Raw genomic sequence first — 60,948 nt, 5'->3', positions numbered from 1 at the left:
ATACAGAATCAATTAGTTCCAAAAAGCTCTCACTCTCTAAAACACATCTCTCTGTATTCTCTCTCAAATTCAAAAGAAGTAATTCACGGTAAACAAGTTGGATCCCACAATCCAATTCCTTGTTGAAGTCATAGCGGGAAAGTCCTTTTGGTAGCGTCTTGCCGTTCGTTTTTTTTTTCCTAATCGTGCAGAGGACTTTCACGGAGGTTCTTGAAGAATTTGGTCTTCAAAGCATTTCTCCTAAATTCCCTTAATTGAATGTCCGGCCTTAATGTTTTTATAAATCAATTCTATGATTTTTTCAATCCCAATTCAAAGACACGGTGCTTCTAGAAATCTATGTATAGATCTTTACTGTTTATGTTTTCTCGCTTTCTTTATTTGTCAATTTCATGACAATACTTAAATTGTGTTTTACAGCTCAAAGGTAGGTATGGAGGATCTTATGTATTCACAATGACTACATCTGCAAATCACGATGACGACGTCGAGAACATGGTGAAGAATATTTGTCCTGGTGCTAGCAAGATCTACCACATCTCAGGAGCACAGAAGTTCAAGTGGTGGAGAATGCAAAGAGTGGGTTTACAGTCTTTGCTTGGGGGCTTGCTGATGCAACATTGGAGGATGTCTTTATTAAGGTTGCTGGAGGAGCTCAAGCATTCAATGTTCTTTCATGATCCTTATTTCTCTCAATTTTCATTCCACTGTTACGTTTGTCTTTTATCTCTATATGTTTGAATATATTTCAGATTCTCTAAGAACTTACATGTATACTTCTACGCCTTTATAATTATTCCTTTGCCTGTTAGTTAAACATCATTTACATTTTTGTAAATTTTGATATATGTTGGTTTAGATAGCATGGAGGAAATAAAATATTAGTGTATCATTATCTATCTTTTCCTCGTATATACTATTGAAATTATCAATCATTTTTAGATTGGAAGATTGGAATCTCTCACTCCTAAATGTTAATTGAGCTCATCTTAAGCATATAGTAAAACTATAATAAGTAAACAATTATTATTCTTGATTATATATTCAATCAATATCTAAATCAAATATTCATGTCAATCAATAGCTGTGTCAGAAAATTATATTTGGTTTATGTTGTTCGAATTAATCAATTGTTTCTAACATAAAAAAAAAAAAAAAAATCTAAATTCTCATCGACTTGTATGATATTTTCACATTTCCATGAGTTTGACATCGACATTTTCATTATATCTTAAAAAATATGATGAAACATTAAAAAATGGTTTAAACCCTATTTTGGTCCCTAAACTTTGAATGTTGTTCTTTTTGATCCCTAAACTTTCAAAAATGATTATTTTAGTCTTTGAACTTTTAAAAAAGTGTTTATTTTGGTCTCTACTATTAAAATTTTGTTAACTCTTTGATTAAGTTGTATCTAGAATGTGTTAAGCAAAATGAAGGTGACGTAAAATGTTAACAACCAGCGTTCCAAAATACTGAACGACTAAAATCTTGATCATAAAATGACTTTAGAGTTCGATAGAAAATTACTTTATCACCTAATTTAAAACTGAGACATAACAAAATGCCACTAATATAAATATAAAATCAATAATAAACATTTAACTTGTTTAAAAAACATACAATATTTATTTACTAATTTATTATTTTTAAAATTTTGTTATTATGCCAAAACTAGCATAATATGATAGTGTTATTGACCATGAGATATGTGGTTCGAATTCTCCTATGCCTATTGTACTTAAAAGAAATAATTTATTATTATAATTTTCCATAATATCAACATTTTCAAAAAACTGAGACTTTGATATTTCCGTCGATATCAAGATTTTAAACGTGGGTTCTAATCTAATTTGGTCATGTGTTAAAAAGTTAAATTACAAGTTCCTAAACTAGTATTGTATTGAATAAGTCCTCAAGTTTTAAAGTGTTTTAATAGGTTTATGAGCTTTTAATTTTGTGTCTAATATGCCATAATATTAACCTATTAGTTGAAGACCAATGAAATATATTCGATCAATTGTTGAGTTATATTGTCAGATTTTACTCATTATCATTTTCAAGATCTTGATTTTGATTTTTCCAGAGGGTCTTTAAAAGTTTCCTAAAATTTAAAATCCTATCTTAGATACCATGTTCATATATTAGATATCATATTCTGGAACATTGAAGCAAAGAAAGGAAATAGAAAAAATGAAAAAAAAAATCATATCTCAAGTTCTTATAACAACAATTTATGTATATAAGTAACTTAAGATAAAGTCCAACTAAACTAGGGATATTAATAAAAAATCATGCACATTCCAATTTCAATTGAGTTTAATTTCAAAATTAGATGCATCTCTCTATCTAGCTACATAAATATCCTTTGAGTTTAAGTTTAACCCATCAAGACACATTGTTCTATTCTTCAAAATGGCCAAAGTTCTTCCATTGATCTTTCTCTTAGTGGTTGCAGCCATTGGATTTGCTAATGGGAATGAAGTGGGAGTTTATGAATTGAGAAGGAGAGATTTTTCTATTAAATTTACCAATTATGGTGCTACCATTCTCACTGTTATTCTCCCTGATAAAAATGGTTTGTTCTGTTTTTGTTTTGCTTAACCTTATCCATTTATATTTGCATTCAACACATTATGATATAGTTCTAAATTTTTTTTCGTTTATTTGTTTTAGAGAAGTTGGATGATATTGTTCTTTCTTTCCCTTCAATTGATGACTTTCAAGTGAGATAATTGCATTTTTAGTTGTGATTTTCTGGTATAAAAGAGAAAAATAAATAAAAGGGTCTGATTTGTTTATGCATTTGTTTTGACAGAATGATACTACCTACTTTGGAAACATTGTTGGACGTGTAGCAAATACAATTGGAGGAGCTCAATTTGGTATCGATGGTGTTTTTTATAAACTCACTCCTAATGATTGAAGGAACTTGCTCCATGGTATATTTCATCGATCTAAACACTTTTTTCTTCCCTTCTCTCCCCCAACGTTTTCCTTTCTAATTGTGAATTCATCTTTTTCATAGCGTATGACACTACATTTGATTTATATGGCCCAATTAAACATAGTTAAGTACTACTGAAACCTTTCGACCGACATCTATTCACTAGTTAACTTGTATTATCACCTATTCATCGTCATCTATTTCCTGGTTAAACTCCTACTGTCACCTATTCGCCGTCATCTATTAACTGCCCTGTAATGACATGTGCTTCTCTCTCTTGGGACTGGGATTTGAGAACTCCAAATGACTCAAATTGTTTACATTACTTAATAGGTAGTTAACTCAAATTCATGAACATTTAAAAGCAATCAAAATGCTAAGAAAATTGATTTTATATTGAGATTTTTTAAGCATTTTTTATTTGACTGTGAAGGTGGGAAGAAAGGGTTTGGATATGTGATATGGAAGGTGGAGAACTATGTGAAGGACAAGGTAGAGTCCGACCTTATTCGCCATTCACCCACGATAGTTTCAATGGCGAACAAGGTCGGACTCTAAACCGTAAATCTTAAACCCTAAATTAAGGGATTACAATGAACAAATGGAGGGTTTTGTCTGGTTTTTGTGTAAACAGGGTTTCCCGGCGATATTCCAGTTTCAGTAACTTACATGTTCATAGAAACAAACAAATTAGGAGTAAAAATGGAAGCAAAATCCATAAACAAACCAACCCCAGCAAACTTGGCCCAACACTCTTACTGGAATCTAGACGACCATTCAAGCAACGACATTCTATCTCACAAAATCAAACTCTTCGCCTCAAGCATAACTCTCGTCGACACCGAGCTCATTCCCACCGGTGAAATCGTGCTAGTGGTCGGAACCCCTTTCGATTTCTCAACCCCACAAGAGATCGGGTCGCAGATCAAGAGCATAGTCGGTGGATACGACATTAATTACGTGGTGGACGACACCAGGAGTGAGCATTTGAAGAAAATGGCGGAGGTTACAAGGAGAACGTCGGGGAGGAAGATGGAGCTATGGAGTAATCAGCCGGGAGTTCAATTTTATACGGCGAATCAGTTGAAGGATGCGAAAGGGAAAGAAGGGGTTGTGTATAAGGAATATGCAGGGCTTTGCTTGGTAACTCAGGGGTTTCCGGATTCTGTGAATCATCCTGATTTTCCTTCACAGATTGTGAAGCCAGGGGATAGTTATGAACATGTTATGGTTTATAGGTTCATTGTTCATCATTCTGATTGAGCTCTGTTTCTTTATTTGATTTGGACAGGTAATTTGGGGATTTTTATTATTTTTCTCCTCTGTCTGATGAGTTGGGTATTCCATTTTCAATTCCTAGGTTATGGTTTTAACCAAAGTACAAATGTCATGATTTTATTTAATGGTTTCTATACACATTATTTTTAGGTTCATTTAACTAGTTTGTCTATACATTTTTTCCTCATAATTAATATTTTTTAGGTCGATTTCGTTGGTAAAGATGAACTGATTTAGTTTGGATTAGTAGAAAATAGGATTTATATATATATAAAAAATATATATATTTAGGAAAAATAATATATAATATGAGACTTGAAAATTCAAGTCCACCTTTGAATATAAATATAAATTTGAAAAGTTTTTAAATTAAGAAACAAAATTTAATCATAATCAATAAGTCGATCTTTCACAGGTCATTCGTATTTACAGTTGAATCAAAATTACTGTTTTACCCCTATAAATACATCTTGCTCCTTAAGTTCCCATTGATCCTCTAATAAACCATGTCTCTCTCGGCCATGAGAGGGCGGGACCCCTTTGTTCAAGACCAGGAATCAATACTTAAGGGAACAACCTATCTGCTAACCCTAAAAGGGGTAGTAGTGAGTTTCATCTTGCTATCTACCCGGTCTTAACCCCAAAATGGGAGGTTTTTTTAGTAGTGCTGCTGAACTACTCTCACCTATGCAGATCAAAGGATAATCTCGAATAAATAGGAGTTCATAGTTAGCTCAGGATTAAGATTGAGTTACCTTATGTCATTGAATTGAAATAGTCAGTTTTAACAGTAAATGGTCGTTAAAAAGAAAAAGTGACTATTTTGTAATCCAGTCTTATGCAAAACGCTTTTGCATAAGATGTCTCTACTCACATATCTTCAAATGAACGATTTCAGGATCACGTCGTTTGTATCATTATACAAAGTAGGCCGCATCCATAGTGTCTCCATCTCATCCATATATTTATAGACCCTTTTGGCTATAAACCATAACTTGCTCCTCTTTTATGTCTCTACATAAAGTTACAGTATTCATACTATAGTCATGGATTTGTTTATTGCATTTTTATTACATAATACAATTTCAATAAGGCTTTTATTGAATAAAGACTTCAACAATACTTTTATTTAAAATAGAATATGTTTCCATGATTTACGAACTACGAGTTTTCGGACATTCCCAACAATTTTGTATGATGGTGGTTAGGAACTTCCATCATACATACTACAATGACGGTTCGGTACGATGTCAGTTTCTAATCGACATAATATGGGTCATGGATGGCAGTTGTGAACTGAAATTGATTATGTTGTGTTTAGATGTCGTTTCATATTTGTTATTGTTGTATACTACGATGTCAGTTTAACACTAACATCATATCTGATATGGCCTGCAACAAACTATTAGCAAAATATGAAACCCAAATCCTACATAAATTATTTTTATAATACTAATAATTCTTATTCTCTGTTTCAGTTAATTTCTCCACAAAAATATTCATCAAAACAAAGACCTTCCAGAGAATACAATCTATCATATCATTTCAATTTTGATGATTAATTCACAACTGGATTTAATATAGAGTTATGCACCATGTTTCATACCTAAACAAAATGTATAAGTTCTACCAAAATTTCAAAAATCATCTCCAACAGCTTGACAATCAAACAATGCTACACAATATGTTCCAAAACTACACAATTCCTATGATCACCAAAATTTTATAAAACTCTTCAACAACTTTACAACCAAACAAAATTACTCAAAATGCTTTTTGGATACCAAAAGTTCTGAGAGAAAGCCAAACAAATATATATTGTGGTTAATGGTGTTGACATTCAACATGCGAAAGAAATTAGGATCATAAGCACTCTAACAACATCAATTTTAGCAAATAAGCATGCATGTTCATAGTTTTCCAGAAATTAGGGTTTAAATTACAACCTTTGTAGAACTCTTTTTTTATCCAATCCACTGATGAAAATCTCCTCACGAACTTGTTGTACACTACCACAAGGATTGTGATGCCCCAAAGTTTTGTCTTTAAAAAAAAGGGAAAGTTGGTGGTTAATTTAGGAAAAACAAAAGCGATTTAGGGTTATAAAGGTGTTGGGGGACCTTGGGATTCATGCAAAAACAAAAAAAAAAAAAAGAAATTCTTTTCTCTTCTTCTTTTTTCTCTATTTTTGCGAACCCCTCTCCCCCATTCACGGTTCAGTAGCCACCGACTTCCCTATCCGTCAATATGAGGCATCTAGTGGTGAGCCGATCGTTGTTTTCCATTTTCTCCGTCATCGACCGTGCGCCACCTAACCAGCCTTGGTTCGTGCTGGTGCAAAGCTCGACCTCCGACGACCTGCAGCTGCACCATTTCGCTGTTGTCAACCAAGCCGTCGCTCGATCGTGGGTCTTCCAGCCGCGTCGGGTTCTTCTTTTCCAAGCGTCATTCTCTGTCTGCCTGTTGTTGTTGGTTCTGGTAGCAGTCGGATCACGGCAGTTCGACTGATCGGTTTGTTGGGGTAAGTTCGGTTCTTTTTTTGGCAACCCATTGTCATTTGGGGATTCTTGGGCCTAAGCTAATGTTCGCCTATGGAATTTGCAATTGGTTTCAGAAACGTGTGACGGTGAAGGAAGTGTGCAAGCGGAGTAAGGTCTCGTTTTGAGACAACTTCGTTATCCTTAGGTAAGTGATTTACTGTCGATCGCCCTAAGATCTTGTTAAGCCTACTGAAAATTTTTATATCATTTATGGGAAAACTGTAATGGAATTTGATATGGGTATTTGTAGCTGAAGTATGAAAATACTGTGTAAAGTTGGATGTAAGAATAGATTGAACACTATGATAAGCTTTGATGCAGGAGTAGGCTAGGGATAGGGTGCTAATGTTGATGTATGAACAGACTGTGATGAGGTTTAATGTATGAGTAAACTGTGATAAAGTTAATGTATGGGTAGTGGTGTTAAAGTTCAATGCTGATTCATGGCCTTGATTGCATGCTTATGTCTGAGATTGTAATGACTATTTGTATGCTTATGTCCATATGAGATTTTAGTGTTACCATTGGGCTATGCACATCGCATGTGTGAGCCTTCAGGCTCACACCCTATGCTTCTATACAGTGTCCTTTCTGGGATCACCACTTGTGTTTATGCCTGTGACCTTTGTGTCATTACTTATGAAAGCGTGCCTTCGGGTTTGCCCCTTATGTCTATGATGCCCTTGTGCATTTTCATCCAATGGATAGACTAACAGATCACTAAGTGGGCCCAATAGTGGGTTGCTTACTGAGTATATTTTTATACTCACCCTTTTCTTTCCCTATTTTTAAGATAAGGGTAATGACAGATTGGTGCATGACAAGAGAGATCCGTGACCTGGCCATTAGGATGATTTACTGCTTCCGCACCTAGTATCATGTTTGGAAATCTGGTTAGGAGTTAGGCGTCTTACACTTTCATGCAAAATACATCAATTCTATTATTTGACTATTTAGTTTCCTTCATTTTTAAAGTAGGGTTTAGGGGTACCCCGAACGGTAGATTTTTATTTTATTTTATTTTTTGTTTTAATGTATTTATTATCATTTAATTATGTTTTCTTATCTTTGCTCATTTGAGCATTATTAAATAAATTTCGGCTTTTATTTGTTGGTTTAAAAGAAAATATACGTTTAAGCCTATGCATGCATGAAGTAGTGCCCTAGAATTAAGTAGGAAACTAGGGTCGTTACATTTGGTATCAGAACCTAAGTTTTAGGTTCTGTAGACTGAATTACATCGTGAGTCTAATCTGTTCCTTATGGCCACAAATGGATCTTTCATCATCACCAGATATGTTGTTTTAAAACCTTTAGGGAAGTATATATATATGAAATCTTACTTGTGGTACAGTCGTTTGATGGTTTACCCTGCTAGTGTGTATTAAAGTGCTATGTGTGGTCATAAGGTATGGCACCACGAACTAGAGGAAGAGGCAGTCGAGATAGAAAAGTAGTTGGGGAGCGGGACCCCGATCTACAAGAACCCGAGGTGCAGAGCTAAGAGGTGCGAGACCTGCCACCTCATGAGCCCTCTAGGTCAACCTGGCAAATGGTTAGACTAAGAAATGGGCCTCGAACTTCGACTGTGCCCCCCGCCAGGACCATCGTCCTCAGAAATTTCAATAGAATATACGACTATGGTTGCAGCTATTAGGAACGTCGTCACGCAGGTCATGGTGGGACAACTAAGGGGCATGGTGGCCGAGTAGATCGCCCAGCACGTATAGTCACAGCAGGCACCATCCTTGTCAGTCCCGTTACCACCAGTTTCGAATCAGTATAGGGCCACGAGTCGGACTGTGGCAGGCCCTTTGTTGTAAGCTGGATACCTACGAGATTTCAAGAAGTATGATCCCCCGATGTTTAACAGGTCCCTGAAAGACCCCACAAATGCATAATTGTGGTTGTCCACTATTGAAGGGATCTTCCAGTACATGAGGTGTCTAGAGAAGCAGAAGCTGCATCATTTTTGTTCTCATCGACAATGCCAAGCGCTAGTGACACTTGGCTGAGAGAATGATAGAAGCCAATGGAGGCCAAGCCACGTGGGATCAGTTCAAAAAGCGGTTCTACGAGAAATACTTCTCTGCTCATGTGAGGTACAACAAGCAGGCTGAGTTCATGAACTTGAAATAGGAAACCATGACAGTAGAAGAGTATAAAGAGGAGTTTGAAAAATTTTCTTGCTTCGCCCCTGATCTAGTGTCTACCGAAACAAAGAGGGTTGAAAGGTTTATGCAAGGACTCCGAGATGGGGTGTGAGGCATTGTGCAAGCCTTGGAGCCTCCCACCTACGTCGCAGTCTTTCGAGTGGCAGCACGCATGAGTTGTCCTTAAGGGATAGAGTTCTTGAAGTCCTTGACGGAGGAACCGATCCCCGGCCAGAAGAGGAAGGTTGAGCATAAAGCTCCGGGACCTTCGCAGAAGGTCCAGAGTACAAGCAGTTCAATGGTGCATGCCCAACAACAGGCTGCTACTTCAGGAGAAGTTTGGAGGGAAAGGCCAGTGTGCAAGTCATGTGGGAAGCGTTATTGGGGACGTTGTCTGATTGGCACAGGAACTTGTTTCAGATGTAAGCAGATAGGGCATACGGCAGACCAATGCCCTAGTAGTGGTTCCGAAAGTGCGGGGGGTCAGCCTCCGAGTTCGCATCAGAGTAGTTCAAACTGACAGTAGCAACAGGGTCGGGTCTAAGACACCAGTCGTGGGGAAGCTGAGAACTCGGGAATAGTGGTAACAGGTACACTCCCAATCTTAGGGCACTATGCCTTGACATTGTTTGACTCTGGCTCGTCCCACTCTTTCATTTCTTTGTTGTTCGTAAAGCATGCATGTTAGTTTTGGAACCTTTGGGCTATGTTTTGTCAATGTCTACACCGTTAGGAGAATTATGATAGCAAGTGAAAAGATAAAAGCATGTCAGTTAGAAATAGAAAACCGCACCCTTGATGTGACTTTGATAGTATTAGACATGCGTGATTTCGATGTAATTCTGGGCATGGATTGGTTGGCTGCCAACCATGTTAGTATGACTGTTCTCGTAACAAGGTGAATTTTAACCCCCCCTAGAGAAGCCAGCTTTAAGTTCAAAGGGGTCGGGACAGTAGTTTTTCCCAAGGTGATTTCCACGGTTAAGGCCAAGAGATTGATTAACTAAGGTGTCGAGAGTGTCTTGGCTAGCGTAGTTGACACAACAGAAACCAAGGTTGCACTAACCTCTGAACCAGTTGTGAGAGATTATCCCGATGTATTTCCAAAAGAACTTCCAGGATTGCCTCCACCAAGGGAGATTGATTTTACAATTGAACTGGAGCCAGACACTATTCCTATATCCAAAGCTCCGTACAAAATGGCTCCGGTAGAATTGAAAGAACTGAAGGTTCAATTGCAGGAACTGTTTGATAAAGAGTTTATATGACCCAGTGTTTCTCCGTGGGGTGCACCAGTGTTGTTTGTGAAGAGAAAGGATAGGTCATTACGTTTATGCATAGACTACAGGGAGTTGAATAAGGTGACCATTAAGAATAAGTACCCACTTCCTAGAATTGATGACTTGTTTGACTAGCTACAGGGTGCTACCGTATTTTCCAAGATTGACCTACGGTCAGGTTACCATCAGTTGAGAATCAGGGACAGTGATATTCCAAAGACTGCATTCCGATCCAGATACGAGCATTACAAGTTCATTGTAATGTCTTTTGGTCTGACCAATGCTCCAGCGGTATTCATGGATTTGATGAACTGGGTGTTCAGGGACTTCCTAGACGCCTTTGTAATCATTTTTATTGATGACATTTTGGTATACTCGAAGACAGAGGCGGAACACGAGGAACATCTTAGGAAGGTCTTAGGAACACTGAGGGAAAAAAACTATATGCAAAGTTTTCTACGTACAAGTTCTGGCTATGGAAGGTGTCCTTCCTTGGGTACATGGTGTCGAAGGACGGGGTTTCAGTGGATCCAGCTAAGATTGAGGTCGTTACCAATTGGCCTCGCCCTATAATGGTCAGTGAGATGCGTAACTTCCTAGGATTGGCTGGATACTATTGTAAGTCTGTAGAGAATTTCTCCAGCATGGCCATGTCGTTGACCCAGCTAATAGGAAGGGAGCTTCATTTGTTTGGAGCAAAGCTTGTGAGGACAGTTTTTAGGACCTCAAGCAAAGATTGGTTTCAACCTTGGTTCTCACCGTACCAGATGGCTCCGAGAACTTGGTGATCTGTAGTGACGCTTCTAAGAAGGGTTTGGGTTGTGTGCTTATGCAACATGGTAGGTGGTTGTCTATGCCTCCCGCCAGTTGAAGAACCATGAGCGTAACTATCCTACCCATGACTTGGAATTGGCAGTGATAGTGTTTGCCCTAAAGATCTGGAGACACTACTTGTATGGGGAAAAGATCCAAGTGTTCACCGACCACAAGAGTCTGAAATACTTCTTCACCTAGAAAATACATAGGGTAGCGCAGGTGGCTCGAGTTAGTAAAGGATTATGACTACGAGATCCTCTACCACCCAAGTAAGGCGAATGTGGTAGCTGATGCCCTAAGTTGAAAGGTAGCTCATTCAGCCGCCTTGATCACTAAGCAGGTTCAGTTGTGTAAAGATCTGAAACGAGAAGAGATTGTTGTGGCAGTGGGGGAAGTCACTTCGTAGCTAGCCTAGTTGACAGTGCAACCAACCTTGAGGCAGCGGATTATTGTTGCACAGCAGGGTGATCCCGACCTGGTTCAGACATGTTGTCAGGTAGGGTCGGGTCAGGCAAGTGAATTTTCTATGTCAGTGGACAAGGGTCTTCTGTATCAGGGACGGTTGTGCGTCCCAGCAGATGATGGCCTGAAAGAGGAACTGTTGGCAGAAGCTCATAACTCTCCATTCTCGATGCACCCAGGTAATACCAAAATGTACCAAGATGTTAAATGATATTACTGGTAGTCGAATATGAAAAGGGAGATAGCTGACTATGTCAGTAGATGTTTAGTCTATCAACAGGTGAAGGCCCTGAGGCAGAAGATAATAGGCTTGCTACAACCATTGGATGTGCCAAAATGGAAATGGGAGAGCGTGGCTATGGATTTTATTACGGGGTTGCCTAGGACAGCAAAGGGTTTCTCGGTGATTTGGGTTATGATAAACAGACTCACCAGGTGCCACATTTTATTCCAGGAAAGCCCACGTACGCGGTGATTAAGTGGGCTCAATTATATATGAAGAAGATAGTAAGGTTGCATGGTGTGCCAGTGTCAACCGTGTCCGACAGGGACCCTCGTTTCACTTCCAGTTTTTGGAAGAGCCTCCACGCAGCTTTAGGGTCGCGATTGAACTTCAGTATAGCGTTTCACCCCCAAACTGATGAGTAAACAGAATGTTTAAATCAGATGTTGAAGGACATGTTGTGCGTTTGTGTGTTGGATTTCTCAGGGGATTGGGACTCCCACTTACATTTGGCAGAGTTTTCTTATAATAATAGTTATCAGGCTACCATTGGCATGTCAACATTTGAAGTTCTTTATGGCAAAGGTTGCAGGTCTCCTGTTTGTTAGGGTGAGATTGGGGAGAAGAAACTGATGGGAACTGAGTTAGTGGAGTTGACGAATGAAGCCATGCAGAAGATCAGGGCTCGAATGCTAGCAGCGCAAAGTAGACAGAAAAGTTATGCGGATGTTAAGCGTAAAGATATGGAGTTCGAAGTAGGTGACAAAGTGTTCCTAAAATTGGCACCGATGAAGGGTGTCCTGAGATTCAGGAAGAAGGGTAAGCTAAGTCTGCGTTTTGTAGGGTCATTCAAAATCTTGGGGCAGGTTGGCTATGTGGCTTGCCATTTGGCCTTGCCACCGTCTCTCTCTGCGGTCCATAATGTATTTCACGTCTCCATGCTGAGGAAGTATTTAACGAACCCGTCTCATGTGGTGGACTTTGAGCCCTTGCAACTGAATGAAAACTTGAGTTATGAGGAGAAGCCCGCACAAATTGTGGCCAAGGAGGTGAAAGTTTTGCGCAGCAAGGAGGTGCCATTGGTGAAGGTTCTGTGGCAGAACCATCAGTTTGAGGAAACAACTTGAGAGCGAGAGGACGAGATGAGAACACTACATCCAGAGCTCTTCTAAGATTAGAACTTTCAAGGACGAAAGTTTATTAAGGGGGGAAGAGTGTGACACCCCAAAGTTTTGTCTTTTAAAAAAAAACGAGGGGGGGAGTTGGTGCTTAATTTAGGAAAAAGAAAAGGGGTTTAGGGATATAAAGGTGTTGGTGGACCTTGGGATGCGTGCAAAAAGAAAAAAAAATTCTTTTCTCTCTTCTTCTTTCTCCAGTTTCACGAAACCCTCCTCCCCTCACAGTGTAGTCGCCACCGCTTCCTTGTTCGTCAATTTGAGGCGTCCAACGATGAGACGATCATTGTTTTCCTTCTTCTCCATCGTCGACGGCGCGCCACCTAGCCGAAGCTTTGGCTCGTGCCGTTGCGAAGCTCTACTTCCGACGACCCGCAGTTACACCTCCTTGCTGTTGTCAACCAAGCCGCCACTTGATCGTGGGTCTTCCAGCTGCGTCGGGTTCTTCTCTTCCAAGCGCCATTCTGTGTCCGCCTGTTGTCGTCGGTTCTGATAGCAGTTGGATCGCGGCAGTTCTGCCGATCGGTCTGTTGAGGTAAGTTTTCGGTACTTTTTTTGGCTACCCATTGTCATTTGGGGATTTTTGGGCTTATGCTAACATTCACCTATTGAATATGCAATTGGTTTCAGGAACGTGTGACTATGAAGGAAATTTACAAGTGGAGGGGATAAGTTCGTTATCCTAAGATAAGTGGTTTACTGCCAGTCGCCCTAAGATCTTGGTAAGCCTGCTGAAAATTTTTATGTCATTTATGAGTAAACTATGATGGAATTTGATATGGGTAATTGTAGTTGAAGTATGAGAATAATGTGTAAAGTTGGATGTAGGAGTAGACTGAATACTGTGATAAGGTTTGATGCATGAGTAGGCTAGGGATAGGGTGCTAATGTTGATGTATGAATAGACTGTGATGAGGTTTAATGTATGAGTAAACTGTGATAAAGTTGATGTATGGGTAGCGGTGTTCAAGTTTGTATGTCTCAGATTGTACTGACTGTTTGTATTCTTATGTCCATATGAGATTTTAAAGACTGTTAGTGTTACCATTGGGCTATACACATCGCATGTGTGAGCCTTCGGGCCCACACCCTATGCTTATGTACAGTGTCCTTTTTAGGATCACCATTTGTGTTTATGCCTGTGACCTTTGTGTCACTACTTATGAAAGTATGCATTCATGTGCCTATGCCTATACCTATGTCTATTATGCCCTTGTGCATTTTGGTCCAATGGATAGACTAACAGATCATTGAGTGGGCCCAGTAGTGGGTTGCTTACTGAGTATATTTTTATACTCACCCTTTTCTTTCCCTATTTTTCAGGTAAGGGTAATGACAGACTGGCACATGACAAGAGAGATCCATGACCTGACCATTAGGACGATTTACTGCTTCCGCACCTAGTATCATGTTTTGAATCTGGTTAGGAGTTAGGCGTAAACTTTCATGCAAAATACATCAATTTTATTATTTGACTATTTAATTTCTTTCATTTTTAAAGTAGGGTTTAGGGGTATCCCGAACGGTAAATTTTTATTTTATTTTATTTTATTTTATTTTTATTTTAGTGTGTTTATTATCATTTAATTATGTTTTTGTATCTTTGCTCATTTGAGCATTATTAAATAAAATTCGGCTTTTATTGGTTGGTTTAAAAGAAAATGTACGGTTAAGCCTAAGCATGCATGAAGTAGCGTCCTAGAATTAAGTAGGAAACTAGGGTCGTTACAAGGATCTTCTCTACTATACTCTGACCTTATAATGAATTGTGGGATCCAAATTTGATGAAATTTGAAGGATTTTTTGGGATTTGGAGAACTTTGGTGTGTTGTAGAGAAAAGTCACAATTTCTTCATCAATTTTCTATTTTGCATGAAGTTGTTCCAGTAATTAAACTTACATATTTATGAACCAAAATCATGCAAATGAAATATATGAGAAATTGACCATGAAACACAAAAAAAAATTAATGGAAAATAGATGTTGAATTAAGTTAAAATTAGAAATGTGGGAACTTTCCAATTTCAAATTTTATATTTTATTTAATTTAAATAAATTTCTGAAAAATCATAATTAACTTGAATTTTCTTTAATTTAATTTTAATAATTAATTAAATAATTTAATCAAAATTTAAATTAATTTAATGTCAAATATTAAATTAATGAAATACATATCCCAAACATTAGTCTCTATTCATGTATACAATATTTAAATCATATTTAAATATTCCCAATTCTCCAATCTATTTAATTTGATAATTAAACATTTAATTATATCATATATAGTATATAATTCCCTAAATCGAATTTGAATATTTCAAATTCTCTCAACACATTAATCTAAGGTTTAGTCCACTTATGAGCTAGTAAAGAGAACTAATGGACCTACAGATCATGAGCTCCAGCAATCCGAGATTAATCTACTAAACTTTTTTAACCGAATTAACCAACATTCGTTAACTATCGAGATGCTCCTTTAAAGCCCAGTAACTACACTTTCTTCCCTATATATATATATATTTGTCCACTTAATTTAACCATGATCAGGGATTGCCACTTATCCCATTAGTTTTTAATTTTTAACATTTCTTTTTTTCAATGGCAGTGGCAGAACCCACTCCCCACTTCACCATTCACTATTTTCAATTTTTTTTCTTTCCTTTTTTTTAGATATAGTTTTAATCAAGTTCTATCATTTTTCTTAAATTATTTTAAATTTTTATTTTAAAAAGGTTTATTTCAAACTTTAACATTTATTTTCATATCTCTATTTAAATACTCTTTTTTTTCATGTTTATATTAATATTATTCATTTTATTTTACATAGTGCATTTAGTCCTTTTATTTTCCAATATTTTATTGTATTATTATTTCAATATTTTTCTTGTTATGTTATAAATTTCATTATACTAATATTATTAATGCTAATTTACATTCTAAAAAATTCCGACGACGGAATCTATAAAATTTTAGAATCCGATTTCCTAGAGTTCTTGATGTGGGGAATCGAATATTTGGGAGTTTGATATCGATCTTCAATATATTTTCATAAATATTTTTATATGTTTATTTATATTTATTTAATTCATAATTTTAATTTCTAAAATTATGTTTTGCTTACATAATGTTCACATTAATTATTATTTGATTTTCAATTAAAATCTTTCCAATTCTTTTAAATCTTTTCATAAACTTTTCTTTAAGTCATTTAAAAATTTACCTTAAATTAAACTTTGTATGTTTTTAAACATAAAATAAAATTAATATATTATTTCAAAAGTTTTTCTAACCACTTTTCTAGTAAACTATTTTATGGCCGTTTCTCTAAATAAAAAAAAAAAAAAAAAAAAAAAAAAAAAAAAAAACCTACGACAAGATCTAGAAAATTTGGGAGTCTGATTTTCTAAAATTTTTGAGGTGAGGAATCATAGCTTTGAGAGTTCGAGATATGATCCCAAGAAAAAATAAATTTAATTAATATTTCAAAAAAAAAATCTTTTCCTTATTAAAGGCTATTCTTGTGACGGATTTTAGGAAATGGTAATATTTTCTCATATTCTTGAGATGAGAAATTATTCCTCAATTCCACCGTAGCCTAATTGAAGGAAGTTTACTCCACATATCTTAGGGATCATTACTTCAAAAAATATTGGAGAATGAGGGACATGATAAGATATTTATTTCTAAACTTTTGTTTCTCAAACCAATTTATTTAAGAAATAAAGTAATTCAAGATTTCAAATTTGGCCGTTGTTTTCTAAAAGGGTGTTGTGGGGTTCTAACAACTTCCCCATACACAAACGATCTGAACTCAACTCTAGTTTTTGCAGACCATTTTTTTAATTAAAATTTACTCATTTTATTTTGGTGTCCAATCACATCTTAAAAAGGATTGGTAGCAACTCCTATTTTATTTTCTTTAAATTAACTATTTTTAAGGATGTAGGCCGCTCCACGTCGTCTTAGGCACGTGGCGACATGGGTTTTCGACCCATGTACTAATGGCTAGCCAAAGAAATTGGAACCATGCTCGAAGTTATTCTTATTTGTAGGCTATTCAAAAAAAAAAAAAAAAAAAAAGAGGTGGTCTCTTTTATGATCCAAGAGAGAATAAAGTATTTGTATCGACAATGCTACTTTCTTAGAGGAAGAAAAAATTAGGGAGCATAAACCAAGAAGCAAAATCGTATTGAATGAGTTTTCCAATGAAACTACTCAAAACTTCAACAAAAGTTGTTGAAGAACCTAGCACTTCAACGAGTAGTGTTGATATTGCTTCATCTAGTCAAACACATCCTTCTCAAGAGTTGAGGGAGTCTCAAAGAAGTGGGAATGTTTTTACCTAACCTACCCGCTATTTGGGTATTACAGAAACTCAAGCCGTCATGCCAGATGATGACGTCGATCATCCATTGACCTATAACCAGGTAATGGGTGCTACAGATAAAGATGAATGGATTAAAGCCATGAATCTTGAGATGGAGTCCATGTACTTCAATCAAGTCTAGGATCTTATAGATCAACCTGATGGGGTAAAACTTATAGGTTATAAATGCATCTATAAGAGGAAAAGAGGAGTAGATGGAAAGGTGCCAAACTTTAAGGCTAGACTAGTGGCAAAAGGTTATACCCAAGTTGAGGGAGTGGATTATGATGAAACTTTTTCACCTGTTGTCATGTTAAAGTCTATCTGTATTCTTCTATTTATTGTCATCTATTATAACTATAAAATATGGAAAATTGACATCAAGACTACCTTTTTTCATGGTAATCATGATGCGAATGTCTACATGAAACAACTAGAGGGATTCGTTGCCCAGGGTCAAAAGTAAAAGTTTTGCAAGCTTAATCGATCCATCTATCGATTGAAACAAGCATCTCGATCTTGAAATATAATATTTGGTACTGCAATCAAATCTTATGACTTTAACCAGAATATTGATGAACTTTGTGCATACAAGAAAATCATCAACAGTTCAATATCTTTCTTAGTATTGTATGTAGATGATATTCTACTCATTCAGAATGATATAGGCTTATTGACTGAGGTTAAAAAATGGTTGACTGTTCAATTCCAAATAAAATATTTGGGTGAAGAACTATTTGTTCTAGAGAACCAGATCACTAGAGATTGTAAGAACAAAATTCTAGCCTTGTCTTAGGCATCATACATCGATAAAATGCTTGTCAGATATTCAATGTAGAATTTCAAGAAGGGTTTATTACCTTTCGAACATGGAATCATCTTATCTACGGAACAGTGTCCTAAGACACATCAAGAGGTTGAAAAGATGAGATAGATTCCCTATGCATCTGCAGTAGGTAGCCTCACATATGCCATGTTGTGTACTAGGTCAAATATTTTCTATGCAGTGGAAATAATCAGTAGATATCAATCCAATCAAAGATTTGATCATTGGGTGGCGGTTAAAAATATCTCAAGTATCTTAGGAGAATGAGAAACTATATGCTTGTGTATGTTGCTAAGGATTTAATCCTTACAGGATACATTGACTCTGATTTTAAGACTATTAAGGATTTTAGGAAATCCATGTCAAGATCAATGTTCACTCTTAACGAAGGGGCTATAGTATGACGTAGCATCAATCAAGGTTATATTGCTAACTCTACCATGGAAACAAAGTATGTAGCTGCTTGTGAAGCTACAAAAGAAGCTCTCTGGCTCAGGAAGTTTTTGACAGACCTGGAAGTGGTTCCAAATATGTCAATGTCGAGCACCCCATATTGTGATAATGTTGGTGTTGTGGAAAACTCCAAGGAACCTCGAAGCCACAAGAGAGGAAAACATATCAAGTGTAAATATCATCTCATACGGGACATTATGCAACGAGGATGTTGGGATTGGTGTCCTAATTCTCCCAAAGTCTCGTTGTTTTGTAAAGATACATATTATTTGATGAATAAAATAATTGTTATTAATTCTAGCCTTTACTCATATCTAATAAACAAAGCTCTTTGGTTATCTTATGTGAACTTAAGCATGTATATGTGATATACAAGTGAATCATGCCGTAAGTGATAACCTAAATAGGTCTGTAGTATAAGGATTAAGGTGGGATACCTGATCCTTGTGACATTACGGATATGGCCTGCTTTGTAGTGGTTTGCAAGTGTTGTAAACTACTACAGATGGTAGATCCTGACCATTCATATGGAGACATGCGAGTGAGGGTATCCTATACAAAGAGTTTGTATAAGACCTGAACCATGAGATGACTAGACTCTGTATATAATGTCATTGATACTAGAGACTTACATCTCATCTAAATGACCATAGGTGACACGACCTCAATCCTGAGTGTTTTGGGAACTCCTGCCTTTGAGGGCGGTCCTTTGATTAGTATGGGTGAGAGTGGCCAGATTGCCAACTCAACATGCCTACCTTTTTGGGGACTTGTCTGATCTGGGAACTGGGAACTCAATCCACAAGATGGAATTCACTCCTTTCCCGAAGCAAGGATAAGTATAGAGATTGCTCCCTAAAGGACTGATTCCGAGGCTTAAACATAGTGGCCACAGCTTCTCTTTGGAAGAAAGGACTTAGTCATAGTAGGACTATGACTTATGTTCATTAAAGGGATCAGTGGTACTTAAGGAGTTAGATGTAACTACAGGGATATAACGGTTATTGGCCCAGTTATACTTATGAGCGATTTATAAAGGGTTGTCACACTAATGATTGGTTAAGATGGACATATAATATATCGGTGGTAAGAAGAGTTCAACTATCGGTCTTTAGTAGAGTGTCTGGTAGTTAATGGATGGTGGATCCCATGACTTAAGAGTTTAGTTAGTTATTCACGTACCGTTGGAGCTTCGAGCTACAGGTCTATAAGGTCCCCTTGGTAGCTCAATGGATTCAGTTCAGGATCAGTTCTTGGAGTTGATTTGAAATGTTCAAATTGACAAAAGGTAATTCGATTATATATGATATGGTCGATTTGGTGTATGAGATACATCTAGTGGAGGATTAATGTAAATGAGATTTACATTAAGTACCATGGAATAGAAAAAAAGCTATGGTTTATATGTTTCATGAGATGAAATATTATAACTATACATTATAAATATAGTATGATAAGTTGGTTATCATTTATATTTATAATAATATTAATTATTGGATAATTAAATCTTTTTCTCTAATAACCAATTTAGTAGAAGGTTATTGGTGGTTCATGGTAACCGTGAGATAAAAGGAAAATTGTTTTCCTAATTTTAGTAAGTTTTGCAAAAGTAATTTAGAGATTTTATCTCGGAAAAACATTTCATGAAAGCTGTCAAGTAAATATGGATTTACAAAGTGATAGCTTAAGCGAGACAGAAGATCGTGTAGTGTTTTGGAAGCGACAGACACGGTACTAAGCGATGAGCTAAACGATTGCTTAGCTTTTGCTAGATTGCTTAGCTTTTGCTAAACGATTGGCCATCGACCTATACGATAGGTTTCAGCCTTCTCCCACTTGCCCAATCATGTACACAATTGTTGTCTCCTCCTTCGTCTGCTTCATTCCAAGTCCACATAGAGCCCACTGTCACACCCCGTCCCAGACTACTCTCTGAGCCTGGGAAAGGACATGACTGCAGTAGTTATCAACCCTTTTGTTGACACCTACTGCCTAATAACTCTTGCGGAAATAACTCTGATACCAATAAACAAATTCAATAACCAACTGATTAAGTCAAGGAGATAAACAACAATATATTAGGTATGCCCATTTTATATTACAACAATGTAACATTTATACAACTCAAAGACTTAACTACAAAGTTTACAACAACAACTGTAAAACCCTCCGGAAGTGTAACTGTGGCTTGTGGCAGACCTTGACCTTAGTAGCACCCTGGAACTTCTCACCTTTCGCTACCTGGGAAGAAAAACATGAAATAACAGAATGAGTTTCACAAAACTCAGTAAGTGGTAAGCAACTTTTAGAGTCTATTCCAACTCATAAATAACCAGCATATAAGAAATACGAGGTTACATTCAAACCTCTGCCTTGAGTGAGTCTGGTCTCAACTCTATCTACGTGCACGATAGATAGCTATACTGATAACTAACTAGAATGAGTATGTTGTCTATCTACACACACGGTAGATAGATAATGGTCACTAAATACAACGCTTACTCTTTATGTTTCCTTTGTCTCCTATGTGCACATAGCTCCCCGCGCATGGGCTCAAAAGCTAGGCCTATCGGCCCTCTGACCATCCCATACGAGGTTCCCCCCACAGGCTCAGGAACTAGACCTCTCGGTCCCTTGACCATCCCGTGAGGTTTTGCTTACGGGCTCAGGAACTAGGACGATTGACCCCTTAACCATCCCTGTCACATGATCTCATTCTCATGCTAGATACTCATTCATAACATAAGCATACACAATTTACTCTAAAGATATGCTTTAAGACTTAAAGGAAAGTACCACTCACCTTGGTAAGGATAAAAACCTCTCTCTTAAATTTTCCTTGATCTTCCCAGGCTCCTCTTTTGAACCCTAAATTCCAGATTCAATTTAAAGCTCAGATTACTCATGGTTCTAAGCTTTATCTCGAGATACTTCCTTCTAAACATATGCTCTAAAATGTCTCAGGAAGCTTACCTCAAAATCTTAGCTCCTAACTCTTTGTGGTTTGGCCGGAAACATCACAACATCAAGACTGACCGAGCTTACCCGACAACTCAACCCCACTGTCTTGTCCTCACTTTCCATCCCGATTCCTTGGAGCTTCTTCTCTGGAAGCCCTATCCTGGAAACTATACTCTCCTATCTTTCAAGTGGCTTTGAAATCACTCCAAACGCATGAGTATTTTGGGAGAACTCCTCGTCCCAAATTGATGCTACTTCTTGTCTTTTCTGCCCGACAGCATCCCCCTCTTGGAACCTCTCGACCAACGCATGGTCTTACTACCTGATAACGGGCAAAAATACACGTTCATAGTGCTAAGTCTTAAACAATGTTGGATTGCATTGATAAAATATGTTAAACTGTGTCCATTAAGCATAAATTCTATACTTTTGCAGTCGCATGCGTCCAATCATTAGAACTGTTGATCTCTATGTTTTTGTGCAGAATAATGCGTTAACACAGTACAGAGAATGCGATCATAGGCATACATCAGTTGAGCACAACTTCACCGCAAGACTTTGTGTTGATCGTGCTCGTAAATATTCACCCAAGAAGAATCACCGCAACATGGTGGATGCATCCGGACAAAAGGACAATTAAGATCGATGGGACAGAAAGCTGACAGCAGTCGGATCTAAATTAAGTTGACAGTCGATAACGGTCACAAGTACATCCAGCTTTATTGGTGACAAATATCCGGTGCGTCAGTCAGGAATTAAATCTGTCCCATCTGTACAACCAGGAAAGAGAAGCCACCTTTCACTTTTCATGCCCTATAAGTAGAAAGTGCATTCTTCCGATTAAGGGGTTAAGCAGCTGACTACTTCAACTCTTACAAGTTCCCACCTCTATTCATAGTTTCTTTACCATTTTTACGGTGGAGCTAGAGAAGAGTGGTGACGCTGGAGATCGTTCAAGGCAGCTCGAGAGAGAACCTTGGGGCATAAGAGCAGAGAGCGGGCCAACTATCACAAAAGCAAGAACATCTTTAGAGCACGAGTAGAAACAGTGTAACGCCCGGTGGCAAGAAATTGCTCCAGGCTCTTTACTTTACTTGCATTGTTATTCTATATTTCATCTTATATCTATTCAATGGAAGTTCTATTTCTACATCTACTCACTCTCTTAATACGTATGAGTAGCTAAACTAGTTGAATGGGTTGAGAGGAACTAAGCTAACATGATCTAGGAAGTTCATTGCCTGCGATTGTCTTGTTTTATGTTATGCAAAATACCCCTTTAGAGTTACTCTAGAGAGAATCTAAAGAAAGAACTTAATGTCTCGAGAGAGCTAGGTTAGAATCTGGACTCGAAAGAGCAGGATTAGGCTTGCATAAACAAGAGATAGGGACTTAGAGATAAGCTCTGTTTGCGAACTTACATCGCATGTATCCTAGGAATAGGAGTGATATTATGTGGTCACATATTTGTTTGAATGTCATGTCGTCATCGCATAAATAGAGATAGAGGTTTATGTGTAAACCATGTAGACTTATCGCATCATTATCGCATGCGTTCTAGCCCTAGAAGTTGTGGCATTCACGCCGAAAGGTGGTTTACTATTGCATACATGTTGCATGATCGCAAGGCATGAATGCATCCTAGGAAGTGTTAGCCGAAAGCCTTCTTGACTCGTTCACCGCATATTCATCGTATTTCTCGTTACCAACTCTTTTCAAATTCTGCCGCATTTGTTATTAATTTCATCAACGCAACAACCGCCCAACACTCACTATTTACTTGGTTAGCACAAAGTTTTCTTAAATATCACCAACATAACTAGTTTTACAAGTCCCTGTGTTCGACCCTGGACTTACCAGAAAACTCAGAGGAATTCACACTTGGATTCCACTAGGGAAACTTGAGTGCACAACGCTATCCATCCACACATATCATCCGTAATTCCACACTTCATAAAAATAAGCATCAAATTTTTGGCACCGTTGCTGGGGACTTCGGCAAAATAGTTGTTAACAGTAATTTTTGTGAATTCTTTGCAGAACTCTCAATCTTTGGCGAACTACGACCCGGAGATTGAGAGAACATTTTGAAGGAGACCGAGAGAGCGCCAACAGCAACCATAATCTGATAAAGAAGAAATGGTGGAGTAGCCTAGGAATGAAGCACCAAACAACAACAATGTCATGGCAAACAATCACAATAGGCCCATTAGGAACTATGCATCGCCAAACCTCTATGATTTCTCTCTAGGAATCATAAGGCCTGCCTTAGATGGAAGTAGATTTGAAATGAAACCGGTGATGCTGTAAATGATTCAGGCTGCAGGTCAATTCGGAGGAAGGCGTGGCGAAGAACTACACGCCCACCTCCAAAGTTTTATTGAAATCTACAATACTTTTGTGTTCCCAAACATCTCTGCTGAGGAAGTTCGACTAACGTTGTTTCCATTTTCTCTCTGTGATCAAGCGAGGAAATGGGCTTATTCGCTCAAACCAGGAGAGATCACTTCTTAGGAGCAGGTGGTGGAGAAGTTTATGAAGAAGTATTTCCCACCTACAGAGAATGTCAGATGAAGAAAGCTTATTACTAACTTTGAACAAGATATGGACAAATCGCTCAGCGATGCCTGGGCAAGGTTTAAGAGGTTGGTTCGAGATTGTTCGCATAATGGGTTACCAGATTGCCTATAAATGGAAATTTTCTACCACAGTTTGAATCCTGCTTCGCAGACCGCTGCCAATACGGCAACAGTTGATGATCTGCTTGACAAGACTTATGACAAGGCGAAGAATATCCTGGATCACATCTCCAAGAATCATGAAGACTGGAGGGAGAGCGACCAGAGATTGAGACTCAAATATTCTAACGCAAATAATGGTGCTATTGTTTCATTGCAAAACCAAATGACCGCAATGATGAATCTGATTCAAGGGATGACGATCAGCAGCCCAACACTGTAAGGTGGGCAAATCAACACAATAAGTCAAAGCACCACAAGGTGTGCGACTTGCGGTGATGGGCATGCAATGGAGGATTGCCCACGAAACCCACAGTCTGTATATTTTGTAAAGAACAACCCTTTTTCCAATACCTTCAACCCCGGGTGGAAAAACCACTCAAATTTTGCTTGGAAGAATCAACAACAAAATTTTCAATCAGTGGCACAAAAAGAAGGGCCACCAGGGTTTTTTCAACGCAGCAACGGTCAACAGAGCAACCAAGCAAGTAGCTCACAACAACCACCGCAATCTTCTTCCCTAAAAAGCCTATTGAAGCAATATTTTGAGAAAAATGAGACAGTGCTTCAAAGTCAGGCTACATCCATCCGCAATCTTGAATTGCAAATGAGCTTAAAAGCAGACCGCAAGGGGTGTTGCTAAGTTCAACCGAGCTTCCACGCAACCCAGGGGTTTAGGTAAGGAGCAATGTCAGGTTGTGACATTACACAGTGGAAAAATTGTGGAAGGAGAGAAGGAGCAGAACAAATCAACCTCCAACGTAGTTGAACCCGAGATTACGGCAATGCAAGAAGGAGAAGAAAAGAATGAAGCAATGGAATTTGAGGTTGCGTCAACCTCGAAGTCAAATGAAACGGGAATCGTGAGAGTCCAGTTACAACCTTTCCCTCAGAGGCTAAAAAAGAAGAAAAACGAAGAGGTACAATACCAACACTTCTTGGATATGCTTAAACTATTACATGTGGATATCCCTTTCAGTGAAGCGATTGAGGAAATGTCTGCCTATGCCAAGTTTCTGAAGGACATGGTAACCAAGAAGAGAGGTGCTGGAAAATTTGCCACGGTGGCACTAACGCAGAGTTCTAAATCTATTATACCACGAAGATGAGCGATCCTGGGAGCCTCACCATTCCTTGCTCCATAGGAGGACTCTATATTGGGCAAGGCTTATGTGACTTGGGGGCCAGCATAAATTTGATGCCACTGTCAATCTTTCGCATATTTATTTATTTGCAGTATTTACGATTTTAACCCTAGGGTTTATTTGTAGTTATTTACGATTTTGACTCTAGGGTTTAAAGCAGTGTGATATATAAATTCTCTAACCTAAAGGCGCCGTTCTTGATGTAATTCTGAAAAATATTCTCTCGATATAATATTGTTCTCCCTCTGCCCGTGAACGTAGCCAACACACTAATAGTGAACCACGTATATCTGTGTGTCGATCTTCCCTACTCTACGTTCCTTTTTGTGTTCTTTAATTATCAATTACACAACAAACTAGTATCAGAGCCTTGTTAGGGTTTTATTCGAATTTCCACATTTGTTTGACAATTGAAGATGTCTAGCATGAACGTAAGGATCGACGAATTTACTGGGAGGAATAGTTTTGGTTTATGGTAGATCAAGATGTGATCCCTGCTAAAGCAACAAGGGCTATGGGCACCGCTGACGGGTAAGAAAGAAGGTTGTCGTGGATGAAGAAGAGTGGCAGACTCTTGAGGAGAAGGCTCATTCGACGATCATGCTATGTTTGGCTGATGACGTCATCATCGAGGTCCTAGATGAAGAAACTGTCGTTGGTCTTTGGTTGAAGTTAGAGAGTCTTTACATGACGAAATTTTTAACTAAGAAGTTGTTTCTGAAGAAACGTTTGTATCATCTACGTATACAGGAAAGTACGTCTCTATGAGACCATCTTGATCAATTAAATAAAATTTTATTAGATTTGCGTAATGTAGAGGTTAAGGTTGATGGTGAGGATGTTGCCCTAATTCTGTTGACATCTTTGCCACCGTCTTATGAGACTTTCGTTGACTCGTATATTCGAAGGAAAGAAACTCTGACCTTAGAAGATACAAAGTCCACGTTGCTTATGAGAAACGATCGTTAGAATGCAGGAAGTTCAGTTACAGAAAGTCAGGCATCTGGGTTAGCTGCTACAGGAAGCAAGGGACATAGGAATTATGGTAAACAGAAGTTGAACCAGAATAAAAGGTCTTTGAAGTCAAAGGGTTCTAGATTAGATGATATTTATAACTACTGTAAAGAAAAGGGGCATTAGAAAACCGAATGTCCTAAGATAAAAAGGAATCAAGAAAATAAGGAAAAGAGTGACAAAAAGGAAGCATCCGCCTCTGTTGCACAAGTTGAGATTGATTCTGAAGAAGTGGAGATCGATTCTGAAGGAGAACTAGCTTTAGTTGTGAATGAACAGTCACATTCTGATGATATGTGGGTTCTTGATTTTGGGGCATCTTATCATATGTGCCCAAATAGAGAGTGGTCCTCAACCTATCAGCAAATAGATGAAGGGAATGTTAGCATGGCTAACTGTGTTGTGTGCAAGATAGCTGGAATCGGCTCAATCAAGATACGAACACATAATGGTACCTTCTACACTTTCAAGAAGGTTAGGCATGTTCCACTAATGAAGAAGGGTTTGATATCCTTTAGTGTACTCGATAGCAAGGGTTACAATTTTGAAGGTAAAGATGGAGCAATGTATGTCTATAAGGGTTCTGAGAGAATTCTGAAAGGCATAAAGCATGGAACACTGTATTTTCTATTAGGTTCCACAATAACAGGTTATGCTGTTGTTGCATCATTGGTCGTTCACAAGGATGATATGACTAAGTTATGGCATATGAGAATTGGTCATATGAGTGAAAAAGCGATGTAAATTCTGTCAAAAAGAGATCTTCTTTGTGGGCATAAGGTGTAGGATTTTGAATTTTGTGAACATTGTGTATTTGGGAAGCTTCATCGCAGCAAGTTTCCAAGCGATGTTCATCGTACAAAAGGGAAACTTGATTATATTCATTCAGACTGTTGGGGACCTTCCAGAGTTGAATCTATCGAAGGCAGTAGGTATTTTTTGTCTATAATTGATGATTACTCAAGAATGACTTAGGTTTTTATAATGAAACATAAAAGTGAAGCCTTCAAGAATTTCAAGTAGTGGAAGATATTGATTAAAAATCAAACCGGGAAGAAGATTAAAAGGTTGCGAATTGATAATGGTCTAGAATTCTGTGGATCTGAATTTAATGAGTTCTGTAAAGCTTAAGGGATTGTTCGCCATCATACTATTAGGAATACTCCACAGCAAAATGGGGTTGCAGAACGTATGAATCAGACGTTGTTGGAGAGAGCAAGATGCATGACCTCACACAACTATTGAATGTAAAACACCATACGAGGTGTGGTCTGGTAAGCCTGTAGATTATTCTTTATTAAAACACCTTACGAGGTGTATATAGTATGGTAAGCCATAGTTGGGAAATGTTATAGTAGAAAGAATGTTTTCTCCAAAGTATGGATAGGAAGGACATCCTAAGAAAAGTGCCCTCGGTTAGGTCGAGAAGTCTAATTTACACAAATATTGATTTCACAGCTAGAAGTAATTCAAAGATATGATAACTGGAAAAGAATGCTCCAGTGGTATTGCTGGGAAATGGAAAAGGACACCCTTGTAATAAATGAATATTATGACTCGGTGGAGAATGGAAGAGTCACCAGAGGGTGTGACAAGTGAACTATGAGGACCAAGTTGTTCATACATATTAGTATTACTTAATATGAACAAAGTTAATATCAGAGTAGCGCAACGGAAGCGTAGTAAAAAGGAGAAAAAAGAAAGAAAATAAGAAGGTTGTAAAGTTTACGATCAAAGGATGTTATGAAACTCTAGTAATAAGTAAGTCTGAGCAAATTTCGAGGACGAAATTTCTTTTAGGGGGGAAGAATTTGTAAAACCTGAACCCTAATTACTTCAAGTAAGAGTAAGTAATGTGATGTCTTCTAATGAGCTAAATGAAGCCATGTCTTAGGAAGGGTAGAAGATGGAAGTAAGAAGAAATAAGCTCTTGTGTAGCTAAGTGTACACACCGAATTCTAAGTTCCTAAACAAGTATGTTTAGCCAAAAGGAATGATATATTAAATATTTAATAAGTAAAAATTCATGTTATTTATAGAAGTTGTGGAGAAAGGAAAATAAAAACATATTAAATAAGGAAACTCACTTATTGGTTTGGCACGTGGCGGTTAATCCTTGAATTCGGGAGGTGGCAGGAAGATTAAAAGGAAGAGGAACTTCAAAAGCTTGGTTTCGGAAATCTACATAAGCAAATTTAGTGAAATCAGTGTCATTTGAAAGCTGGGAGAATCTAGTTTTCAAGGTTGTCTTACCGGAGGAAGACTTCTGGAGAAGAAGAACAGAGAGTGATGAAATTACAGAAGAGATAGAATCTCAGGTTAATCAGGGCCTAAGGTAAGGATTGGAAGCTCTAGGCCAAACTATAAGAAACTTGTGGCTAAAATTTTAAGGTAAGAAATTTAACTCAATTTTAAACATGTTTGTAGAAGGAAGTTTCTTCAAAAGAGGGATGGATTTTGAGTTATGAATTTTTGAATTATTAATAGAGAAGCTGTGCATAAGCAGACAGCTGCTTGGGAAGAACAAGCAAACAACTTATATGGAGAATGAGGATCTCGCTAATGAAGGAAATCTCGCTAATTTTGTGCTGAGGATCTCGCTTATGAAGGGAATCTCGCTAATTTTGTGCTGAGGATCTTGCTCTAGAAGGAAATCTCGCTAGAAATTGGGCTGAGTATCGCTGGTAAAGTGAGTATCGCTAAGAAAAGCTTGATCTCACTCATGAGGAGAATCTCGCTCATGAGGAGTATCTCACTCATGAGAAGTATCTCGCTCATGAGGATCTCGCTCATGAGGAGGGTCTTACTCATGAGGAGAATCTCGCTAGTAAAACTGTCTTTGATGATGAAAGTTCCATTAGTAAATGAACTATTTGAGGTATTTTGCTAAGAATTCTAAGTAGTTTAACTGGAAATTATGTCCTTTTAGGCCAAGAAAAGATAGAAGAGGCATATAACCCGTTAAGAAGCCAACGAGCAGTGAGTGACTATGTGATGACTTACTGTTTTAATGATTTAGAAACTATGATTTCTTGAAGATATTTCCCATGCTAAGTGTTTAAATGAATTGCCAAGCAACATATTTGTTAAACTGTTTCTCATGCTAAGTAAAGCATGTTTTCCATGGAATTGACATGATTTAGATATGTTATCTTGTCCAAATACTTTCAGTATGTTTAAGTAACTCCATTTTTTATGATGGATGAACTAGTATGATGATTTGAGCACTAAGCTTTAGTGTTCAACTAAATGTTTATGACTAGTTATATGACGAATACTGAAAGACAATGAGAAGGTATCCTTTCAACTAAATGTTTATGACTAGTTATATGACGGATACTAAAGGACAATGAGAAGATATCCTTTCAACTAAATGTTTATGACTAGTTATATGACGAATACTGAAGGACAATGAAAAGGTATCCTTTCAACTAAATATTTATGACTAGTTATATGATGGATACTGAAGGACAATGAAAAGGTCTCCTTTCAACTAAATGTTTATGACTAGTTATATGACGGATACTGAAGGACAATGAGAAGGTATCCTAAGGATAATGAAGGACAATGAGAAGGTATCCTAGTCAAGTACCTAAGGTATGACGGTACTTAGTTATAACCACGTGCACATAGTTAATACGACGTCGAAGGATTGAGCAAAAGGGTTCTCCCCGACTAAGGTTGACATTAAAGGTTAGATCTAATAGTTCACTCTCAACTAAGGATAAAGGCAATCATATCTTCTCCCAAGCTAGAAGGATAGTTTGGAATTGCTAATGCTTATGAATGTTTATCAATGCATGATGTTACTAATGTATGAATTTTTCAAGTATGTTTTCCATATCTAACGCATGCTAATAGTTTTTATAAGCTAGTTCAACACGATTTAAGGCAACTTATTTTATTAAGTATGAAGCATGCTTTAGGGTTAAAACTAAGTTTGATGTGCTATGTTTATATACCTAAGATTGTTAAAGTACATGTGTTGATATTCCTAAACACAATGAAGAGGAGTACTGAAGGTAAGAAAGGTATCTGAATAAATGTACCTAAGGTGTTGACGGTACATAGAAACCTCCATGTACACGTGGGTAGTTTTGACGGAGAGGCCGAAGTATGGGTCTCTTCGGCCATAAACCAGCAAAGAAACGCCAAAGCATGGGTCTCATGGCCGATAATAGACATTGGGAGCTAGAGCGAGGTATGCTCGTTCTCAATTAAGGAATAAGGATGTTTAATGGCGTTTAAGAGTAGTTATCAATGCTAATGTTTAGAGGAGGTTGCTTGAGATACCCATCGATATATTTTTAAATATATCGACGTAAGGGTCCCTTCTAGCCATAGTTTAGTATGAAGAGATCGAAGTAGGGGTCTCAATTAAGATTCAAGTTTCAAATACAATGGTTGTAAAGGTTTTATGTACTCGTTTTCTTGGTGTATTTTAGTTCCAGTATTATGTTTTCGAGCTTTCAGTTTAAGCATGAGATTTATGTTTTATTAAGTCACTCACTGAGCTTCTAGCTCACGTTTTCAAATGTTTTCTTTCAGGTAGCGGTCAATTCCCAAAAGACTATTCTTCTGCTTCTCTGCCACTCAAAGAAACAGGTTGAGGGAAGTGTAATTAAAGATCTATGTTAATTAGTACACATGTGTCTGTCTAGTGACTAGTATATTAGATAGGGCTCACTAAGTTGTAATATTCATGTATGAACAATGCTGCAAAACCCTGTAATGTAAATGTGTTAAGTTCTGAGTTAATATGTTGGTATATTGATGATATGTATGTATTCAGGGTTTAAGTAAAAGTTAATAGGTTAGTTAAGCAGTAAGTGTCAGCAAAAGGGTTAGTAACTGCTGCAGTCACCATTCCATCGAGGTTAAGAGGGTAATCTGGAGTGGGGTGTGACATTCCGTTCTTGATGTAATTCTGAAAACATTCTCTCGAAATAATATTGTACTCCCTCTGTTCGTGGACATAGCTAACACACTGTTAGTGAACCATGTATATCTGTGTGTCGATCTTCCCTACTCTACATTCCTTTTTGTGTTCTTTAATTGTCGATTTCGCAACACTCAAATTGATGTGCACAAAGCAGAGATCACTTTTAGTATAAACGGGCAGAAGCTCATATTTAACATAACTCGTGCCATAAAATATCCTGATGAGGAAGACCTACCAGATTCGGAGGATGAATTGAATTTGATTGAAGAAGAGAAGTCTAATGAAGAGTATGAAGAAGAGGATGCCAACGCACCCGTAGCTGCCTGTAGTGCGATTGTAGCAAAGACAAACAAGGAAGAAGAGTCGATCGCAACGTAAGAAGAAGAGCTGAGGGAAGAAAGAAAAATAACGCAATCTTCCCTCGTGGAACCACCAACCCTTGAATTAAAATCCCTACCATCACATCTAAAATACGCATTTCTGGGGTAGAATGAGAAGCTACCAGTCATAATTTCCTCTGCACTCAACGTAGATCAAGAGAATGCGTTGATGAGCATTCTTAAAAAGCATGTGCAAGCAATCGGCTGGACGCTCACTGACATCAGAGGAATTAGCCCTGCGTACTGCATGCACCACATTCGTCTTGAGGATGACCACAAAGAAACCATTGAAAATCAATGCAGATTTAACCCTGGATGAAGGAGGTCGTCAAGAAGGAGATTATCAAGTGACTGGATACGGGCATTATCTATCTCATTGCAGGTAGCACGTGGGTCAGCCCCGTGCAATGTTTGCCAAAAAAGGGCGAAATGACGGTAGTCCCCAATGAAAACAATGAAATAATACCATAAAGGACCATCACTGGATGGCGCATCTGTGTGGACTACCGCAAACTAAATGCGGCCACAAAGAAAGATCAAATGCTGGAAAGATTAGTGGGGAATGATTTTTACTCTTTCTTAGATGGATATGCCGGGTACAACCAGATCATGATAGCTTCTAAAGACCAAGACAAGACCACATTCACATGCTCATATGGGACATTTGTTTTTCGCCGCATGCCTTTCGACCTCTGCAATGAGCCAAGCACGTTCAAGAGGTGCATGATAGCGATCTTTTCAGAGTATCTTGAGGACTTAGTAGAAATATTTATGGATGACTTCTCCGTTTATGGGAACACTTATGATGTCATACCCCGCCCCAGACTACCCTCTTAACCTAGAAAAGGGCATGACTGCAACAGTTATCAACCCTTTTGTTGACACTTACTGCTTAATAACTCTTGCGGAATAACTCTGATACCAAGATATAACTCATATACAGTGGAAAGCCTTTTAGGACACAAATTTATTAATTCAGAAACATAACATGTTTAAAGTCATTACAACACTATATTCACAAGTCCCAGAGCCCAAAACCCTAGTCCCTATATGAACAACAATAACATGTGTACAATATTTACAGTAACCACCTAACAGACGGGTTACAATATCTTTATCCTTTAGTGGCAGAGCAGATGCAGAGCTATCTCTTGAGGATTTGACCGCTACCTAGGGGAAAGGAAAACATTTGAAAACAGAGTGAGCTTGCTAGCTCAGTGAGTGACTTAAGAAAGATAACTGTTTCTCATGCAAAAGTCTCAATAAAGAGATTAAACTGAATTATAAACTTCTACAGTAACCTTGTACTCCAGTATAAATGTTTTCCAAGCATAAAACATATAAAGTTGTTTAAATCATAAAACAGTAAAACTGTTTCTCAATTGAGAATAATTCTGCTGTGGTTAAAAATCCCAACACCAACTGCTAGTCAAGAGAGAACCCTTTTGCTAAATCTCTGACTCCCACGACCTACATGCATGTGGCCATACTAAGTATCGTCATACCTTAGGTACTTCTGCTTAGATACCTTCTCAAATGACCTTCAGTATCGAGCTGCTAAGATACCTTCTCAAATGTCCTTCGGTATCAAGTTGGTCAGGTACCTTCTCAAATGTCCTTCAGTACCAATTTGGTCAGATACCTTCTCAAATGTCATTCGGTATCAAGTTGGGCGGATACCTTCTCAAATGTCCTTCAGTATCGCGTTTTAAATAAAACTATCATAAATGACTTTCTCTTTAAAGCATGTAAAGTATAACACATATAAAACATGGCTTTAAAGAAGCTAACGCATGCTGAGTGTATTTAACTCCACCCATGCATGCGTTTAAAAAATAACTCATGGTTTACTTGGAAATTACTTTGTAAAACTAGCTGGCATGAGAATAATCTTCTTTAAAACATGCTTTCTTTAAAACATTGTAAATATTTTAGTCAAACATTTTAGTCACTCACCTCGAGCATTTAGGAACTTTTCACTCTAGAAGTTCCTTGTTTACCTCGGGCTCCCTTTTTCACCCATAGAATCCAGATTCAATTTAACACTCCGATTACTCATAATTATAAGCCTTATTTCGAGATACATTCTTCTACAAACATGTTCTAAAATATCTCAGAAAGCTTACTCTAAAATCGGAGCTCAGAACTTCTCGTAGTTTGGCTAGAATCAAAAAATCTCCAAGACTAGTCCAAGCTTACCCGACAGCCTGACCCTTCTGCCTTCTTCTCGGTTTCCAACCCGATCCCTTAGATCTTCTTCTTTTGCAGCCCTACCCTGAAAACTAGACTTTCTGAGATTTCAGATGGCTTTAAAATCACTCCAAACGCACAAGTATATTGGGAGAACTTCTCATCTCAAGTTGATGCTGTTTTCCAGACTTCACTGTCTACTACATCCCCCTTGAAGCTTTATGACCAACGCATGGATTTTGCTCTTAACGCAATGGTTACTCAACTTTCCCACTCTTTTTAATGTCCTTTTTGAATTGTGATCTAAAAAAGAAGTCCTTGGCCTTATTTATAGAATGCAAACACTCTCCAAGATCGACACCTCCTACTTGGCTGCATGTCCAAGTGTTTCTTCCTCACACTATCAATGTAATGTAAGGTGTCCTTCTCCTACCTAGCCAACGCATGGGGCTCAATTTGCATGCCCTCTTGTGCAACCACCTTATTTTCTTAAGGCTTAAGGTTCCTTCCCAAGAAGACACGTGTTTGATGACATCCTCCATATGAGCTCATCTTTTATATGTGTCTATAATCTCTTGGATGTTCAACGCATAGTATGCCATCAACACATAATAGGACATCAACGCATAGTCTATAATCAACACATAGCAACCCAACTCACTTAGTCACCACAAGTCTTAACCATCGCAAGAGCCAGCCACTGCCAACGCATAGGATGGCCACTCATCCTCGACGCACAGCTCGCTCGGCATCATCGCAAGGCTCGTTCTGCATCGATGTATAACGCTTGGCATAGACGCTGGTCATCGACGCATGGATGTGTGGCATGGACATTGGGCATGGGCGCATAGGCACCGATGCATGGGCGTGTGGCATGGGTGTTCAACGCATGGGCGTGTGGCATGGGTGTTCAACGCATGGGCACTCGGCAGAGGCGCTTGGCATGGGCGCTCGACGCATGGGCTGCGCGCTTGGTAGGGGCGTTGTGCATTGACGCATGCCACCCTCCAGCGCATGCCTTGCCCGCATCCTCACCTACCCTTGTGCCATCTAACCTTCCAACGTGTCACTTCAACTTTCCTTCCTTCAGCCGCATACCACCACCAACGCATCCATCACATAATTTTATATTTAGCCAATTTCCAAGTTTTTCCCCAAAATTCAAGCTTCCAAATTTCCTCTTTTCTTCTAATTTTCCACCCTTTTCTCTACCATTACACACTAGTTTCCACATCAATCTACTTACCATACTGGTCTCAGTAGGGAACATATTCAAGTAGAGAAATTAGGATTCAGGATTCACATGTACCTCCTCCTTATGAAAATTTCATCCTCGAAATTTCGCTACAAATCCGTCAATTAAACAACTATGGATACTTGTTTCTGATTTGCTCTTTGGCTTCCCACGTTGCTTCTTCCGTGCTATGGTTTCGCCATAGTACCTTTACCAATGGGATTGTCTTATTCCTTAAGACCTTTCTTTTCTGTCAAGAATCTCCACTGGTTCTTCTTCATAAGACAAATTTTCTTTGAACTGTACTGGTTGCTCAGGCAACACATGGGTAGGATCTGGCACGTACTTTCTAAGCATTGCCACATGAAACACATCAGAATACGAGATAACTCTGGAGGTAAATCCAATCGATATGCCATTAGGCCAACTCTTTCTATTATCTCGTAAGGTCTAATATATCTCGGGCTTAATTTCCCTTTCCTACCAAACCTGAGTATTCCTTTCCACGGAGATAACTTAAGAAATACTTTATCACCAACTTCAAACTCCAATTCTCTTCTCCGCTTATCGGCATAACTCTTTTGCCTATCTCGAGCTATCTTAAGATTATCTCTTATAATCTTAACACTGTCTGATGTCTGTTGTACAAGTTCTAGACCTAGTAATTTTCTTTCACCGACTTCATCCCAACATATCAGAGTTCTACATGGCCTTCCGTATAGTGCCTCATACGATGCCATTCCGATACTCGAATGGTAACTGTTGTTATATGTGAATTCGATCAATGACAAATGCGTATCCCAACTACCTTTGAATTACAATACACATGCTCTCAGCATGTCCTCTAATGTCTGGATTGTCCGCTCAGACTAACCATCCGTCGTGGATGAAAAGCGTTATTAAAATATAACTTGGTTCCCATAGCTTTCTGCAAACTAGGCCAAAACTCCGATGTAAACCTGGAGTCTCGATCTAATACAATTGAAACTGGAGCTCCAAACTGACTCACAACTCGGTCAACATACAGCTTAGCTAATTGGTCTAGGGTAAAAGTAACTTTAACAGGTAAAAACTTAGTTGTTTTTGTCAATCTATCCACAATTACCCATATACCATCATAGCTTGCTAGTGTCCTAGGTAAACCAAACAGGAAATCCATTGTAACATGCTCCCACTTCCACTCTAATACTGGGAGTGGATTAAGTAATCCTGCTGACCTCTGCCTGTTCGATTTAACTTGTTGACATATTAGACACCTGTCAACATACTCCACTATTTATCTTTTCATACCAGGCCACCAGTACAATCTCTTTAATGTTCTGTACATCTTTGTACTGCCCGGATGCATAGCATAGGCCAAACTATATGCCTCTTCTAGAATGGCTTATTTAAGTGCTAAGTTCTTAGGTATGCATACCCTACCCTCTTTTAATAGCATTTTGTCTGCTCTTAATTGGTAGTCTGTCCTCACTCCTTTACCTACTTCTTCAGCTAACTTCTGAAGATCGAAATTCTTTAATTACTCACATAAAATATCTTCAATGAGAGTAAGATGTACTTGAAATGAAGTTAGTAAACCTCCTATTTGACCAATTGATAATGTTGCCCTAGCATTATACAACTCATGAATCATTGTACCCTTCACTGAATTGATACTAACTCTAGCTGATCTGGTTTTTCGACTTAGAGCATCAGCTACCACATTTGCTTTACCTGGGTGATAATCAATTGTGCAGTCATAATCTTTGATCAACTCGATCCATCTTCTCTATCTTAAGTTCAGCTTCTTCTTATCAAAGATATACTTCAGACTTTTGTGATCCGTGAATATATGACATCGCTCACCAAACAGGACATTGTCTCCACAACTTTAGAGCTAACACGACTGTTGCTAACTCCAAATCGTGTGTAGTTACATTCATGCTTCTTTAACTGTCGAGAAGCATAAGCTACTACCTTTACCTCCTGCATCAGCACAAATCCTAACCTTTGTCGGGATGCATCACAGTAGACCTCAAACTCTTTACCTGGTGTAGGTAAAGTTAATACTGGTATTGACACTAACCTCTATTTCAACACTTGAAAACTGTGCTCGCATTCTGCCGACCACTCAAACTTCGCATCTTTTCTGGTTAGGTTTGTCAAAGGCAGAGCTATCTTAGAAAAACCCTCCACGAATCTTCTATAATAACCTACCAAACCCAGAAAATTGCGTACTTCTGTCACATTCAGGGGTCGTTCCCAGTTGACTATTGCTTCTATCTTTTGGGAATTTACGTTGACTCCGTCAGCTGAAACTATATGCCCAAGGAATACGACTTGGTTTAACCAAAAATCACACTTACTAAATTTGGCATATAACTTCTTTTCCCTTAGCATCTGCAACACCATCCTCAAATGTTCTTTCTGCTTCTCTGCACTACTAGAATACACTAGTATATCGTCTACAAAAACTATCACAAACTGATCCAGATAAAGATGAAATATCCTATTCATCAAGTCCATAAATACCGCAGGAGCATTTGTCAATCCAAACGGCATTACTAGGAACTCGTAATGTCCATACCTAGTTCTGAATGCAGTCTTTGGAACATCTGTGTCTAACACTCTCAGCTAGTGATAACCTGATCTCAAATCTATCTTAGAGAACATTGTGGCTCCCTTTAACTGATCGAAGAGATCATCTATACGAGGCAATGGGTACTTATTCTTAATGGTCACCTTATTCAACTGTCTATAATTTATACATGATCTAAGAGTACCGTCTTTCTTTTTAACAAACAAGACTGGCACTACCCAAGGCGACACACTGGGTCTAATATACCCCTTATCTACAAGTTCCTGTAACTGAACTTTTAACTCCTTTAGTTCTGTTGGTGCCATTTTATATGGTGCCTGGGATATAGGTGTTGTACCCGGAACTAATTCAATAGTAAACTCTATTTCCCTGTCAAGTGCTAAGCTTGGTAACTCTTCAGGGAACACATCTAAGAATTCTTGTACTACAGGTACATCCTCAGGTCTCAGTTTCTTATCCTGTGAAATTGCTACGTAGGATAAATAGGCTTCACATCCCTTACTCAGCAGCTTTCTAGCCTTCACTGCTGATATTAAACTTCCTGGAAGTATTCTTTTACTTCCTACCAAGGTTATCTCTTTTTCACCTGGTTTCCTAAATACTATCTCTTTCTTAATGTCCATAGTGGCATAGTGTTTACTTAGGAAATCCATGTCTAAGATAACATCAAACTCTAGTAACTCTAACGAAATCAAGTCAACCCATAAACTCTGATTCCCAAGAATTACTTCATAATTCCTGTAATACTCATGTATAACTAGAGTATCTCCTACAGGCGTAGAGATAAATAAATCCTCATTTATACGCTCAGGCACTCTATTTATATGCAATGTACACATGCTAGATATGAATGAGTGTGTAGCACTAGGATCAAATAACACACAAGCGGATTGTTTACATAAAGTTATCATACCAGTTACGACATCTGGAGTCTCTTCCGCTTCCTGGTGTGTCATAGCGTATACTCTACCCTGCTGCTGCTGCTGTTGGGGTCGTCCAGCTACCCCTTTATGCTTAGCTGCACATGATCCCTCACCTCTAGTTTCGGTCGCTCTGGGTTGGTCTACAATCTGAGTAACTCCTCTTTGCTCACTCTGTGCTCCATGACCTAGCTGGGGACAGTCTCTCTTGAAATGCCCCGCTTGTCCGCACTGAAAGCACACATTCCTATTGCCATAACATACTTCTGTATGGGGCCTACCAAAGTTTACACAAAGTGGTCTCCTTCTTGTACTAGCTACTGACTCGCTAGCATGACCTGATACTGATCTACCACTCGGTCCAGCTGCAAGTCATGACCTCTTTCGACTTAAACCCTATTGGCTTGTGCCTCCAAAACTCCTCATACCCAACTATCCAGAGAACGGGGGTCTAAAACTCTTACCTCTCATTTCTCCAGGCATCCTAAACTGTCCTGCACCTGGCTAGAGTATATCTTCCCTCACTACACTCCGCTCAACTCTGATAGCGGTCTCAACTAACTGAGTGAAATTCATCCAATTAGATGTAGAGGTAACAGGTGTACGTATCTTTCTTCTTAGACCATTCTCAAATCTTCTACACCTCTCCTTCTCTTCCGACATGATCGAAAGGGCATACTGAGATAACTTAGTAAATCTTTACTCATACTCAGCAACCATCATCAATCTCTGAGTTAGCCTAAGGAACTCTTCCCTCTTTGCTTCTTTAAAAGCACTAGGGTAGTATTTATCCTCAAATACTTGTCTAAACTCAGACCAAGTCATAGTTTCCGAATTACTCTTTCTGGCCTTTATCACTTTCCACCACTTCTCAGCCCCTTTCTGTAGCAAGAATGCCGCTAACCCAACCTTACAGTCCTCACGGCACCTCATAACCTTAAAAAATTTCTCAATCAAGTCCAACCAGATCTCAGCATCTACTGGATCTGTGGCTCCGTTGAACGACGTGGCTTCTAAAGCTTTTAGTCTCTCGACGCCAAATTTCTGCTCTTGATGGGTCTGAATCGATCCTACACTCGCCGCCAATCTCTAGGCGATTCTATCAAACACTTGATCCTCCATCTGGGGATCTACATTTACCCGTAGGTTACTCGACTCATTTGCAAAAGTCACTTCCTGCTCTACTGAGTCTCTAACTCTTTTCCCCTTTGGATCTAGGTCCTGTCTAGCTTTAGGACCTCCACTGGTAGGGTCAACATTCCTCTTCTCAGTCTGCCACTTCTCCTCAGCATCTTTGCCTAATTATTAAGTACACATGTTAGGGACTTACTTATGGAACTTAATCTAATGCATGAACTCTCTCTTTCACCCAAAACCTTATGCTTTAATACTAAAATAGTATCAACTAACTCTTTAACCTTTCCAGAAACTTATCTGATACCAAGCTGTCACACCCTGCCCCAGACCACCCTCTTAGCCTAGGAAAGGGTGTGACTGCAACAGTTATCAACCCTTTTGTTGACACTTACTGCCTAATAACTCTTGTGGAATAACTCTAATACATAGATATAACTCATATATAGCGGAAAGCCTTTTAGGCCATCAATTTATTAATTCAGAAACATAACATGTTTAGAGTCATTACAACACTAGATTCACAAGTCCCAGAGCCCAAAACCCTAGTCCCTATATGAACAACAGTAACATGTGTACAATATTTATAGTAACCACCTAACAGATGGGTTCAATATCTTTATCCTTTAGTCGAGAGCAGATGCAGAGCTATCTCTTGAGCATTTGACTGCTACCTGGGGGAAAGGAAAACATTTGAAAACGTGGTGAGCTTGCTAGCCTAGTGAGTGACTTAAGAAAGATAACTGTTTCTCATGCAAAAGTCTCAATAAAGAGATTAAACTGAAATATAAACTTCTATAGTAACCTTGTACTCCAGTATAAACGTTTTCCAAGCATAAAACATATAAAGCTACTTAAATCATAAAACAATAAAACTGTTTCTCAGTTGAGAATAATCCTGCTCTAGTTAAAAATCCCAACACTAACTGCTAGTCAAGAGAGAACCCTTTTGCTCAATCTCTGACTCCCACGACCTACGTGCATGTGGCCATACTAAGTACCGTCATACCTTAGGTACTTCTGCTCAGATACCTTCTCAAATGTCCTTCAGTATCGAGCTGCTAAGATACCTTCTCAAATTTCCTTCGGTATCAAGTTGGTCAGGTACCTTCTCAAATGTCCTTCAGTACCAATTTGGTCAGATACCTTCTCAAATGTCCTTCGGTTTCAAGTTTGGCGGATACCTTCTCAAATGTCCTTTGGTATCGTGTTTTAAATAAAACTATCATAAATGACTTTCTCTTTAAAGCATGTAAAGTATAACACATATAAAACATGGTTTTAAAGATGCTAATGCATGTTGAGTGTATTTAACATACATAAATAGCTTTTCAACAAACTTTCCACCCATGCATGCGTTTAAAACATAACTCATGGTTTGCTTGGAAATTACTTTGTAAAACTAGCTGGCATGAGAATAATATTCTTTAAAACATGCTTTCTTTAAAACATTGTAAATATTTTAGTCAAACATTTTAGCCACTCACCTCATTCATTTAGGAACTTTTCACTCTAGAAGTTCCTTGTTTATCTCGGGCTCCCTTTTTCACCCCTAGAATCCAGATTCAATTTAACACTCTGATTACTCATAGTTATAAGCCTTATTTCGAGATAAATTCTTCTACAAACATGTTCAATGTCTCAGGAAGCTTACTCTAAAAGCTGAGCTCAGAACTTACCGTGGTTTGGCCGAAATCACAAAATCTCCAAGACTGGCCCAAGCTTACCCAACAGCCTGACCCTTCTGCCTTCTTCTCAGTTTCCAGCCTGATCCCTTAGATCTTCTTCTTCTGCAACCCTACCCTGAAAACTATACTTTCTGAGCTTTCAGATGGCTTTAAAATCACTCCAAACGCACGAGTATATTGGGAGAACTTATCGTCCCAAGTTGATGTTGTTTTCCAGACTTCACTGTCTACTACGTCCCCCTTGAAGCTTTATGACCAACATCTAAATTTTTCTCTTAACGCAATGGTTACTCAGCTTTCCCACTCTTTTTAATGTCCTTTTTGAATTGTGATCTGAAAAATAAGTCCTTGGCCCTATTTATAGGCATCCAAACACTCTCCAAGATCGACACCTTCTACTTGGCTGCATGTCCAAGTGTTTCTTCCTCACACTATCAACACAATGTTCAATCAACGCAATGTAAGGTGTCCTTCTCCTACCTAGCCAACGCATGGGGCTCAATTTGCATGTCCTCTTGTGCAACCACCTCATTTGCTTAAGGCTTAAGATTCCTTCCCAAGAAGACACATGTTTGATGAAATCCTACATTTGAGCTCATCCTTCATATGCATCCATAAACCCTTAGATGTTCAACGCATAGTATGCCATCAACACATAGTCTATAATCAACACATAGCAACCCAACTCACTTAGTCACCGCAAGTCTTAACCATCGCAAGAGCCAGCCACCACCAACGTATAGGATGGCCACTCGTCCTCAACGCACAGCTCACTCGGCATCGACGCATAGCGCTTGGCATAGGCACTGGTCACCGACGCATGGACGTGTGGTATAGGCGCTAGGCATGGGCACTGATGCATGGGTGTGTGGCATGGGCGCTCGACACATGGGCACTTGGTAGAGGCGCTTGGCATTGGCACTCAACACACGGGCTAGGCGCTTGGCATGGGCACTCGATGCATGGGTTGGGCGATTGGCAAAGGCACTTGGCATGGGCGCTCGACGCATGGGTTGGGCGCTTGGCAGAGGCACTATGCATCGATGCATGCCACCCTCCAGTGCATGCCTTGCCCGCGTCCTTGCCTACCCTTGTGCCATCCAATCTTCCAATGCATCACTTCAACTTTCCTTCCTTCAGCCACATACCACCACCAATGCATCCATCACAACCCTTCCAACGCATCCATCACATAATTTTATATTTAGCCAAATTTCCAAGTTTTTCCCCAAAAGTCAAGCTTCTAAATTTCCTCTTTTCTTCTAATTTTCCACCCTTTTCTCTACCATTACACACTAGTTTCCACATCAACCTACTCACCATATTGGTCTTAGTAGGGAACATATTCAAGTAGAGAAATTAGAATTCTTCACATATGAAGTTTTCCTGGCCAATCTGGAGAAAATTCTAAAAAGATATGAAGAAACGAACCTGGTGCTCAACTGGGAAAAATGTCACTTCGTGGTGACATATGGTATAGTGTTGGGACACAAGGTCTCCCGAGAAGGGTTGGAGGTGGACAAGGCAAAGATTGACGCAATTGAAAAACTTCCACCTCCAACCAACGTGAAGGCAGTGTGAAGCTTCTTGGGGCATGGTGAATTCTACAGACGATTTGCTAAAGACTTTTCTAGAATAGCAAGACCATTGAGTGCGTTACTGGAGGCAGATAGGAAGTTTGAATTTGACAACAATTGCCTCAACACATTTCGAATCTTAAAGGATGCGTTGATTACCACACCCGTCTTAATTGCGCCGAACTAGACATTGCCATTCGAAATCATGTGCGATGCAAGTGGGTATGTGATGGGAACCACACTAACACAAAAGAAGAAAATCATTTTGTACCTTGTCGCCTATGCGAGTAAAACTCTGAACCCTGCTCAAGTTAATTATACCACAACTGAAAAGGAGCTCCTGGCTGTGATTTTTGCGTTGGAAAAATTCAGGCATACTTGTTGGGAACCAAGGTACTCATTCATACTGATCACTCGGCAATCAAATATTTGATGACAAAGAAGAACGCAAAGCTGAGACTGATCAGATGGGTTCTCCTCCTTCAAGAAATTGACATTGAGATAATTGATCGAAAAGGGACAGAGAATCAAGTTGCGGATCACTTATCTAGATTGGAAAATCCCGAAGTTGACTGCAATGAATCCAAAGTGAGTGTCGTGTTTCCAGATGAGCAACTGTTTCACATAGAAGAACTGCCATGGTATGCGGACATCGTTAATTATTTGGTCTGTGAACAATTTCCTTAAGATTACACCTATCATCAACAGAAGAAGCTCAAGAATGAATGTAGATACTACTATTGGGATGAGCCGAATCTGTATAAAAGAGGTGCAGACCAAATCATTCGATTATGCGTACCAGATGTTGCTCAACAACGTATATTGTCACAGTGCCATGATTCACCTTATGAAGGACACTTTGGAGAACAACGTACTGCAGCCAAAGTTCTACAAAGTGGATTCTTCTGGCCTTCATTATTTAAGGATGCTGCTGACTACACAATGAAATGTGATCGGTGTCAACGAACCGGCAACATTTCATGGAAGAACACAATGCCGATGAACACTATCTTGGAGCTGGAACTATTTTAGTGGGGGATTGATTTCACGGGACCATTCTCTTTCGAACGGTAAGCATTATATCCTGTTAGCCGTTGACTATGTCTCCAAGTGGGTAGAGGTAATTGCATGCGCCGCATCATGCAGCAGTAGTCTCCCAGTTCCTGAAGAAGAATATGTTCACTCGTTTTGGCACTCCCCGTGCCATCATAAGTGATGAAGGATCCCACTTTGTCAACCACAATATAAAGGAGCTGCTGCACAAGTACAACATCCTTCATAAGGTGGCCACAACATACCATCTGCAAACAAATGGCCAAGCCGAGGTGTCCAATCGTGAAATTAAATTGATACTTGGGAAGGTAGTCAAACCTTCGCAGAAGGATTGGGCAATGAAGCTTGATGATGCATTATGGGCATACCGAACCGCATTTAAAACACCTATAGGTATGTCCCTCTATGCGTTGGTATTCGGTAAAGCATGTCACTTACCCTTAGAGCTGGAATATAAAGCATTGTGGGCGGTTAAGAAACTAAATTTCGATTTAAAGAAAGCAGGGGAAGCGCGGAAAATGCAATTGGTCGAGCTTGAAGAATGGAGGAACAACGCATATGAAAATGAAAAAATTTATAAGGAGTGCACCAAGCACTGGCATGTTCAACGCATATGCGGTAAGAACCTCCAAGTCAGGCAGAAGGTCTTGCTCTTCAATTCATGTCTGCAACTCTTCCCAGGAAAGCTAAAGTCTCGTTGGTCCGGACCGTTCATAATTCGACAAGTACTTCTGCATGGCGCAGTAGAATTATCAAATGACGACAGTACCAACATATTCAAAGTCAATAGGCAGCGCGTAAAGGCATATCACGGAGAAGACTGGCATCGCCAAGTCGACTCCATGGAACTAAGAAACTTTGAATGAAGAAGGAAGTAGGTGGTCCCTGCGTTATCAAATTATCACAATTTATCAAGGATTCAAGTTTTGGGAACCTTCAAGTCTTCAACTCTCTTCTCCACTACTCCGGATTTTCACTATCTCTTCAGCTATCTTTTCACTTTTCAGTCCTCTAAAAGAAATGCCTTTTTATTTTGTTTGAAAGGATTTGACCCACTTTTTGTTTTCCTTACAACGATCGAGGCACTAGATTGCGGGAACGTACACGAAGTAACAATTATCTTATTCCATCACCGCAACCTAACGAAGAATGATCGTCGCAAGATGGATGCGTCAGTACAATGCAGGCGACAACACTAATTTTGGGGGTGTGCTTTTCCTTATCTTTACTTCAGATTTTGCACTATCACATTGCATACTACTTTTCAAAGTTTTAGCACCGCATCCTCCTTGCCTACCGCAATCATATAACAAATAGATAACCTTAGTAGTTGCCACATGTTGTTCTGTGCCAAGTATGATTTCAATGATGAAAAATACACTTCTATCTCTTTCGTATATACTAAAGTCAACGTAAATCTTAGGATAGTCACCTCATGAAATATTTCTCGAAGTTAGGAATTTGTTAGCTTCCTTTCAAACTCTCTTTACAACGCATTCTTCGACCATTGCATGACTTATTTTAATCTTTTAGCAATGAGGACATGTCCACATTTTAAATTTTGAGGTGGGGTCTGCCAACCTTGCTATTACAAAAAAAAAAAAAAAAAGTGAGAATAATAACTCCAATGTCAACGCAATGGGAAACCTATGTTGATAAGAGTTAAGTTGTAAAAGGCACTTACCTGTAGTTGGATGTCTGCATGACACACGTGGGGGCAAGCCAAAATGAAAGTAAGTCGCCAGGATCAACGCGCAAATAAATGACCACAACTCTACTAAAAAATTGGTATGAGTTCAGTCTGAAAAAGAGTGCATTTCCCGTAGTTGGATGTCCGCATGACACCCGTAGGGGCAAGCCAAAATGAAGGCAAGGCACTCGGATCCGTGCAAGGTCAGAAAAAAATATAGAAATGAAGAAAATTTTCATGCAAGGATAAACCATTTGACGCCCCGGTGAAAAATTTTCTTTTTGAAATAAATCATGCGATGTTCCAGAATTCAATAAAGTCCTTTTAAAGTTAAACTTGCAATCCCTAAGTCTTAGAAATATTTTAGGAAGAGATTTGAATAAGATTTAAGGAAATTCTGGCATATAGGACTTGAATGAAGTATCCTTGAGAAATCTAGGGAAAGAACTCTGCGGTTAACTTGCTAAAGGAATCTTTAGCTTATGCTTGAGGACAAGCATTATTTAAATTTGGGGGGTGTGATAATGGGCAGAAATGCGCGTTATCATAGTGCTAAGTCTTCAACAATGTTGGATTGCGTTGATAAAATATGTTAAATTGTGTCCATTAAGCATAAATTCTATATTTTTGCGGTCGCATGTGTCCAACGCATTAGAACTGTTGATCTCTATGTTTTTGTGTAGAACAATGCGTTAACGCAGTACAAAGAATGTAATCATTGGCATACATCGGTTGAGCACAACTTCACCATAAGACTTTGCGTTGATCGTGCTCACAAATATTCACCCAAGAAAAATCACCGCAACATGGTGAGCGCATCTGGACGAAAGGAAAATTAAGATCGATGGGACAGAAAGCTGACAGTAGTCAGATCTAAATTAAGTTGACAGCCGATAATGGTCACAAGTACATCCAGCTTTATTGGTGACAAATATCCGGCGCGTCAGTAAGGAATTAAAGCTGTCCCATCTGTGCAACCAGGAAAGAGAAGCCTTCTTTCACTTTTGATGCCCTATAAGTAGCAAGTGCATTCTTCCGATTAAGGGGTTAAGCAGCTGACTACTTCAACTCTTACAAGTTCCCACCTTTGTGCATAGTTTCTTTACCATTTTTATGGTGGAGCTAGAGAAGCGTCGTGACGTCGGAGATCATCCAAGGCAGCTCGAGAGAGAACCTTGGGGCATAAGATCAGAGAGCAGGCCAACTGTCGCGAAAGCAAGAACATCTTTAGAGCACGAGTAGAAACAGTGTAACGCCTGGTGGCAAGAAATTGCTCCAGGCCCTTTACTTTACTTGCATTGTTATTTTGTACTTCATCTTATATCTATTCAATGGAAGATCTATTTCTACATCTGCTCACTCTCTTAATACGCATGAGTAACTAAACTAGTTGAATGGGTTGAGAGGAACTAAGCTAACATGATCTAGGAAGTTCATTGTCTGCGATTGTCTTGTTTTATGTTATGCAAAATACCCCTTTAGAGTTATTCGGGGGAGAATCTAAAGAAAGAACCTAATGTCTCGAGAGAGCTAGGTTAGAATTTGGACTCGAAAAAGCAGGATTAGGCTTGCATAAACAAGAGATAGGGACTTAGAGATAAGCTTTGTTTGCCAACTTACATCACATGCATCCTAGGAATAGGAGTGATATTATGTGGTCGCATATTTGTGTGAATGTCATGTCATCATCGCATAAATAGAGATAGAGGTTTATAAACCCAGTAAACTTATCACATCATTATCGCATGCATTCTAGCCCTAGAATTCATGGCATTCACGCCGAGAGGTGGTTTACTATTGCATGCATGTTGCATGATCGCAAGGCATGAACGCATCCTAGGGAGTGTTAGCCGAAAGCCTTCTCGACCCGTTCACCGCCTATTCATCATATTTCCCGTTACCAACTCTTTTCAAATTCTATCACATTTGTTATTAATTTCATCAATTCAACAACCACCCAACACTCACTATTTACTTGGTTACCACAAAGTTTTCATAAATATCACCAACATAACTATTTTCACAAGTCCCTGTGTTCGACCCTGGACTTACCAGGAAACTCAGAGGAATTTACACTTGGATTCCACTGGGGAAACTTGAGTGCACAACGCTATCCATCCACACATATCATCCATAATTCCACACTTCATAAAAATAAGCATCACTACCAACGCATAGTTTCCTCCCAATACACTCTTCTTTATGTCCTTTGAAAAGAATTTGAGTTCTCATCCGAAGTCCTTGGCCCTATTTATAGGCGTCGAAGATTGCTCTAAGGCCGACACCTCCTACTTGGCCATATCCAAGTGTTTTCCTTAGCATTTGCCAACTTCCAGCCTTTTCCACCTCTTGCTTAAGGTGTCTTCACCTCACACCATCAATGCAACTTTTGATTAATGCAACCTTAAGTGTCTTTCCCCCCTATTGCCAATGCGTGAGGTTTAACTTTGCATGTCTACTCGTGCACCCACCTCATTTCCTTAAGGCCTAAGACTCCTTCCTAGCAAGCCACATGTCTGATGACATCCTCCATATGCGTTCATTCTCCATATACACTCATCTTTCATTGCATCCATCCAACTCAATATGCGTTCAACTAGGATGATGACCAACACCCCTTTCAACGCATTACTGCTAGCCTCAGACGTTAATGCATAGTATACCATCAATGCATAGTATGCCATCAACGCATAGTATGCCATCAATGCATAGTATGCCATCAACGCATAGTGTATCACCAACGCATGTGTTTATCATCAACGCATAGTAACCATTGGCACCACTTCGCTTTCAACTCAACACCATTGCATCTTTTACAACGCAACCAAACTCACTTACTTTGTCACCGCAAGCCTTAACAATCGCGAGAGCAAACCACTATGCGTCCATCCTAGCTCTTCCCATTGTATGGCCTATGCCTTAGCAAAGCCGCCGCGTCCAATGGATCCATCGTGCATGCCATCGCATACTTCCAATGCATAGCATGGTCGCATGGTATCAACGCATAGCACGGTCGCATGGCAATCAACGCATAGCACGATCGCCTAACATCAACGCATAGCACGGTCGCATGGCATCAACGCATAGGACGGTCGCCTAACATCAACGTATAGGACGGTCACATAGTCCAACGTGACCATCACATCCACCTCTATCGCTGCATGCCACCCACCAACACATGCCTCGCACCACATCATCGCATACCCTTCAACGCATCCCTTTCAGTGGCATGCCTTCAGCCGTATGGACGCATACCATCGTGTCCAATGCATCCAACGCAGCCGTCATACCCATGCGTTGATCTAATCTCTAGCCGCATAGATGCATACCATCATTTCCAACGCATCCATCGCACCCGCCTTCATCGCCGCATGCGCCTATCTATCGCATCCATCATATCCATCGCGTCCAACGCATCCAACGTTCAGCGCCCTTGGATGCACAACTTGGAGCTACCACATGCATCGTTCTAACCTCTTAATACATTTGGCTGTCGATTGTCTTGTTCTTGGCCACACTTTGGCTTCCTTCAACGCCCCAAATAACCTTTAAATACTTCATGGCCAACGCATGGCACCACCTCAACGTATAGTCCAACACTTAGTCATTTTTCTCCTTGGATTCCAACTCATGGTTACTCTTGGCAATGCATCTTGCCAATACTTCAGCCAATCATGCGTCCAACCTTACAAACGCATGGTTGCCTTTTCAACTTATGCATTAATGTCTCCCAATACATCATGCATGGATCTTTTTGACCTTACACTTAGCCAGATTCCATCAATTAAAGCTTAACTACTGAAGGAAAATCTATTCAACACTTAGAAATTTCCTTCACTTTAACAAAGGATTTAACTTTCACTTAGTTAATTTCTTTAACCACCTGCTTAAGTAGAAATAATGGAAATATGGGTTTCACACCCACCCTCTGGATTCTCACACTGAGAATACCAAGGTAACCTTCTTGGTGGTGTCATACTCAACTCGACACCTTCGAGGTTCTATGGAGGCCGTTCGTGTTGTTGGGGAGTTTTTGACCAAGGCAATTGTTGATTTCGAGCGCAAAGTGTTCGTGTCATGTTGCGGTCGTGTTGTTCGAGCGTTGGAGGTTGCTGTGTTCGAGCATTCGTGAGCAAGAAGCGTGGAGATGAGTCTACAAATGTTCGTAGCATTTTCATTGTTCATTTGTAGTTATCATGTTGTAATTTCTGTAATGATTGCATAACCATTTGTTTGAGTTTATGACTGTAATTTGTAATGTTCATTAATGATTGTAATTTGGAATGATCTATTTTTCCGCTGCTCATAGAAATCTCATGTTCGATTTCCTTCAGAAGAGACGTGATCGTCATGAAGATTGCTTCGGAGCATAATGTTGCTGATCCATTTACGAAGACTCTCACAGCTAAACTTAATGAGAGTCACCTAGGGAGACTGGGTCTACGGGATATGAGTCATCTTGTCTAGGGCAAGTAAGAGTATTATAGGGTATAGAATGTAGGATTGTATCAGCAACAGTGGAAGCACAAGGATCATCGAAGCATTAAAATTCACTAATTTTGGCAAAATATTAAGCATGCTCTTGCAGAAAAATAAGTGAGTTTCAAGACATACCTCTTGTAGAAATTCTTCAAAGCTCCTTCTCCAGCTACTATCTTCTCCAAATCTTGTTGCAAACCTCCTCAAGATCTTCCCCACTATTCTTTTGGTGCTCTAGATTGAGTTGTGAGACTCAAAACAAGCTTGAATCAAGGGATGAAGGAGAAATGCTCACTACAGTAATCTTGTTGAAGAACTCTTTCTTCAACCCAAATTTTCTCTCAAACTCTCTATAGATTGCATGCCCGATTTTACTCCAATCTCTTAATTATATTGTAGATCAACATGCAAAGGAGAGATTGCACGAGTTGTAGCTCATGCTTAGAGAAGACAAAGCAAGGAAACTGCATTTTGTGTGAGCTACTTCAAAGATGGATAATGGAAAAACTTCTTTTTCCATGTTGTGTGTTTTGTCTTTTCCTTTTCAATTTTATCTCAAAAATATAAATTTGATTTTATAAAATCTATTTTGATTTTAAGAATGAAAAATTTAATTAATTTCATAAATTAATTATTAAATAATACTTAATTAATTTAATATCAAATATTAAATTAATTTTAACACATATTCATCTTTATATATTTAAATCATATTTAAATATATAAGTTCTCCCATTCTATTTAATTCTCAAATTAAACATGTAACTATATCTCATATAACTCTTAATCCTTATTTGAACGATTTAAATTAACTTATCACGTTATTATAGAGCTAGTCTGTTACGAGTTAGTAGGGGGACCTCGCGGACCTACAGATCATGGGCTCCAACGATCTGAGATTAATTGGCTAAACTCATTAGACCAAATTAATCTCTATTTTTTAACTAATGGGTCACTCCAATAAAGCCCTTAGTTGCACTCCTCTCACTGTAGATATATTATGTCCACATGATTTAACCATAATCAGCAAGTCGACCCTCTACAAGTTTTTCGTAATAACGTCTGGGTCAAATATCTATTTTACCCCCGAGATTACGTCTTATTCCTCAAGTCCCTACTGATCCTCTAATGAACAACTGATTTATGATTCAATCACTAAACCAAACTCTCGCAGTCCAGTGAGAGGGTGGGGTACCTTGTTTAAGACCTGGATTCAGTACTTGAGAGAAAAACTTTTCTCCTATCCCAAAATCAGGTAGGCATGAACTCGTCTTGCACCCTATGTCCCCAGCTATCTACCCGACCTTACCCCTGAAATGAGAGTCTTATTGAGCTGACGCTGTTGAGCCAACCCTCAACTATGCAAATCTAAAGGCAATCTCGAATAAACAGGAGTTCATAGTTAGCTCAGGATTAAGATCGAGTTACCTAGGTCATCTAGGTGAAATAGTCATTCTTATACAGTAAACAGCGTTATAAAGTAAGAGTGACTTATTTCTTGGTTCTTATCTTATGCAAACTCATTTCATAGGACGCTTCCATTCCTCATATCATAACAAGTACGAATTAAGATCACATCATATGTAGAACTTTGCAACTCTTTGTAACAACTACAGAGTAGGCCGCATCCAATGGTGTTACCAGAATAAGGTACCCAACCTTATTCATGTACCATAGATCATTTTGACTATTTACTTTAATCTGATCCACTCTTATGTCTCCATATAAAGTTCAAGTACTTATACAATAGTCATGAGTCTTAGTTTATTGAATTTAGACTTTCATACAATTTATGAAATCAGTAACAAGTATATTGATTATAGAAAATGTTTATCATTTTACAAACTGCGAGTTTTAGGACATAAAACCCAACAATACTCTCACTTGGACTAAAACTTCAGTGGATCAATATATAAAAATATATACAATGTTGGGTTTATATGGAGAGAATAAAATGTACAAATACAATAAACTAGGGCATTACAATACTCAGAAATACAAATACAATAAACTAGGGCATTACAATACCCATAAATTCTCCCACTTGCCCTAGTGATACAAAACTCGTAGACCTAGTCCTATTAGGTGACCCTCGAACACTTTAGTCGAGAGGGCCTTTGTAAATGGATCAACTAAGTTGTCTTGGGAAGCAATCTGAGTGACAATAACATCTCCTCTGTGTACAATCTCCCTGATGAGATGGTATTTTCGTTCAATATGCTTTCTCCTTTTATGGCTTCGTGGTTCCTTTTAATTTGCAACTGCTCCATTGTTGTCACAATGTGTAGGTGCATGTTAGGAACTACTTCCAGATTTGTCAGGAACTTTCTGAGCCATACTGCTTCTTTTGCTACTTCGCTTGCAACTACATACTCAGCTTCCATTGTAAAGTCCGCAATATAACTCTTCTTGATGCTTCTCCACACAACTGCTCTTCCATTAATTGTGAATATTGACCCCGAAGTTGATTTCCTTGAATCAATATCGGTCTGAAAGTCAGAATAAGTGTATCTAGTAAAGATCAGATCCTTAGGACCATACATGAGCATATAATCTCTCGTTCTTCGAAGATACTTAAGAATGTTTTTAACAGTAGTCCAATGGTCATGACCAGGATTGGTCTGAAATCGGCTGACAATTCCTATGGCATAGCATATATCGGGACGAGTATACAACATTGCATACATCAAACTCCCAACTGCAGATGCATATGGAATTCGATTCATCTCCTCAACCTCTTGAGGTATCTTGGGACTTTGTTCCTTAGACAAGTGAATTCCATGCCTGAAAGGTAAATACCCTTTCATGGAATTTTGCATTTTATACCTAGACAACATCTTGTCTATATAAGATGTTTGAGATCATGCCAATGTTCTATTTTTGCCATTCCGAACTATTTGGATTCCAAGAACATACTGTGCTTCTCCAAATCTTTCATTTGGAATTGTGAAACCAGTCATCTCTTAATGTCAGCTAGATATTCTACCTCATTACCAAGGAGTAGAATATCATCAACATACAACACCAGAAAAGCGAAAGTTTTGTTGACAATTTTCTTGTATACACAGGGTTCGTCAACATTTTGTTCAAAGCCATAAGATTTGATCGCAGCGTCAAATCTCATATTCCAGGATCTAGAAGCTTGTTTTAATCCATGAATGGAACGATTAAGTTTGCAAACCTTTTGCTCTTGACCCTACTCTATGAACCCTTCAAGTTGAGACATATAGATATTCTCTTCAAGATAGCCATTCAGAAAAGCTGTTTTGACATCCATTTGCCATATTTCATAATCATAAAATGTGGCTATGGACAAGAGTATTCGAATAGACTTTATCGTGGCAACTGGAGGACAATTTCTTCAAAATCTACCCCCTCTCTTTGAGTAAACCCTTTTACCACAAGCCTAGCTTTGTAGGTCTGTTCCTTACCAACTTGGTCTCGTTTTCTCTTGTAGATCCACTTACAACCGATGGGTTTTACCCCTTCTAGTTGATCTAAAAGATCCCAAACTAAATTGAAATACATAGATTCCATTTCAAGATCCATGGCTTTAATCCATTGGTCTTTGTCCACATCGTTCATTACTTAATTAAAAGACAATGGATTCTCTAAACCATCATCTGGCATGGTGACTTGAGTTTCAGTTAAACCCATGAACGATTAAAATTAACTTATCACACTATTCTAGAGCTAGTCTGTTATGAGCTAGTAGATGATCTCACGGACCTACAGATCATGGGCTCCAACGATTGGAGATTAATTGGCTAAACTCATTAGACCAAATTAGTCTCCATTCTTTAACAAATAGGTCACTCCACTAAAGCCCATAGTTGCACTCCTCTCACTGTAGATATATTATGTCCACATGATTTAACCATAATCAGCAAGTCGACCCTCCACAAGTTTTTCATAATAAGGGCTGGGTCAAATATCTATTTTACCCCCAAGATTACATTTTATTCCTCAAGTCCCTACTGATGCTCTAATGAACAACTGGTTTGTGATCCAATCACTAAACCAAACTCTCTCAGCCTAGTGAAAGGGTGGGGCACCTTGTTCAAGACCTGGATTCAGTACTTAAGAGAACAACCTTTCTCCTATCCCTAAATCGGGTAGGCGTGAACTCCGTCTTGCACCTTATGTCCCCAGTTATCTACCCGGTCTTACCCCTGAAATGGGAGTCTTATTGAGCTGGCACTATTGAGCCAACCCTCAACTATGCAAATCTAAAGGCAATCTCGAATAAATAGGAGTTCATAGTTAGCTCAGGATTAAGATCGAGTTACCTAGGTCATCTAGGTGAAATAGCCAGCCTTATACAGTAAACAGGGTTATAAAGTAAGAGTGACTTATTTCTTGGTCTTGACCTTATGCAAACTCATTGCATAGGATGCCCCCACTCTTTATGTCATAACTGTTGGGGTTTGTGCCCTAAAGTCTCGTGTCCAGTAGTTTGTAAACAACTTTGTACGAACACTTGTGATGTATAATATAAATGATATTTACTTCAATACTTGACTTTGCACATTTAGATGTTTTTTATTTTACCACAAACCAATAAACTTAATATCCCTAGTTATCTGTATGTAACTTAAAGCATGTATGTGGTAACATACAAGTGGATCATGTCTTGAGTGATAACCAAAATGGTCTGTAGTATATGGATATAAGAGGTAAACCTTATCCTGGTAACGCTACGGATGCGGCTTACTTTGTGGAATGGTCACAAGTGTTGTGACTTGTCACAAATGGTCCGATCCTGATCATTCATGTAGAGGACTGTGAGTGGGGGGCATCCTATCAAAGAGTTTGTATAAGACCTGACCACGAAGTATTAACGTCTCATCATATAACAACATTCATGATTGAGGTTTCACTTCACTAGGATGACTATAGGTAACATGACCTCAATCCTGAGTGAGTTGGGAACTCCTGTCATTGAGGGCGGTCCTTTGATTTTGGGGATTCGTCTGATTTGGGAGCTGAGAACTCAGCTTCACAAGATGGAGTTCACTCCTTCCCTAAAGTAGGGGTAAGTAGATAGATTTCTCTCTTAAGAGTTGATCCCGGGGCTTGAACGATGTGGCGCCATGCACCTTCTCATGGCCGAGAGGTGTTCACACATAGTAGGACTATGTTGTATTGTTCATTAGAGGGATCAACGGTACTTAAGGAGGAAGATGTAATTACATGGGCAAAACGGTAAATTGGCCTGCTGTAATTATGAGCATCTGTGAAGGGTCATCGTACTGATGATTGGTTATATCCAATGGACATAGAAATATATCTATGGCAAGAAGAGTTCAACTATCGGTATTTAGCAGAATGGCTGGCAGTTAACGGATGGTGGATATCGTGACTAAAGAGTTTAGTCAGTTGTTCACGCACCATTGGAGCTTCGAGCCATAGATCCATAAGGTCCCCTTGGTAGCTTGGATACAAGTTGAGAATCAGTTTTTGGGTCAGTTTGAAATGTTCAAATTGACAAGAGGGAGTTCGATTATATATGATATAATTGAACGAGTTAATTAAATATGATATAATTAACTTTATGTATGAGTTACATTAATTTGAAGGAAATTAGATATAAATATGATTTATATCTAGTAGAGAAAAATATTATAATTAATATATGATATTAATTTATATGTTATGAATATGATAAGATCACATTCATTGGATGGTTATAAAGGAAATGTGAATGCGACTCTTCTGTTTTAAATAAGGATGAGTGCATTATAAATAGCAGACGGTGTGTTGATCTCGGTGTGCGTGGACATTGTGAAAAGATAGCATCGTCATTTAAAATCAGTGCCTATACGATAGTGATTGCATGATCGCTAACATATACGATATTGCTAAGCGATCGCATACTGATTATACCATCGCACGCTATTATCTAAACGATCGTTTACTTTTTTCCAAAGCAATCGTTTAGCTCCCGGTATTTACTAAACGATCGTATAGACGATCGCATAGTTTTTCCTACGCGATCTTTCGGACAATTGCTCACCCTTTTCCTACACAATCATTTATACGATCGCTGACCTTTTCCTACATGATCGCTTACTTTTCCTACACGATCATATACTTCACCTAAACGATCAAGCATCTTGTTTATGCAATAGACAACCTCTCTTCCCACTTTTTTTATCGTTGTGTACGGCCTCTCTTCCTCCTTCCCTCTACCAAATCCGAACAAAGCCCACACTTTGGATTCTCACTCCAAAAATACTGAGGGCTCTAAGTGTTGTTGTCTTCTGTATTTCCTTCTTTCCGAATGGTGATTGTTTGAGGTAGACGGTTGGGCTTCAAACTCGCTGTGAAGAAGAAATCGTCATCTGGTATGATTTCTTGATCTCTTTAGCAGTATGAAAGTATATTTGAATGTATATGTGGTAATTCAGTCACAATGAATTGTAAAGATCCGCTTCCGCTCATAGGTACTCTTGAATAAGAGTTCCTTCAATAACGTGTATGAATTAGGATCACATCGTATGTAGCACTTTACAACTCTTTGTAACAACTACAAAGTAGGCCGCATCTAATGGTGTTACTAGAATAAGGTACCCAACCTTATTCATGTACCGTAGATCATTTTGACTATTTACTCGAACCTAGTCCACTCTTATGTCTCCACATAAAGTTCAAGTACTCATATAATAGTCTGGGTCTTAGTTTATTGGATTTAGACTTTCATACAATTTATGAAATCAATAACAAGTATATTGATTATAGAAAATGTTTATCATTTTACAAACTGCGAGTTTTAGGACATAAAAACCAACATAAAATATACCCTAGTTTATTATATTATACTTTATTTTATATGTATTGTACACTCCACTCGCTTTAGGACAAGTGTGAGATTGTTGAATTTAGTGTCTTAAATCTCGTGGATCTTGTATTTTGTAATTTGTAAATACAAATTATTTATTTAATAAAATAAGAAACATTTTATTCGACATTTAGAACGCATTAACTTAATCTAATAAGTTAAGATCCATGGTTATTTTATGTAGCTTGAACAATATGTGATAGACATACAAGTGGATCATGTTCAAGTAATAACCTAAAAGGTTAGCAATATATGAATAAGATTGGGTGCATTATCCTGGTGACACTGCGGATACAACCCACTTTGTAAATGTTAGTATAAGATCGGACCACGAAATATTTTGTTCTCTCTTTATAACATCGTTAATTGAAGAGACTAAAATTTCATAGGATGACTATAGATGACTCGATCTTAATCCTTAGTGGATTATAGACTCTTGTCTATGAAGGCAATACTTTTATTTATATGGGTGAGAGTGGCCCTTGTCACCGACTCAATAAGCCTACCATTTTAGGGATTAATCCATGTAGGGAGTTAGAAACACAACATCTCAAAGTGGAATTCACTCCTTTCCGCTTTCAGAGAAAGTAGATGAATTTCTCTCTTAAGTGCTAACTCTAGGTCTTGAACAAGAGGTCCCTCCCACTCATTGGTTCGAGAGAGATTTGTTTATGGTAGATCATAAACGTGTTGTTCATTAGAGAATCAGTGGGACTTAAGGAGAAAGATGTAATTACATGGGTAAAACGGTAATTTTGACTCAACTGTAAATATGAAAAATTCATGAAGGCTCGACTTATTGATGACTGGTTATATCCATAGATACAAAAATATATTTAGAGTGCAAAGAGTACAGCTGTGAGTTTTTAGTGGAGTGACACAAAAAATGAATGTTAATTAAGTTAATTAAAGAGTTTAATTAATTTAATTTCGAATTATTGGAGCTTCTAATCTGTAGGTCTATCAGGTCTCGTGCTAGCTCACTATGAATAAAACAAGGATCAATTAATTTTGGAATAATTTGAATTGTTTAAATTATTTAAGGAAATTTTATATTAATAAGGATTAATATAGAGTATGATGTATAATGATTCATTATACTATATAGTTAATTATAAATATCATTTATAATTAAAACTATATAATATGAGATAATAATATTTGAATCAGATTCAAGTATTAAATTAATATGAATTGAATTCATATTAAAACTATATAGTAAAATTTAATGTGAATTGGATTGATATTAAAGATTATAGGTTAAGAGAGAAATATGCATTTTATATGGTTTGAATGCATTATTAGTAAATATGAGGTATTTTATTAATTAATTCATGGTTAATTAATTAATATTTATTTAATTATTTATTATATATTAATAAATATATATTAAATGTGATTTAATATATATTTATTAATTTAATTTATTAATTAATTAAAATAAAATAACTCCTTATGCAAGAGAGTGGAAAGTGGGGTGAGGGGTTACTTTTTCCTTCATGTTGGTTTTTGTGTGAAATATATAAAAACACATAATCAATTGGTTCTAAAAAGCTCTCACTCTCTAAAACACATCTATCTGTATTCTCTCTCAAATTCAAAAGAAGTAATTCACGGTAAACAACTTGGATCCCACAATCCAATTCCGTGTTGAAGTCATAGCGGGAAAGTCTTTTTGGTAGTATCTTGCCATTCATTTTTTTTTCCTGATCGTGCAGAGGATTTTCACGGAGGTTCTTGAAGAATTTGGTCTTCAAAAGCATTTCTCCTAAATTCCCTTAATTGAATGTCCGGCCTTAATGTTTCTATAAATCAATTCTATGATTTTCTCAATCCCAATTCAAAAACACGATGTTTCTATAAATTTATGTATCGATCTTTACTGTTTATGTTTTCTCGCTTTCTTTATTTGTCAATTTCATGACAATACTTAAATTGTGTTTTACAACTCAAAGGTAGGTTTGGAGGATCTTATGTATTCACAATGACTACATCCGCAAATCACGATGACGACGTCGAGAACATGGTGAAGAATATCTGTCCTGGTGCTAGCAAGATCTACCACATCTCAGGAACACAGAAGTTCAAACTGCCAAAACACAAGGTCTGCATAGGCGACATGTTTCAATTGGTGGAGAATGCAAAGAGTGGGTTTATAGTCTTTGCTTGGGGGCTTGCTGACACAACATTGGAGGATGTCTTTATTAAGGTTGCTGGAGGAGCTCAAGCATTCAATGTTCTTTCATGATCCTTATTTCTCTCTATTTTCATTCCACTATTACATTTGTCTTTTATCTCTATGTTTGAATATACGTCAGATTCTCTAAGAACTTAGTATACTTCTACGCATTTATAATTATTCCTTTGCCTGTTGGTTAAACATCATTTACATTTTTGTAATATTTGATATATGTTGGTTTAGATAGCATGGAGGAAATAAAATATTAGTGTATCATTCTCTATCTTTTCTTCATATATACTATTGAAATTATCAATCATTTTTAGATTGGAAGATTGGAATCTCTCACTCCTAAATGTTAATTGAGCTCATCTTAAGCATATAGTAAAACAATAATAAGTAAACAATTATTATTCTTGATTATATATTCAATCAATATCTAAATCAAGTATTCATGTCAATCAATAGCTATATCATAAAATTATATTTGGTTTCTGTTGTTCGAGTTAATCAATTGTTTCTAACTTAAAAAAAAATATAGTATAAATTTTCATTGATATCTATGATATTTTCACATTTCTATGAGTATGACATTGACATTTTCATTATATAGTAAAAAATTTGATGAAACATTAAAAAATGGTTTAAATCCTATTTTGATCCCTAAACTTTGAACGTTGTTCTTTTTTGTCCCTAAACTTTCAAAAATGATTATTTTAGTTTTTGAACTTTTAAAAAATGTTTATTTTGGTCTCTACTATTAAAATTTTGTTAACTTTTTTTTAAATTGTATCTAGAATGTGTTAAGCAAAATGAAGGTGAAGTAAAATGTTAACAACCAACGTGCCAAAATACTGAACGACTAAAATCTTGATCACAAAATGACTTTAGAGTTTGATAGAAAATTACTTTATCACCTAATTTCAAATTGAGACGTAACAAAATACCACTAATATGAATATAAAATCAATAATAAACATTTAACTTGTTTAAAAAATATACAATATTTATTTACTAATTTATTGTTTTTAAAATTTTGTTATTATGCCAAAACTAGCATAATACGATAGCGTTATTGACCATGAGATATGTGGTTCAAATTCTCCTACGCCTATTGTACTTAAAAGAAATAATTTATTATTATAACTTTCCATAAATATGTATCAACATTTTAAAAAAACTGAGACTTTGATATTTCCGTCGATATCAAGATTTTAAACGTGGGTTCTAATCTCATTTAGTCATGTGTTAAAAGGTTAAATTACAAGTTCCTAAACTAGAGTTGTATTGAATAATTCCTCAAGTTTTAAAGTGTTTTTATAAGTTTATGAGCTTTTAATTTTGTGTCTAATATGCCATAATATTAACCTATTAGTTGAAGGCCAACGAAATATATGTCGATCAATTGTTGAGTTATATTGTTAGGTTTTACTCATTTATCATTTTCAAGATCTTGATTTTGATTTTTTCAGAGGGTCTTTAAAAGTTTCCTAGAATTTAAAATCGTATCTTAGATACCATGTTCATATCTTAGATATCATATTCCGAAACATTGAAGCAAAGAAAGAAAATAGAAAAAGTAGAAAAAAAATCATATCTCAAGTTCTTATAACAACAATTTATGTATATAACTTAAGATAAAGTCCAACTAAACTAGGGATATTAATAAAACATCAGGCACATCCC

General features: G+C 38.0%; 3 protein-coding genes and 1 long non-coding RNA gene across 4 annotated transcripts; all 4 read left to right on the top strand.

The window, feature by feature from the left end:
- The first annotated feature begins 2,415 nt into the window (after nt 1-2,415).
- Nucleotides 2,416-2,926, top strand: LOC150037624 (putative aldose 1-epimerase ARB_05372). Its single transcript, XM_090310960.1, has 3 exons — nt 2,416-2,578; nt 2,677-2,726; nt 2,819-2,926. The coding sequence occupies exons 1-3, from the start codon at nt 2,416-2,418 to the stop codon at nt 2,924-2,926; spliced, it is 321 nt and encodes a 106-aa protein (XP_090167086.1).
- LOC120071946 (uncharacterized) lies at nt 2,416-4,210 on the top strand. Its single transcript, XM_090311350.1, has 5 exons — nt 2,416-2,578; nt 2,677-2,726; nt 2,819-2,942; nt 3,381-3,493; nt 3,582-4,210. The coding sequence occupies exons 4-5, from the start codon at nt 3,409-3,411 to the stop codon at nt 4,208-4,210; spliced, it is 714 nt and encodes a 237-aa protein (XP_090167476.1). The 5' UTR covers nt 2,416-2,578; nt 2,677-2,726; nt 2,819-2,942; nt 3,381-3,408.
- A 5,529-nt stretch (nt 4,211-9,739) lies between these two features.
- Nucleotides 9,740-12,826, top strand: LOC150037623 (uncharacterized). The gene is made up of 7 exons (XM_090310959.1): nt 9,740-9,816; nt 9,949-10,147; nt 10,334-10,567; nt 10,681-10,902; nt 11,457-11,655; nt 11,757-11,851; nt 12,308-12,826. The coding sequence occupies exons 1-7, from the start codon at nt 9,740-9,742 to the stop codon at nt 12,824-12,826; spliced, it is 1,545 nt and encodes a 514-aa protein (XP_090167085.1).
- A 45,756-nt stretch (nt 12,827-58,582) lies between these two features.
- Nucleotides 58,583-59,545, top strand: LOC150037622 (uncharacterized). Its single transcript, XR_016527956.1, has 2 exons — nt 58,583-58,699; nt 59,039-59,545. It is a non-coding gene; the product is annotated as an uncharacterized LOC150037622 (long non-coding RNA).
- Nucleotides 59,546-60,948: the final 1,403 nt, after the last annotated feature.

Source organism: Benincasa hispida, chromosome 2 (assembly GCF_027475165.1).
Source record: "Benincasa hispida cultivar pf3 chromosome 2, pf3_genome.v1.1, whole genome shotgun sequence".
Classification (NCBI taxonomy): domain Eukaryota; kingdom Viridiplantae; phylum Streptophyta; class Magnoliopsida; order Cucurbitales; family Cucurbitaceae; genus Benincasa; species Benincasa hispida.
Note: the sequence above shows the minus strand (reverse complement) of the source record. Positions and strands in the feature narration are given on the sequence as shown.

Coding starts and splice junctions, on each gene's coding strand:
- LOC150037624 (XM_090310960.1), top strand. CDS start 2,416: ATGGCCAAAGTTCTTCCATTGATCTTTCTCTTAGTGGTTGCAGCCATT. Junction 2,579..2,676: donor TATTCTCCCTGATAAAAATG/GTTTGTTCTGTT, acceptor TATTTGTTTTAG/AGAAGTTGGATGATATTGTT. Junction 2,727..2,818: donor CTTCAATTGATGACTTTCAA/GTGAGATAATTG, acceptor TTGTTTTGACAG/AATGATACTACCTACTTTGG.
- LOC120071946 (XM_090311350.1), top strand. CDS start 3,409: ATGGAAGGTGGAGAACTATGTGAAGGACAAGGTAGAGTCCGACCTTAT. Junction 3,494..3,581: donor TAGTTTCAATGGCGAACAAG/GTCGGACTCTAA, acceptor TTGTGTAAACAG/GGTTTCCCGGCGATATTCCA.
- LOC150037623 (XM_090310959.1), top strand. CDS start 9,740: ATGCGTGATTTCGATGTAATTCTGGGCATGGATTGGTTGGCTGCCAAC. Junction 10,148..10,333: donor TAGAATTGAAAGAACTGAAG/GTTCAATTGCAG, acceptor TTGTTTGACTAG/CTACAGGGTGCTACCGTATT. Junction 11,852..12,307: donor GCTATGGATTTTATTACGGG/GTTGCCTAGGAC, acceptor CCTGTTTGTTAG/GGTGAGATTGGGGAGAAGAA.